Raw genomic sequence first — 72,089 nt, forward strand, 5'->3', positions numbered from 1 at the left:
TCGGAGCTCGAATCATGCATCATCGCCGGAACTCCTTATGTTTTCTAGGGGAAAAGTCACAAGAATCGCTTTCTTCTCACTTTTTTTTTCTCATTTTTTAGGTAAAATAAGAAATGCAGAAAAAAAATGCGGGTCCATGTAATCCCGCATGACCCGTTTCGATCTATCCCGCAAAAGACCCAGTCCCGCAAAAACCCGTCCCGCGAAGCCCGCAAATTTACGGGCCTAAAAAACCTCGTCCCAATACCGTATCGCGACAGTCCTTTACGGGCCAGGTCCGCGGTCTAGATCTATGGTTGCCATCTCTACCTAATATACCACGTTAATGAAGTCCCACTTTTGCAAGTATGAATATAATAATATTATTTGTATTAAATTTATATATAATTCCATGATATTTAGTCAATTTTATTTGGGAAATTTCAATGTTTGGATCCAATGAATAATTCGTATCGGTATCATATGATAACCAGACGATCCACTTGTTCAAGTAATAACCAATGACCCAATAAATAACTCGAGCTTAATAAATATAGGAAGTAACAAAAAAACATTATATTGCATTTCTAACAAAACATTTTTCTACAAATGATGGTGAAACCTACATGTACGTTTGGTATCATTCTGATTGTACCACAGTCCTCCATGTATTAATAGAGAAACATTTAAAAAGTTATAACTTTTAGTTTGTGCTAATTAAAAAAGTGCTCTGCTGAGTTGTCATGTAATTATAATGATAATTTTGCTTTCGTGTCGGCTTGAGAATCAATTGAAAATTTTGTTAGTCCAAAATTAAATTGCTAGGGAATATTATATTATATAGTATGTCTATTATGAATCATTCATTTATCAAATTATAATTTTTATATATTATTTCCATAAATAAAACCTACGGAATTATCTAATGTTATTAAGATATTATATGACAATTAATAATTTTAAATAATAAAGATTTGCCAACAATCTGTATACTTTATATCATTTTTGTTAAATTATTTATTATTAAAATAAATTACATAATTAAATTAATCATATAATAAAAATTTAGATTTTTTGTATATGTTGTATTTTGAATTTTTCAAAACGAGTATAAATTACTAAAACTGTTAAAAGTGTCACATAAAATTTTATGATCAAGGTTTAAATTTTTTTCTATAATAAGATATAATGATCATAAATCATATGAATAAATAATTTTATTTTAATAGGTGTTTATGTTAATATATATATATTTCATATCGTTTAAATTAAACTATACATCATATGAAAATACATACTTATATTTTGATATATGCGTTGAACATATATTAAAAAGTTAATATTTTAATTTTGAAATCTTCATTGTTTTTTTAAATGATTATAAATTATCGAAACCACTAAACATTCCACATTAAAAAAAAAATCGTTGGTGTAAAATAACAAATATGAAAATAATCATAAAATCATATGAGTAGAAACATTATTTAATAAATATGCATATTAAAAGTATACTATATATCTATGTTAATATCATTTAAATTTAATTATATATCATATACGATAGAAAATATTGATTGTTTTGATTTATTTACTCTAAAATGATTGCGAATAAACAAGAGCGGTATTTTGATTTATATGCGCACGCCAATTTATTACGTAATAGTAACTGATTTCTTAATAATTTAATATATAATTATTATTTTATTATTTCATAATATGCAGAAAAATATAAAATAAGTAATAAATATAAAATATTTATTCTGCAAAAAATGCGGATCTTAACTTAATATGCATCTCTTTAATAATTTTAAACCTTAAACATTTTTTAAATCCCAGGCCAAAACAAAATAACGAAATGAGAATAAACTCAAAAATCAATATTAAACCAAAATGAAAAACGACACAAAAATGAGAAAAATATTGAAGATAGATAGGATTGGCACGTAAACGTAAACTTCTCATAACAATAATTAACTTTTAAATTGCTAAATCATGATCTAAAACCGAACTGACATAATTTCATTGCAACCAAATAGTAGGCCTGAGATTCTTCGGCCTAAACGTTAGGTTATTATGCGATAAGTGATTTTTTGACCTTAAATATTTTTAAAAATATGATCAGCTCATTAGTAAATAAATTATGTAATTAACAAAAAAAAAATTTTAAAAATTTTTAAGGGCCAAAAATATTAATTCGATCAAGAGTATAAATTTTATTTTTCCATACGATATTTCTTAAATAATTTTCATCTAAATTCACTGTGCGTAAGACGTAGGTCTTATCTTAGTATATACATGATTAACTTACTAGTTACAAGAGTTTTATTGATTATGGATTTGTGATCCATCATTGATCACTTGAAATCAATAAGCAGTTTATGATATTAAAATATTTTCACCAAGTCAGTGGTCAAGACAGGTGACATAATTTCAGAGAAGCCCCACTATCACTTTCATAGTATATGTGATCCACTTTCATATTCATAAAAGGTTTGTTGATTTTTAAAGAGCTAGTTCTGTTTTCATCGGAATTACATTTACTATTTTGACACACAGTAAGTGTCAACTTTGATTAGATTAATAGTTTGTGGTGTTATTTACACACATATACTATACACAACGAATATAGTGAACAACTGTGTCATTACTTCTCTGTTACATTGTTCTATGTTACATTGTTCTGCAAGTTATTCTTGGGTTCACTCTATAGGGTAAACCTCTATGTCCATCAACTAATAGGATTTCGTTATTTCATATTCGATATTTAAAAAAAAAAAAACTCAATATTGTCATGTTATATTATATTTTTAAAATAAAAAGGTAAAAAACTAAAAATAAAAAATAATAATAGTTACAAAAATAAGATTTTTTAAAAAAATATTAACGTTGTCAACAAAACACTAAACTCTCAACCCTAAATCTTAAACTCTAAACCCTTGGGTAAATCCTAAACTCTTTGATAAATCTTAAACTCTAAATCAAAAACACTAAACACTAAAACACTCAAGGGTTTAGGATTTAGGGTTTAGGGTTTTGATGTTTAGTGTTTTTGATTCAAAGTTTAAGATTTATCCAAGGGTTTAGGGTTACCTAAGGGTTTAGGATTTACCCAAGAGTTTAGGGTTTAGGAATTATGGTTTAAAATTTTGCTGATGACGTTAAAAATATATTTTTTTTAAATTCTCTTTTTTCGTAACTACTACTATTTTTTATTTATTTTTTTACCTTTTTATTTTAAAAATATATTATAACTTGACAATACTTTGTTTTCTGTTTTAAAAGATATTGAATATGAAATAACAAAATCATATTAGTTAGGGAGTGAATCTAAAAATAAGTATTGTTCTGCCACTGGTTCATATCAAATAGTCACAAACATTTAGTTTTTTCTTTCTTTTCAAAATTGAGGACTCATCATTCTGTCAAAAAATTTGTCCCAAAGCAACCATAAACATAGTTACAATTATGTCACAAATGTTACAAACATCTATTTCGTCATATTTGTGTTACTAATTGTGACAAGAAATTATTACGATTTAGATCGTCACAAAACTGTTACTACAGAATTACTAATTCATGACATAACAATTTAGTCATATTAATGTCTCTAATATTTCACAGATTTGTGACAAAAAATTTTTTTCTCAAATTTCCGTCACAATAGTTCTTTTTTCTTGTAGTGTCCTGAAGCTTCTCCTCCTTAACCACTTGACAGAAATCATCATTCATGATGGCATTCACGTGGTGCTTCAGTGACTCGTCCTTTCTTCTCTGCATGTATGTTTCATGCCTCTGAACAGTGTTTCTAGTCAAGATTTCTTCAACTTCTACTTTCTTCAGTCTTGCATTCATAGCTTCTATCTCCGAGATCAAGTCTGTATAAACATCATTTATCTTGCCATTAAAGTTCACCATCAACTTTTCTTGGCTTTCAAGAACCTGATCAAGCATCACTTCAATTCTGCTTTTCTCTGGAGGTGGTTTCTGATAAGATGAGTTGTTGAATGTTCTGATGAAATCTACATGTCTAAAATCTCCCCTGTAGCCTCTGGTATCTTCTGTTTATTCATTCCTTCTAAGGCTATTATGGTTTTTGAGCAGTTTGTAGACTATCCATCCTAACTTTCACTGCATCCATTTCCTCTCTCCAAAGGGCAGCATCTTATATTCCCTTCGTTTGAAATCAGTGTCCATGCTACTACTACATGCTGCTAGGTTCTCAATAAGCCTCTCTGCCTCCTCTTGAATTCTAGTGTGAAAGTTCCCGTCACTAGCTGCGTTCAGAGGCATCTGATATGATAGCGCAGTGCTTCTGTAGAAAGTGCTGAGCAGCTGCACTTCATTGAATCATGGTGTGGACAGTCTCTCTGATATGATTTGAATCTCCAGGAGCTTCTGAATGATTCTGTAAGCTCATGGTTGAATGTAGCAATCTGACTCCTCAAGTATTCAGTACGTGCTTCATCAAAGAAGTGGCATAGGAATGCATTCTTGATGTCGGCCCGGGATGTCAATCCTAGCACAATCTAAACTAATCAGACAGAGAACCAAACTTCCACTTGCGCCCTATTATCTAAAGGCAAGGTCCTAGTTAGTTACTCTAGAACACATGCATTAAGAACAATCTAGTTGATTCATATTCCTGACACTTAGCAATTCTATATTTTAGGCTAATCTCTCATGAATATCTGAACCCTAAATCTAACAAGATGAACTACTCAACATAGCTAATCAATTCATAACAATAAGAAAAGAAAACTGCATAGAATAGAATAGAGTAGAAAAACTGGAGTTCCAATCACAAATCTCTGAAGGTGTTATTGGATCTTCTCTCCACCCTAAGACTCTAAGTATTTTGCTGTATGAAAGTAAGAAAGTATAGAAAGCGTAGAAATCGTGTGTTACCTAGAACAATGGCAGAACACATAAATATTAGGTTAAAACTCGTCAGGGGTAATATGGTAATTCATATGGGACTTGGGCCTAAAGTCGGCTGGAATCCAACCTGGCTTCCCCGCGCTTCGAAGTCGATCGACAACACAGAGTGTGTGTCGATCGATTACTGCCTTCGCCCATCGATTGATAGTCATGGTCGATGGTCAGCTACGGGTCTTTATCATTTTTATCTCTAAAAAGCACAAAAATCACCACTTTTCCCCAAATCACTCCAAAACCTGAAAACATACTAAAAAGATTCCAAAATAACTATAAAGTATTTAAAAACACCTATATACCATGGTTAAAAATGAGTAAAATCCATAATACATCAAAATGTCAAAAACGTTTTTAACATTAGTGAAGATAAATATTGCACTAATTTATGGCAATAAGGCAATAACTGATGGATCTCAAAATCAATAGGGTTTTGATTATGTATATTAGAAGAAATGTTTAAATACTGTATATTGATGATTTCATTTGAAAAAGTGTATTTTATTTATAATAAGAAGAGAAAACTAATATGAATACATAAGGTGAATTTGGATCTTTTTCTTCTTGCCCTTGTTCTTGCTTTATGAACAAAGATGTATGAAAGTATGAAAGTATTGAAAACGCGGTATTGCTCTAGATGAATTTGGATCTTTTTCTTCTTGCCCTTGTTCTTGCTTTTATAGATCTTCAAAAGTGGATCGTAACGGCGACGTGATCTCAAGCAAGTATCAGGTGCATTTACAGTCGCCTTCAATTCTTTAACCTTTATTACGTTGTGGTTTCAAAGTGTCAATTTGACGTGGTGAATCTTTTGAGCTCGGCATGGAAATATATTTATGCTAATATCTTTATACGAATCAGAAAGCTGCTGGACTGGGTTCTCAGACCAGATATTGAACAGGTTGAAATCCACCTCCAACAATAGCTGATACGCCTTAAAATAGGGAAGGATCACTCAATCGGACTAAAGGGATATGAACTCGCCAAAAGGGAGAACTGATGGATTGAACGGTGACACAATGGGTTGCGGATGGCCCAATGATACAACCAGACTTCAGTTAGTGTTTGATTTGACTCACAAGTCCCCCAAAAGGAGGATTTCTAAACGTTGCCTGATATGACGCACAGGTCCAACGAAATAGAGATTTGTTTACTCGGAGATAACCTAACCAAGAAACGAAAGTGTTCTACAAAGAACAAAGAGATAAACTCAAATAAAAGGGAAAAATGAATGCTTTATTTCGTGGCTCATAGGCCCTATTTATAGGATTACAAGTTGTAGAAATCCAAAGAAGAATGTGCTAAAAACAAGACATAAAAGACCGAAAACAAAGACTTGACTAAATAAAGTCTTTGACTGAAACTTGGACTGCCTCTTGATATAGCCATGACCAGGACTTTAAAAAGTGAAGAATATGCTCCTGATATGGGCCAAGACATGTCTATTTAAGGCCTGGTCGAAATCCATCTTTTTTCCTTAGCCAATTTTTATCGGTTTCTCCATTTGGCCCAAACAAGTCTGTTTTTGATTCTTTTTTGTAAACCATCAAGCCCAAGACTTTCTTGGACATTTAGAACATGAATAATCACGTTTGGCATGATTGAATTGGTCGTTGGTTCATCAGAAAGAAGGTTAGCCATTTCCAGCTTCTCGGGTGGTCTGAATTCGCGAGAACTGAAGATCACCTGATTTGTAAATGGCATAACTATCACATATGAACTCTGTTTGATCTGATTCTTCTTTGAGTAGATCCGTAATTGAGTTGAGAACATTCTACAAGTGATTTTATGCGTAGAAGCCTCGTGGTCTGGAAGATATGAGTCAAACAATGAACATATATCTTTACTGCTTCCCATGATCAAGCCATGTATGTCTGTTTTGCCTGGTACACTACCCAAGGGCACATCATTCCCTCCCTCTTGAAAAGGATTTGACGTCAAATCCATTTTACCTGTATCAAAAGAAAATTAATCATGAAAAAATATTCTGAAGAACATGTAAATATAGTGAAGGAAAATTTTGGAAAGAAACTTCCATGGAGTTTTTAAGTTGTTTCCCTATTGGCTGATAAGCATGGTCTATGCTTTTGTTCCTTACACTTCTTTGAGACTGAACCTGTTTGTCCTGGGCACTCAAAACAGAAAATAGAATACCAGGATCATATGTGCAAGACATGTACTTGTTCAAATAAGAAATCAAAGTTTCTTTCCCTAGAACATGTAGCACATATTTCAGCCTTTCAAAATTCACATCAAAGTAAGCATTACAGAACAGAATGGTATCAAGGCACAACATAATATTGAACATTTTCAAAACGTGCCTATCCTTCTCAAAATCAGAGCGCAAAAGAGTAAGTTCAGATTGAGAATCACTTATCAAAGGATCATTATGTTTTTCAAACAATGTGTTGTAAACCAAAATATCATCAAAGCTCAAAGTGACACAATTCTTAAGCAATGATTTCAACACAAGCCAATGTCTATCAGTTTCAACACACAAGATATCATACTTCAAAACATAATCACAAAAATCGGTTTCAACTCTAGGTGATTTCTGTTCAAGCAAGGTCTTAACCATGAATTCGTTCAAGGCACAAGTGGATGCAAACAATTGACCAGTGATCAGTGCATGTCTATAAAAACTCAGATTAAAGCTATTTTCTGTGAAGACAAATGAATAAAACGAATTTCTAGCACAAAAATCCGGCTATTGCAAATCAAGCTCAAGAGACTCTTCAAAATGATCAAAACCTTTGCTATGTTTCAAGAACTGATCAAAACTCAAAACAAATCCACAATTGATGCCATTGTCATGTTGAAAACGTTTTTGATTAAGAAGTTCATCAGGTTCAAACACTTTAAAAGAATTAAACATGTTTTCAAAAACATAATCTGAAACACGAAATTCTTTAACCTTGTCAGAACCAAAACGTTTCACATCTTGAGAACTGATCTTAACACACATTTCAGACAGAAAATTAATCAAATCAAGTTTCTCACAATGCTCTTGAATGTTTGTGGTCAAAGGCATATGAGTTGTGCCTGGATCAAAGCAAAGATGATTTTCCATGTTGATGGATATCATGCTTGGTGCTTTCTGATCAAAGCAATGATGTGCCCTTGGGTAGCGTACCGGGCAAACCAGGCATGCATGGCTTGATCACGGGAATCAGTAAAGATATATGTTCATTGTTTGACTCATATCTTCCAAACCACGAGGCTTCTACGCATGAAATCACTTGGAGAATGTTCTTAACTCAATTATGGAGCTCCTAAAAGAAGAATCAGATCAAACGGAGTTCATATGTGTCAGTTATACCATTTACAAATCAGGTGATCTTCAGTTCTCGCGAATTCAGACCACCCGAGAAGCTGGAAATGGCTAATCTTCTTTCTGATGAACCAATGACCAATTCAATCATTACAAAGGTTATTATTCATGTTCTAAATGTCCAAGAAAGTCTTGGGCTTGATGATTTACAAAAAAGAATCAAAAACAGACTTGTTTGGATCAAATGGAGAAACCGATAAAAATTGGCTAAGGAAAAAAGATGGATTTCGACCAAGCCTTAAAGAGACATTTCTTGGCCCATATCAGGAGCATATTCTTCACTTTTCAAAGTCCTGTTCGTGGCTATATCAAGAGGCAGTCCAAGTTTCAGTCAAAGACTTTATTTAGTCAAGTCTTTGTTTTCGGTATTTTATGTCTTGTTTTTAGCACATTCTTCTTTGGATTTCTACAACTTGTAATCCTATAAATAGGGCCTATGAGCCACGAAATAAAGCATTCATTTTTCCCTTTTATTTGAGTTTATCTATTTGTTCTTTGTAGAACACTTTTCGTTTCTTGGTGAGGTTATCTCCGAGTAAGCAAATCTCTATTTCGTTGGACCTGTACGTCATATCAGGCAACATTTAGAAATCCTTCTTTTGGTGGAGTTGTGAGTCATATCAAGCACCAACTGAAGTCTGGTAGTATCATTGGGCCATCCGCAACCCATTGTGTCACCGTTCAATCCATCAGTTCTCCCTTTGGCGAGTTCATATCCCTTTAGTCCGATTGAGTGATCCTTCCCTATTTTAGGGCGAATCAAGTGGTATCAGAGCCACTCTTCCGGTATCTCTTTTCATTCCATCATTCTCATCTACCATTTTCTTCATAAAAATTCTTCTTCAATCTTTCTTGAATCCGGGCCCCTCTTTACCATCAATATATATATATAAAAAAAAAAAGAACGATCCATATATATAAAAAAAAAAAGAAAAATCAAAATATTTCGATTATGGATTGGTGGAGGAAGAGTAAGCATGCTGGCTGAGGAGAAATTCAGCCTTAGAGGTGGTTAAAGCGGATTCCAAAAGCTAAATCTCTTATCTTTCTATCTTGAGAAAATTTCCTTGTTTGCTTGGATCTACCCATTTGGATTCCTTTTTTTTTTTTTTTGAACGAACACCCATTTGGATTCCTTGATCTGTTCTCTTAGAACATTGAGAAGAAGCTTGTGTGATTACCATAAAATCTGAGAGAAACACTTGAGTGGGTGAGATTAAAAACTTGAGAGTGTGAGGTTTTATTTTCTAACTTTTGTGTAGAGATTTTCAGGTTATGATGTTTGGTCTTCAAAGGAAAAGTAGCAAGGAGAAATCCCCACGACAAACTATCTCTCAACCTCCATTTAAATATTCTTCAAATAATTTTGATGAGTTTGTTAGTGTGTGGGAACCAAAATTCGCACTGTCGATTTCCGTTTAAATAAGGAAACTAGGAAAACCCTAATTTCCCAGAGGTCCCAGATATCTGCTAATACCACACGCCAAGCAATCAGAACACAAGAATAACAACAATAAAGTATAAGAAATCGAAAAGAGAGCAAAGTAGATCTTATTCTGAATACGCGTTTGAGAGTTACAACAAGGTAAGAGCCTGGGCTACGAGAGCTGTCGGCGAGATTCCTAGTTCAAAAACTCTAAGACGGCAATAACCTAGTTGAGTTGCAGCTCGAATAACAAAAACGGAAATATGCCTAATTGCTCTAAGTGCTAAGTTTGCTCTGAGAAAAGTCCTCCTCCATGCCTCTCGCCTAGGACTCCTTATATACTGGCTCCTAGGTCGGTTTACGCTTTTCCTCTTCTGCCCTTAAGCCGCCATAGCATAAAAATGGAGATATTCCATTTTTTCCGATCTTCGTAATTATCTTCAAAATTTCGTATTTATCCGCGGAAACTTGACTTTTATCTTTCCTTGCGAACCAAGCGTAAACCGTCATTCGGCTTACGGGCTGTTGGTTAAGAAATCGTAAGTTGGGCCTCGAGTCATGTCTTACGTCCCTTTGGGCCGTCTTCTGACTCGAAGCGTTTATTACGGCTTCTTTCGATAAAGAGTGAACTTTCCGTGGTTTCTACCGTAAAGTTTGATCGATGACTTAGAATGGCGGGAAACATGAAATTGGTTCGCTACGGTCTTCGGGAGATAGCATCGAAGGGTAGACGAGAATGCATGGACTAATGTCGTATCGACGTTTCGGAAGAGCTCGGTCGCTACGTAGCGACCGAGCTTTGGCTCGAGCTCGGTCGCTACGTAGCGACCGAGCTTTGGCGAACGCTCGGTCGCTACGTAACGACCGAGCTTGGCTCAAGCTCGGTCGCTACGTAGCGACCGAGCTTTGGCTCGAGCTCGGTCACTACGTAGCGACTGAGCGGAACACGCGTTCGGTCGCTGCACAGCGACCCTTTTCGAGCTCTTGTCCGATGTCTCGTGTTTCCTCCACAAAGCTTTTCGTAAGGAAGAATCTATTTCGAAAAAGTATTTGCCGAAGATGGTTTTTCGTTTTCTTCTTCGGACGTTTTGATCGTTAACTTCGTCGTATCCATAACCGGTCTGGGCATGTTTCTGATGGCTTATGCTTGATCTAAATATAATTCGAACGAAGCTTTATCTCGGGAACATACGTTGTGACGTTCTCTTGACCGAGCATGATTTGTTGCGAAAAGACATACTTGTATTTTGCGGGGATTTGGACGTTAACTTCGTCGCAACCATTTTCGACCCCAACAGTTAGCCCCCCAGCTCGTTAGGATCGTGGATTTCTAGTGAGATCCCAACGTGCGGTATGACGAGTTCGGACGAGATTGGTGTATTTGGGCGAAGTTCGTGTCCGAAAATCCGCAAGTAAATAGTAATTTCACATGCCTATAAGAAGGGAGGTAATTCTTCACAATCTTTACACTTACTCATTCTCATAGAGAGGTTTCTTGAAAAATTCTTTCTTCTTTCTCTTTCTCTCTATCATTTCCTTCTTGTTAAGAAAAAAAAGAAAAACACGAGATAACGAGTAAGAAGAGGAGTTCGAAGAAAGGGTCCTTGCCCGCGAACGTTTCTTAAGAGCTCCGTGTGCCAAAGATGGAATTCGTTCCTCATTCAGTAGACCCGGCCGAGAACGAGGCATTGTGGGTGGCGTGTTATGGTTCGATCACGCCTCCCAAAGAGAAATCGTTCCCGGTCATGAACCGTCGCCCGGTGGAGGAAGGTGCACCAAGTAGGAGTACTAGCGAATTCCTCGAGGTCATGCAGTCGTTCTACCATATTTCGGATGCGGTGGAGTTCAGGGTTCCTTGTGAAGGAGAGTGCGCTAGTAGTCCCCCGGAGGGTTACTTTACTTGTTACGAAGCATTCGTAGTGCGCTGTCGTTTGTGGTTCCTGATTCCCGAAATTATCGTCCGTGTGTTGGATCGTTTCGGGGTGGCGATAAGCCAGCTGAATCCACTTCTTCATATCCAGCACCTCATTGGAGTCCTGATCCTGAGCTACGAGCATGGTCTCTCCCTTACCGTCGATCACTTCGAAGCGCTTCTTCGGTTACAGATCATCAAGGATACGGACACGTACAGGCTGGTTCCTCGGAACTTCATTTCAGTGGTTAAGGGGTTTACTTCTAACTTCAACTCGTGGAAGAAGTTTTTCTTTTTCGTTCGTGTAGACGCCGCGTCCGTTGAGGAGAGTTGTATCCCATTGTTCCGGAGGTTGCCGAACGATCGTCCCTTCATCAATCCTCTTGCTCCGTTTCCTGAGGACATTATTCCGGTGAGGGATCTGCTAAGGAACGGTCCTTTTTTCTGGACTTCCTTTACGCCGAAGAGAGTTCGAAAGGCGCTGAGGTTTGTGCATCCTAGTCATGCTTTGGGCGGAGAAACAAAGAGTGATTCTGAGCCTGATGACCAAGGTCCAGACGCTGCTCCCACGATTGCGACGGGGCTGAATTCTTCGAAGGGGAAAGATATTGACCTCGGTGATCTGGAGTTTTCGGTGGACGATTGCATGCTTCCAGGATGGGATCCCGACCTTGCTTTCGGCGATGGAAGAGGTACGAGCGAGGTTCCTATTCCGGACTTCGATGATTTCTTCGCTGGTCTTCCGTCGGGCTTCGATGCTCCTCCAGCCATGAACGAGTCGGGGAGGCCGAAAGTCATCGCGGAAGGATCTCGTATCATCAACGGGGTATAAGATTTAAGAATTTTGACGATCGTTATTATTATTTTTTTTTTTTGCTTATAACGTGATAATCGGTTTTATAGGGCTTGAACTTGCTTGGATCGGCCATTGAGGCGAGCCATAGAGAGGCCATGATCTATCGCTTTAAAGCTGAGAAGGCGGAAAAGGATCTTGCTCGCATGCGAGACGAGATGTTGGCGCGAGATGCTCAACTCGCTCGTGATCATGCCAGGGCTGTTCGTAGGGCGGAACGGAAGGGCAAGAGGGAAATTGTCGAGGTGATGAAGACTCGTGCCTCTCAATTCCAGGTTGAGTACGGGAACCTCAAGGATGCTTTCAACTCGCTGGGCGACTTCCGTGAGTGTCGCGGCTCAGTCGGGAGTCTTTGGAAGACGCGGGTGGATGACTACATTTTCGAGAGGGAGGTGGAGTTAATGAAGGGTGGCATGAAGGATCATGCTCACGCTGAGACGCTCATTTCTCCGATCGATGGGAAGATTCAGGGATTCTGGGATCCCATCCCGGTTTCTCCTGATACCGTAGAAACCACGACTGATTTTTCCGGTGACGATGAGGAAGTGAACTATCCCGCGGATGCATTCGGAGCTTCCTTGTCCGGGAATTTTAACTTTGATCTGTGAGTGTTTGACGGGAAGAAGTTTTTCCCTTATCTAGTATTTTGCGGCCAAGTGTGGCCTTTGTTCATATATGTCCGGCCGACTGTGGCCTTCGAACTTTGTATGGGCCTGTTTTGGCCGTTTTTATTTTTATCGGGACTGGCCGTTGGTGGCTTTGAACCCCTACCGCTATGCGGTTTATATAATGGATGTTTGTTTGAGTTACTTTGTTTCGAGTGGGTTTGAAGTAAACATGAGTTGTCTTCTCATATTTAACTTCGTTGAGGCGTTCAATCTGTTAGTTTGTTCGTGAGTTTTTTCGTAAAAATTATTTATTCTTATGGACTTTCGGAAACGTCAAGATATGAACGGAGAGACATGTTTTAGGATCTCGTATCATTTAGATATCATGTCTTGAGATGTCTGAGACCAATGCGATGGGTTTAGGGCAAGACCTAGGTTTACTCTCGGTTTTAAGGTTTGTGCGGTGACTAGCCGGCTATCGATTTTCCTGTTGCGATTTCTACCTGATTCGTACCGATTTAAAGTCTACGATAGGTTCTCAGCTTATATGACTTGTATGGCATGAATCGAGCATCTTTCCAGAGACAATTTTTAAGCCAACTGGAAGTGCTAGACCAAAATTTTGGATTTTTTTTGTAGCGCGCTCTCGTCCTTGTGTTGCACGTTCGAAGATCAAAAGAGTGATCAAGTTGCATTTGTTAAAGACGGCTGATGTGTTCGTCGGGGCCAATCGACGAACGGAGTGTAAGGTTTTTGTGGTCGCGTTTGGACAATTTGTTCGTATCGTCTCGACTTTTAACTTGGCGACGTCTCGCAGTTATTTCGAAGACTGTACGTATATTTTCAGTGCTGAAGAGAGGCTGCTGACAAGAGTATTAACGTTTGTAGATTTTCTAAGCGTGTTCTGAGACTTTTGCGTTAATTGAAGCGCAAGTGTCTTAAAAAGGAGCGACGCATATTGTAGTAAAAATTTTCGCAATCTCTAAAAACTCGATTACAATAATGCATCTTTTCCTATGTGGGAGTATACGAGTATACGCACCAACTCCCCCCCCCCCTTTTTAGAGAGGGGGATAGCTGAACTCGTCTTTCGACGAGCTGGCTACGTACCTCTTTCGAGGATCAAGCCATCTCGTAGTTCTATTTTATGCTGCGAGTGTTTTCACTCGGCGATTGTCGCCGTGCTGACCGCCTTGATCGTGATGACCGTGGCCGGGTCAGCGTTCTCTTCCAGATGTTCCAGTTGAGTCGTAGTGTCGGCTTCGGACTCGTGCTGAGTTTCGACACCCGAAGCGTTTGCGTCAGCAGACGATGTTATATCGTCTTTTCTTGAAACGTTTTTGGTCAAAGATTTATCTATCTTCGTGCGTTTGCGATTTGTCGTTGCAGAGGTCGTCATCTGCCTTAACTTCTGCTCCGCGAGGAAGCACAGTCGCGACTGTTTCTGACATCCCCAGATAGCTGCGACTCCGTTTGGGGTCGGGAATTTGACACCCAGGTGGTACGTCGATGGAACGGCTAGCATGGCGTTGAGCCATGGGGTTCCCATGATCACGTTGTAGATGGCAGGATGATAGACTACCGCAAATTCGACGATTTTTGTGATCTCCTTGGCCATGACTGGTAGCTGAATCGACCCGAGGGTCATCGATACTTCGCCTGAAAAGCCTGTGAGCGGTTTCGGCGTTGGAGTTACTTCTCCGAGTTCGATGCTCATCCGATTGAGAGTGTCGCGGAAGATTACATTGACCGTGCTTCCCGTGTCAATGAGTACTCTTCCGACTTCCAGATCTCGTATGACGAGGTCTATGACGAGCGGATAGCAGTGAGGTTGATCGATCCTGCCGGCTTCCTCCTTCGTGAAGGTGATTGACCAATCCTGATCATCTCGGGTAGGAGATCATGTAGGCCAGTTTGTAAGCCTACCGTTTGTAAGCCTTGATAGCCGAAACCGTATCGTTGCAGAATTGCGATCCTCCAATGATCATGTTGACTCTGCGGTGATTGTTATCGTTCCCCTTGTCGTCTGGCCTCCTGCCGCGTTTATCCCCAGATTGGTTTCTTCGAGGAGATCTCTCCGCGGGAGGATTTCTATCCGGCTTCGAGGGGCGATCGGTTTCCAGGATGAGATCTTTCACGCTGGTCACTTCCGAGAGCACTCCAGCTAGTAGCTTCGCGGCCAGCCTTGCTCCCAAGACTGGTGGAACTCGCAGAAGGTGTTTTCATCATATCCTTGATTGCGAGTCCACGTATTACCCGTGGTTTGGCCCTGGTCCGAGCCGATCGCGTAATTTGCGCTCCTTGGAGATCTTCCCCCTCGCGATGGACATACTTGTCGTTACGAGGGTTCTCCTTCTTCGTTTTTGGATCTACATCTTTCGAGGATGGTCTCGCCGACTTATGTTTTTGCGATAAGACTTTTGTTTCTTCCTCGATCATGATGTAGTCCGTTGCCTTGTGGAGGGTGTCCTGGATCGTCCGCGGTTTGTCGAGGGATATCCATTTTCTGAATTTTGACTTGTACCAGATCGCCTTTCTGAGCGCATCAATGGCCACCTTGTCGCTTATCCCGCTGACCCTGGACATTAGCAACTTGAATCGGCTGATGAACTCGCGGAGGGGTTCGTCTTCCCTCTGGGACAGACTCCATAGATCGACATCGGAAGTTTCTCTTTCTATGAACATAGAGTATTGCTTGAGAAATTCTGATGCGAGCTGTCGGAAACTTCCGATAGAGTTTCGCTTAAGGCGTGCGAACCATTCGAGGGCTGCTCCTTCTAGATTCTCGACGAACATGCGGCAGCCTCGCTCTTCCCATCGTGATGTGGAAAGCCTGAAGGTGCGCTCTCGGATCGGTCGTACCATCATACTTCGGTACTTTGATTTTTCCTGGATCGGATACCCTCATATCTGATATGCGAGTGGTGAAGGGGGTCTTCCGAGCCCCTTCCAGCAGCCTGTCGATCTTGGGGGTCGCGCTGGTAGCGTGATGGATTTGGGATTTCGCGGCTCTTTCTTCTGCCGCAGTCTTGGTGATATAGTCGCGAAGATCGCGGATATCCGACGTCTCGCCAGCAGATTTCCGTGCTTGTCGTCGTTTACTGCGAGTGAGCTCGGTTTGCTTTTCAGCCAGCTCTTCTTGTTCGTTCCAATAGAGAATTTCCACCTCTTCTGTCATTTGTTTGTCGAACGGAGAGCTTTCCCGAGCGAATCGGCTTCTGGTCCTCCTTGGATGTCTGTCGACGTCCTCATCAGTATCGTTGGAGACATCGCTAGGATCCAGGTCGACTTGCTCAATTTCGTTATCCTTCGAATCCTTCGCGGGAGGCGGAGGACTTTCAGGGTTTCCCTTTTCGATGGGAGATTTCTCGCTAGGGTTTTGACCCGAAGGTCGTTCCTGCACGCCTCCAGGCCTGTCGAGTCGGGTTGCGAAGTCGAGCCTTTTCCCGCGGATTTTAGTGGTTCCGCGGGGGTGGATTGCTTGAGTTCTTGCCGTTAAAATTTCAACTTGTTTGGTCAGGGTGCTCACGAGCTTATCCTGTTCTTCCGACCCTTTTTCGTAGGTGGCGAACAGCTTTTTAAACTCCTCGAGCGCCGCGGCGTTGGCTGGTGCGTTGGCCGCAGATACGTCCGCTGTGGGAGTGTGGAGATCAGTGCCACTGCTTCCGTTAAGAGGAGTCTGCACGTTATCCGCGTCATCAGTTGACATGTCTGGTTGAGCGTGATGTGGTTGAGAGTTAGATTGATCCGTACCCCCCCTCCTTCTAGCGCCAAACTGTGGGAACCAAAATTCGCACTGTCGATTTCCGTTTAAATAAGGAAACTAGGAAAACCCTAATTTCCCAGAGGTCCCGGATATCTGCTAATATCACACGCCAAGCAATCAGAACACAAGAATAACAACGATAAAGTATAAGAAATCGAAAAGAGAGAAAAGTAGATCTTATTCCGAATTCGTGTTTGAGCGTTACAACAAGGTAAGAGCCTGGGCTACGAGAGCTGTCGGCGAGATTCCTAGTTCTAAAACCCTAAGACGGCAATAACCTAGTTGAGTCGCAACTCGAATAACAAAAACGGAAATATGCCTAATTGCTCTAAGTGCTAAGTTTGCTCTGAGAAAAGTCCTCCTCCATGCCTCTCGCCTAGGACTCCTTATATACTGGCTCCTAGGTCGGTTTACGATTTTCCTCTTCTGCCCTTAAGCCGCCATAGCATAAAAATGTGGATATTCCATTTTTTCTGATCTTCGTAATTATCTTCAAAATTTCGTATTTATCCGTGGAAACTTGACTTTTATCTTTCCTTGCGAACCAAGCGTAAACCGTCATGCGGCTTACGAGCTGTTGGTTAAGAAATCGTAAGTTGGGCCTCGAGTCATGTCTTAGGTCCCTTTGGGCCGTCTTCTGACTCGAAGCGTTTATTACGGCTTCTTTCGATAAAGAGTGAACTTTTCGCGGTTTTTACCCTAAAGTTTGATCGATGACTTAGAATGGCGGGAAACATGAAATGGGTTTGCTACGGTCTTCGCGAGATAGCATCGAAGGGTAGACGAGAATGCATGGACTAATGTCGTATCGACGTTTCGAACGAGCTCGGTCGCTACGTAGCGACCAAGCTTCGGCTTGAGCTCGGTCGCTACAGCTTTGGCTCGAGCTCGGTCGCTACGTAGCGACCGAGCGGAACACGCGTTCGGTCGCTGCGTAGCGACCCTTTTCGAGCTCTTGTCCGATGTCTCGTGTTTCCTCCGCAAAGCTTTTCGTAAGGAAGAATCAATTTCGAAAAAGTATTTGTCGAAGAAAGTTTTTCGTTTTCTTCTTCGGACGTTTTGATCGTTAACTTCGTCGTATCCATAATCGGTCTGGGCATGTTTCCGATGGCTTATGCTTGATCTAAATAAAATTCGAACGAAGCTTTATCTCGGGAACATACGTTGTGACGTTCTCTTGACCGAGCATGATTTTTCTCGAAAAGACATACTTGTATTTTGCGGGGATTTGGACGTTAACTTTGTCGCAACCGTTTTTGACCCCAACATAGTGTGCAGGAACGGCTAGACATAAGGTGCAAGGATCATATCAAAACGACCAGAGATGTGGCTGATCCAAAAAGGCGATTACTTCAGTTTGATGTCAAAGAAATCTATGACAACTTTGAGAAGAGAATGATGAAAGCCCTCAAAGACATCAGAAAGAGCCATAAGCAGAGCACATCCACACGTGCACCTGTACCTGAACCATCATTGTTCATCAGTGAAAAACCTAAAGGTAAATCTGAAACTCATGTTGAAGAGTATAAAGATTTTTCAGATTCTTTACCCATCTTTGATGAATATGATGAAGAGCCAATTGAAAGCTTGTTTTCTTGTGAGAAAACTTGTGATATTCCTTCTCTTAAATCTGAGTTTATGGATGATAATGAACAGACTATTGTAGAACTAACCGTTTTGCAACCGGAGCATCAGAGTAGTCTTGTTTTTGAGGAAGAGCCACTAGATTTACCACATCAAAGACCACGACTTGACACTAGGATATCTTTTGATGAAGATCTAGATCCTATCTCTGATGAGGAGGACGAACCTGGTCTAGTCTTTGATGAAGAAGCAACAAACATCACATCCATCGCTATGGAGAGCCATCTTTGCTTTGATCCTGGCACAACTCCTGCCCGTTTGTCTTCTAAACTTCAAGAGCACTTGTTTGTTTTGAGTATCCAGGAAAGACAGGTTCAGCCTCTGAGAAATGAAAGCATTGACTGTGCCCAACAGCCTGAGATTTGGAGAAGCTTTGTTGTCCAAACCGGCTACCTTGGAGATGCCAGCGACAGGGTTTCAGTCCAAAACGGATATCTCACCATTCCTAAGGTATTTTGTCATTAATCTAATTTTCCTGAAAAGCCAACTCACCAAGGATTAACTGAGGCTTGGAATCACTTGAAAAGCTTCACGGAGGAAGGAGTTATGAATTTTAAAAACTGGAGGTTCTCCAGCCCGTCTATCCGCGAGTACCAGACTTCTAAAGGAGATTCAGGCCCAAGAAAGAAGCGGCCTGAGCCAAAACCGATCATCCATGAACCAAAGGTGTTTCCTCAGTTAACTTCCTGTTCAAACCAAAAACACTGTAAGGATCATGGGGTTATTGTTTCTGCTGAGAATTTCCAAAAGAAAACACATCTTTACTTGGTTGAAAAACGTTTTGCTTTAACCTTTTCATGAATTGTTTTACTTAAGCTGTGCTTTGAAAGAGATTTGGTGTAGAAAAATGCATGAACCAAAATTACTTAGGCCAAAGAATCAATTTGATTTCGTTCATAACGAGAATTTTTCAGATTTGACATTGTCTCTTTCTTTACCTAACTGTTTCACAGCTTGGCCTAATTTTAAAATTGGTAAACCAATTTTTGGTGATCAGTTTACTTTCTTGATGCTTGCCCACGTGCTTGATGATTATCCTAAGAGTTTGGATCCTGTTTTTGATGTCTTAAGGATAGAGAAACCCTTTGATTATTTCTTTATCAGATTTGATGTGATTTCTCTAGTTGTTTTGAATGAACAGGATAAGCATGATCATTTCCCAAGGAGAGCAAGCAATGATGGACGCCAAAGGACTTGGAATTACTTGATGAAAACGACTTCAAAACTCCAAGGAATTTTATGTCCAATCTTTTCATTCACTGAATTTCCCTTGAATTTTAAGTCTTGTGTATCTGATTTCTTTTCTTTTGATATAGGTACAATGGATTTGAGAACAAATCCTTTTGAAGAGGGAGAGTATGATGTGCCCCAGTCCACGGACCAGTCCGAGGAATCAGACCAGCATGAAGTTCAGGACGATCTGAACATTTTATCCAAGGTTCATATTTTTCAACATACTGGCCAGACTGACCGGACAGTGTACTAGACCGTCCCACATGCATCCAAAATGGAGCTTTGGCTGGAACCATGGCCAGATGACCGATTTTACCGTACTGGACTTTGTCTTCCCCGTCCTGTTTTCCATTTTAAGAAGAACAGTCGAGACAGAATCACATTCGGACGCACCAATCCTGATTCAGTTCATCGTTTCTCTTTTCTAGTTACCGCACGTACCGCACGGACGTCCGGATTGGAGCTTCAGCAATACCCACGACCAGACGACCGAATCTTCCGAACTGGAGCTTGTCTTTCCCGTACTATTTTGCATTTTAAGATCAACGGTCAAGACAGTTTGGACTGTATAGGCCGCGTACTGACCCTGTCCGCAGGACATGCTGAAGATTCATTGAACCTGGACAGTGGAATTTGAAGGGTTCAACTGCAGTCAATGTTATTTTTCGTGCTTTGACCAGATCTGGTCAAGTTTGTATTTTCTATGTCTCTATTTCCCACATTTTCATTAAGTCTTTTGACTAGAAAACTCTATATAATGTAATCCCATTTCTGAATAATGATATCTCATTTTTCCTTTCGCTTTTGAGTGTATTCTCTATGTTCTTTGTGAAGAACATTTCTTAGTTTCTTTGGTGTGGTTAGCTCCAAACAAACGTCTCTTTCTTGTGGGACCGGTGCGTCATATCCGGCAAAAGATTGAGTTTGCTTCCTTGTCGGACCTGTGAGTCATATCAGGCGATAATCAAGCACCCTGGTAGTATCATTGGGCCATCCGCAACCCCTTGTGTCACCATTCATTCCATCAGTTCTCCTTCCTCATGGATCGAGTCCATATCTTTCCTTACCGGTCAAGTGTTTGTTCCCTCCGAAGTCAGGCGTGTAACATCCCTGAACCAACCTAGGCATAGGTCGACCCATCGGCCAACAATCAAACAAGAACATGACCGACGGACGACCCACACCAAGGGTTGGAGACAAAAGGCTAACCAGCCAGCAAACAATCAAACAAGAACATGACTGACCGTCCAACCCAACCCCATGGTCCGAAAGCGCTACATAACAGGCTTGGGACAATCCGGTCAAAGTCACATAACTTAATCCGCAACTTCGACCAGTTCATCCACTAATACGTCCTGCTAAATCATGGCTTAAGGCCTTGCAACCCGTACCATGAGTTAACGGTTCCGTCAAATCGAGGCCTAAGGCTTTTCAACCCATACCAAGACCTAACGTTGTGTTTAGACCGGACAAGTCTATTTATCAGAGAACCATTGTAACGAATATAAAACATCACTTTTATTGAATATAATAAAGATTCGATACAAGTAAAAGGTAAAGATTACAGATGGATCCAGGCCTAGTGAAGGACCCTAGAAATGGATCACTCTACTGGTTCTGTTTTGGATATGAACTCCAAATGGAGAACTGAATGGATTGAAGGGTCGCACGAAGGTTGCGGAAAGCCTCCGATATTTCCGACTCCAAATGGTGCTTGATATGACTCACAAGACCACCAAGTGCAGGATCTCTCGTCTTTGCTTGATATGACTCACAAGTCCAACGATTTGAGGAAGTGTTTACTTGGATATGACTCACCAAGAAACAAGACAAGTTCTTACAAAGAACAAAGAGTTTTAACTCAGAAAATTCAGACAAAATCGATTGCTTTATTCCTTAGAAGATATTACATACTTATAGAGTTTTGTAGTCAAAGACAATGAATAGAATTTTAGGAAAACAAGACATATAAAATATAAACTTGACTAGATCTGGTCAAGGCACGGAAAATGAAGAAGGCTAGTCAAGATGACCGTTCGGCTCCTGTCCAGATTCATCCGAGCTGGCTGTGTCCAAGGCGGAAAGGATCAGCACATGGGAAGGACGATGACCAAGGGCCGCGGGACGTTCTGCAAAGGCCGCGGGACGTTCGGATCGGACAAGTTGCATTCCAGCGTCGCCCAAGTCTTCTGAGAGCTTAAGGATCCTTGCCTTCGAGAAATATCCAAAGGAGAAGTCCATGATCGGATCGAACAAGGAAGCAAGATCATCAGCACGGTCGCCGGTGCATGCGGTACGAGCCAAACGGGCCAAAAGAGAGAAGCCGCGGTCTGAATCAGAATTGGCTCGTCCTAATTTGATTATGGCTTGACCATCAGCCTTAGTTTGTCGAGTTGTTCAGGAAAGACGAGCTTCAGTTCGGTCAGTTCGATCATCTGGTCGTGGATCTGGCCGAAGCTCTAATCCGGACGTTCGCGGGTCGATCCGGTACACGGTTCGATCAGTCTGTCTGGTGCGATTGAAAGAGTGAACCTCGATTGGGACGTCCGGAACGTCCTGATCTTCATGCTGGTCTGATTCCTTGGACTGGTCCATGGACTGGGGCACATCATTCCCTCCTTCTTTAAAAGGATTTGTCAACAAATCTGGATCATCTACAAGAAAAGGAGAAACATCAGACACATTAAAGCTTGAAGAAATGTCATACTTACCTTGTAAGTCAAGCTGATAAGCATTGTCATTGATCTTTCTAAGGATCTGGAATGGACCATCAACCCGAGGCATGAGTTTAAACTTTCTTTCTTCAGGGAATCGTTCTTTCCTTAAGTGAACCCAAACAAGATCACCCTCCTCAATAATCACCTCCTTTCTCTTCTTGTTGGCATATCTTTTGTATCCTTCGGTTTTGGCTTCAATATTGGCACAAACCTGCTCATGTAACTTCTTGATAGTGTATGCTTTCCTCTTGTCATCTGTACTAACTCTTTCACTCAAAGGCAAAGGAAAAAGATCAAGTGGAGATAAGGGATTAAAACCATAAACAACTACAAAAGGTGAGAATTTAGTAGCAGAATGCATAGCATGATTATAAGCAAACTCAACATGAGGCTAACATTCTTCCCAAAGCTTAAGGTTTTTCTTAACCAATGATCTAAGCAATGCGGACAAAGTTCAATTCACAACTTTAGTTTGGCCATCAATCTATGGGTGACAAGTTGTAGAAAACATCAATCTCGTTCCTAACTTAGACCACAAAGTTTTCCAAAAATAGCTAAGGAACTTAGCATCACAATCAGAAACAATTGTCTTAGGCATTCCATGCAATCTAACAATTTCTCTAAAGAATAACTCAGCAACTTGCACAGCATCATCAGTTTTATGACATGGAATGAAATGAGCCCATTTTTTAAAAATCTATCAACAACCACAAAGATGGAATCTCGTCCAGCCTTAGATCTAGGCAAACCGAGCACAAAATCCATAGAAATGTCTACCCAAGGATGAGAGGGAATGGGTAGAGCTGAGTACAAACCGTGATTTGATGCTTTGGTCTTAGATTTCTTGCAAGTCACACATCGGCCACAGATCCTTTCTACGTCTTTCATCAAACTCGGCCAGTAGAAGTGATCATAAACCGCCTTGTATGTTTTCTTAACTCCAAAGTGTCCCATAAGACCTCCTCCATGAGCTTCCCTGAGAAACAACTCCCTCAAAGAACATTGGGGTACACACAAACAGTTATCAAAGAACAAAAATCCAGACATTTGATAGTACTTCCCATAAGCCGTTTTGGAACACTTTCTGAAAAATTCTTTAAAATCCTGATCAGTTGCATACAAATCCTTGAATAACTCAAAACCGAGCAACTTGGTTTCAAGTGCTGAAGGAAGAACATACCTTCGAGACAAGGCATCAGCCACCACATTTTCCTTACCTTGTTTGTATTTGATCACGTCAGAAAATGTCTCAATGAACTCGACCCAATGCGCATGTCTCTTGTTCAACTTCTGCTGGCCCTTAAGGTGTTTCAAAGACTGATGATCCGTGTGGATCACAAACTCCTTAGGCCAAAGATAATGCTGCCACGTTTGGAGAGCTCTCACCAAAGCATACAACACTTGGTCATAAGTGGGGTAATTGAGCGCGGCTCCGCCAAGCTTCTCACTGAAGTAAGCAATGGGTTTCTTATCCTGCATCAACACAGCACCAATACCAACTCCGGAGGCAACACATTCAATTTCAAAAGCTTTAGAGAAATCAAGAAGTACAAGTAAAGGAGCTTGAGTTAACTTCCCTTTGAGAATCTGAAATGCCTCTTCTTGAACTTGTTCCCACTTGAACCCAACGTTCTTCTTGATTACCTCAGTGAGTGGGGCTGCTAGGGTACTGAAGTTCGGAACAAACCGTCTATAGAAACCGGCCAGGACATGAAAGCTCCTTACCTCCCCCACGGTCGTTGGACTCGGCAAGTCTCGGATGGCTTTGATTTTCTCCTCGTCCACTCTAAGTCCATCAGCACCTACAACAAAACCAAAGAACACCACGTGATCTATTCCAAAAGAGCATTTACCAAGATTGGCAAAGAGTTTTTCTTTCCTAAGAACTTCAAGAACAGATTTTAAATGCATCTTATGATCTTCAACGTTTTTGCTATAGATAAATATGTCATCAAAGTAGACAACAACAAAATGACCAATGAATGATCTCAAGACATGATTCATCAAACGCATGAAAGTGCTAGGTGCATTAGTAAGACCACATGGCATGACAAGCCACTCATATAATCCTAGCTTTGTTTTAAATGCAGTTTTCCATTCATCACCTTCTTTCATCCTAATCTGGTGATAGCCACTTTTCAAATCAATTTTAGAGAAAACACATGATCCATGCAACTCATCAAGAATGTTGTCTAGCTTAGGAATGGGATGCCTATACTTTACTGTGATGTTGTTGATGGCACGGTAGTCCACACAGATGCACCAAGAGCCATCCTTTTTGGGCACAAGAAGGACAGGGACGGCACAAGGACTGAGGCTCTCCCGGATGTAGCCTTTCTCAAGAAGGTCACCAATCTGTTTCTGAAGTTCCTTCGTCTCCACTGGATTGGTACGATAGGCTTGTCGGTTTGGTAGAGAAGCACATGGAATAAAGTCTATCAGATGTTCAATGCCTCGTACTGGTGGCAATCGCTTAGGATTCTCATCTGGAAAAACATCACAGAACTCCTGCAAAACATCTAGAAGTTCTCTCGGAATCTCTGGTGCAAGGTCAGAAGAAGAAGCCATAAGAGATTCTTTGTACACAAGAAAAAGAAATGGCTTTTGAGAGTAAAGAGATTTCTTGACCTGACTTGGCTTGATATAGAATTAGAGTTTCGGTGGGATGATTCAGGCTTGTCCGGTTTAGGCTCTTTGTCTCGGTTCTTCTTAAGTTGGATCTGATCTTGATGGACCTCCAAAGATGTCAAAGGTACCAGCGTGATCTTCTTTCCTTTATGATCAAAGGAGTGTCGGTTTGTAAAACCATCATGCACGGCCCTTTTATCAAACTGCCATGGTAAGGGGGACGGTAACCTGTTCCTTCACATATTGTTCACCAGCCTCGTTTAGCCATTCCAACCTGAAAGGACGAGAGAGAGGCCGAGTAGCAATTCCTAGTTTCCTTACAAGAGTGTCACTAGCAACATTAGTACAACTCCCACCATCAATAATCAAAGAACAGACCTTTTCAGAAACTAAGCAACGAGAATGAAAGGATTCTCCCTTTGTTCGTTTTCATTGGTTTTGTGTTGAACACTTAGAGATTCTCCCTATGTTCCTGCAACCATAGGTGAGTTTAATGAGTAACCTAATGTCTCTCAGTGAGCCAGGGCCCAAACTAACAAATACAACCCCTCGCCATCCCAACCCCAGCAATCTAAGACGAGGAGTTCACCTAACAATAACATAACAACAATACTAATCATCACTCGAGACATCCCCCATGGAAACCCGAGTGACTCAACAAGAACATGAACATAAATAAGATAAGAAGCGGAATATAATCCACCATTTGCATAATAATAGATATACGCTTAGACTATACACTTGTACACTACATAACCCACTCGAGCTTTCTCCTCACATTCTCGACCCGGAACACCTAACTTGCAGCCATAGAGGCACACAGGCTAGAACATCCAATATAACTGACATGTAACCCCGATAAGGTATCACATGACATATCATGCTTTCTAGAAACCTCTCTGTACAGAGAATGCTTTCTAGAAACCTCTCTGTACAGAGCATGCTTTATGCAACCTCTCTGCCAAGCCACGTAGGGACATGCTTACGTAACTTTCCTTGTCGCGTATCATCCTAGCATTGTTATCAGGAAAGCTATCGGCACAGATCGACAGTAACCACTGGTACCAGGAATCCGGCCTATATAGACTAGGACCCTTAGAACGCCACTAACTAGGAATTCGGCCTATATGGCCTAGATCCTCTACTAACTCAACCATAATAATACGTACTTGAAATTCGTTCTATATGACCTAAATTTCATAGTACTAACATCTAATCCCCTAAACAATAACATCATCACAATCCCTGCATGCAAACAGATAATAACGCAATATCACTAATCATCTAAGCATGCAATCTATCAACCTAGCAATCAACCAAGCATCCAAGTTATCTAAGCATTCACCAAGCAATAACTAAGCATGCAATCTAACAACCTAGCAATCAACCAAGGATAAGTTCCATAAGACCTATCTATCCGCAACCTAGCTATATTATCTAAACATTCTATATTTGCTAACTAACTAAGCAACCTAGGAATACTAACCATCAACATGCTATAACTAAGCATGTTTCTAATCAATCATGATTCAGTAACCTCAATTACTATCTAATCAAACCATTACTAATTTAGACCCAACCTCCTGCCATGATCTAACTTCAAGTAACGGGAACCTACATCAAAACAAGTTAACAAGCAATTGTCGTGACTCACCGTGTTTGGTTCATTGTGGCTTTGACCCCTTGCCCGAATCCTGGACCAAAACCCTTTCTTGAACTTCTCAAGTAGCCTCCTGTCCCAACTGATCTCAAAGGCATCTCTAACCGTGAATGGGCTCCCTTGAACAACTCTCAACTTAAACAGAAACTCCTCTAGGCGTCGACCCAAAACTGGTAGAGAAACTGACCTTGGAAACTCTCTAAAACTCTAGAAATATCTCGAAAACTCTTGCTTTCTTTTTCTACTTTTCTCTGATGTTTTTAAATGGCTTTGAAGTGGTCTGCATGTGGAGAAATGAGAGAGAGGTCGTGGGTATTTATAGAAGACAACAGCCAATCAGATTCAGGTTGGTGGCCGCCTGTGTGTCGTTCTGCATGGCTCCGGTCGCATGCGCAGTGGCACCTCGTGCTCCACATGGCTTTCAGCATGGCCAGGACTCATGCAGGGCGCCACCACTCCTCCCAGATTTCAGGCTGCATGACTAGAACTCATGCAAGGCGCCACAGCAGCTCACACATGGCTGGCCGCATGCTTCGGTTGCATGTGAGGCGGCACCTCGTGCTTCTACATGTCAGTCCGTACGCTCATGTTGCTTGTGCGGCAACACCTCATGATTCCCTTGCCTTATAACCTGCCAGAATGTTGCCACTACGTTCTGATCCCATGCCTGAAGCCACCTCGTGCTTCTCAGTCTATTTATCTGATTTCAACTCTTCCGATAAACTATCGGCCCGTGATCAATTCCGAATATATTTCCGCTCCCGTTCTGATGAGCTGAATGTTTTTTTATAAATTATAAACTGACGGAAAATATTTCCCGAGCCTCCGGCTTCCCCGAGAAATTCCATAATACTGAAATTAGGGTTTTCCTCCAATTCTGGGTTTTCCCATCGTGCTTCGACCCCGTCTTGCTTAAGTCACATCCTGCTTGATTCCTGTCCTGCTTCCAACTTACTATGTCTCCGGAGTAATATTTTACTGATACGAAGGTTTGTAGAAAACTTCGTACTTAAGAAAAGTCGTGCTTCTAAAACGTCGAGCTTCTAAACCGTTGTGCTCCAAAAATGTTATGCTCCCATACCGTTCTTCTGATCAATCAATCACATTTTCTAACCATGGTCGAGTGTCATGTTCGACTCATGGTTCATCCACGATCAATTCTTCGACTACCTCGTACTTCAAAACTTCTTGATCGATCCTTATCGCCTGCGATTTGACCACCAAGTTGAAGTTTGACTAATCTTCTGTTTTCTTCGAATCATGTCAAGTTTTATATGATCAAAACTCAACATTCCTCGAGATGCTTTGATTCCCAAAAGCTCAGCTCCAAATTCTGACTTTGTCGATCTCGACCATTTTACCCCTTCGGGAGGGTTACTACAAGGCGTGTCTCAGGTCGTCAGACAGGTCGGGTTTTGATTCTTAGATGGGTGGTGTATTTGAGACCAGTAGTCTATGTATTTGAAGATCCGGTTGCAGTGAAAACATGAAAATGACAGAGCTTTTATCCTGCAACCCGAAATAGGAGGTGCTGAGGTTTTTAAAAGTGATTATGCTCTTAGTTAGCTTCCTTCTCCTTCCTCTAGGTAGTGGAATACTTCTTCATTTTCCACTGAGCAGCATTCGGTTCTTCCGAGGATGAGCATGAGAAGTGTACTTCACCAGTCCTTCGAGAGTGGTCCGTATAATGCGAAAACAGAAGGCTGACGGGAACACTGATCGATCGTTAAAGATTTCAGATCAATCGATCCACTCCTGGACGAGAAAAATAAAAATTATGCAATTTCTGATTTTCCCCGAAACTATCCTAAATTACCTAATTAGTCTTTGTCATGTCTTAACATATATTTACTATTTTCAGCCACTGTTTAGGCTAGGCTTTATTTTGCAGCAGATTATTAGGTTTTTGAGTTGAGGGGAGGCGAGAGATTATTGTCTGAACTCTGATTGCTTATCTAATGTTGTTTTCCATATTGAATTGTGTTTCTGGTTCCATGTCTGAGTGGTTTCACTATTAGGTTGAATGTATTCAATATAATTGAAGAGATTGAATGTTTAGGGTTAATAGATTTGGGCATTTACATTAGAGTTCTTCACCTGGATTGTTCTTCATGCACGAACTTAATTGATCACTTAATTCATTGCTCTTAGGCTTATTAGAGGTAGTGAAAGTTGGTCTAGTTGGCTGAAACAAATCCTTCTGAGAAAAGTGTCCTTAGCCTGCAAAATTTGATGTTAAAGCGTTTTGTGAACATATCATAACTTTTTCTTTATTCGTGTTATTTTCCTAAGTATTTGAAGATCCGGTTGCGGAGAAAACATGAAAATGACAAAGCTCCAATCCTGCAGCCCGAAATAGGAGGTACATAGGCTTTTAAAAGTGATTAAGCTTTTAGTCGGCTTCCTTCTCCTTCCTCTAGGTCGTGGAATACTTCCTCATTTTCCGCTGAGCAGCATTCGGTTCTTCCGATGATGAACCTTAGGAGTGTACTTCACCCGACCTCCGAGAGTGGTCCATATAACGTGAAAAGAGAAGGCTGATGGGAACACTGATCGATCGATCAAGATTTCTGATCGATCGATCCACTCATGGACAAGAAAAATGAAAATTATGCACTTTTTGTTTTAACATATATTTACTATTTTCGGCCATTGTTTAAGCTAAGTTTTATTTTGCAGCAGGTTATTAGGTTTTTGAGTTGAGGGAGGCGAGAGATTATTTTCTTAACTCCGGTTGCTTATCCATATTGTGTTTCTGGTTCCATGTCTGAGTAGTTTCACAGTTAGGTTGAAGGTTTTCAATATAATTCAAGAGATTGAATGTTTAGGGTTAATAGATTTGGGATTTTACATTAGAGTTCTTCACCTGGATTGTTCTTCATGCACGAAATTCATTGATCACTTAGTTCATTGGTTTTAGGTTGATTAGAGGTAATGAAAGTTGGTCTAGTTGGCTGAAACAAATCCTTGTGCGTAAAGTGTCCTTAGCCTGCAAAATTTAATGTTAAAGTGCTTTGTGAACATATCATAACTTGTTCTTTATCTGTGTTATCTTCCTAAGTTCAATGACAACTACTTCTTTAGGTTGTTTAGACATAGTAATTAGAGCCACGACGGTGGAAAGGTTATAAACCGTGTTGTGAGTTCAAGAAAGGTTTTTCATTAATTCTTTGCCAAATCTATGCATTCATGATTTGATTTCCTGTGAATTACCTGATGGCTAGCGCTTTTTTCTTATAGTTTCCATCGCTCTTTACTTACTGCATTATTTAGTTTCTCTACAAACAAATCTATTTGTATTCTAGCTTGACTCGAACTGAGAATTGAAGTGTGTATCTGGTCTTTGTGGATTCGATCTCGCATTACTAATGTGTATTTTATTATGCACTTGCAGTTAGTTTATCGGGTTAAAACCTGAGTTATCACGTTTTTGGCGTCGTTTCCGGGGACGCATAACGCCTTATATTTCTCATCTAGAATTTAGTCTAGAGTTTTTAAGTACTCAAAAGCTATTTTCTTCTTATCTTTGGTGTCTCAGGTTCAAGAAGTGGATAACAGTCTACATATTTCATTTCATTGGAAACAAAGACCTAGTAAGAGTACAGCAAAAAAACAGTAAAACTATAAAATGAAACAATCTGAGACGGGTGACAACAGGCAAAACCAGCAAGTTCAACTACTTGGACTGCAGGAGAACGTTGAGGATCCACTGATACAACCTCAAGTGCAACCACATGGTCCAATGAGGAGACCTATGATTAGGATTTTGATTCACTAGAGGCCTTCTTTGTAAATCGAAGTCCCATCTCACTTCTTCCCATTGAGAGGCAGGTTTATGAGATCAAGCCACATATCATTCAGTAGGTGACGCATAATCAGTTTCATGGCTTGGCTAAAGAACATCCTATGGAACATCTTGGGATGATTGAGAAGTTTGGTAGTACTCCAATTGTGTTTCTCTTGCCTATTTGAGGTATAGACTTTTTACCTTCTCTCTAGACGACAAAAACCTAAGGTGGTACAAGTCTCTTCCAGTAGCATATATGACATCATGTAGTGAGGTCAAAGAAACCTTCATTGGCCACTTCTACACTAAGTCTACATATAACCAGCTGACGAGATCTATGGATTTCAGCAAGGACCACTTAGGTCATTCTTTGACACTTGGGAACGCTTTAAGGAGTATTTTAGAGACTGCTGACACCATGGATTTTCTAGAATATCTGCTAAACATTTTCTTTAAAGGCATTGAAGCCAAATTTCAGCTATATCTGGAAACTGCTACAATGGATATTTCATGACTAAGTCTATGGAAGATGCATTTCTACTAATTGAGGACTTAGCAGCCAGCAACAACTGTTCAGATTATGAAAGCTCAATGAAGGATGCTACTTCTGAAAAGTTTCCAAAACTCTGAGCTGAAAATAATGGTTACTTAGCTTCTGAAGAGTCAACAAGGGCAGCTAAGAAATGTCAACTTATGTGAAGACTTTATTCTATTATGCCCCAGTATCTCTTCGAAAAAATTAAATTATCCGAGCAATAAAAATTTTTTTTTATTATTTTTTAAAATGCAAACCCAGATTAAAGACATATGTACCCTCAATGAAATTAGCATTTTACCATGAGCCAACTTATTCTACCCGACCAACCCATATCCAACCGGGTCAAACCCAGATTTTTAACCTAACCTCTGACAACACTGTATTATGTTTTGATTCTCATTTCTCTAAGTCATAAGTATCGACTCTCTCTCTCTCTCTCTCGGTGATTGAAACGGCGACGGTGAAACCAAAGTTTCTTCTTCTTTTTCCATCGAACTCGAGCCTCCGTGGACATTCTTCATCTTTCTCATAAATTTTGTACATTTCGGTAAATGATTTTCCTCTTGTTTTGGTTGGATTATGTAATTAGGTCAAAAAATTAGGGAAAAATTATAAGTTGTAGGAGAATCTTGAGTGGGGTCTATGGAAAGCGTAGTGTGGGTAGTAAATTGGGAATAAGGTTGGTGAAATCTTAGATGTGAAGCTATCAATGTAGAATGCTAATTGAGACCATAATGGGTTGCGAATTTATGGGTTTTTTTTACTGGAGAAGTTGTCTAAGAATGGTTAAGATGCTTTCTTAAAACAATAACTTTGAATTAGAGAGAAAATTTATGTGTGATCGGGGTGCATAATTGTTATGTCGTTTGAGTTGGTTTGCATTTTGGACTTTGTGATAAAACTTAATTAATTTGATGTAGTTTTTATGTGAGTTTTTGTGAATCTGGTGTGTTCGTAATTGAGTTATTGCGTTTGAATCTGTTTGTACAAGATTGTAATGAAGAAGTACAAGGACAAGGAAAGGGCAAGGGCAACGGCAAAGGCAAGACCAAAAACAAAATGCGTCAATCTGTGAGAGCTAGAAAACTGAGTATAGAAGAGCTCTCAGATGAAAACCCAGTGAGAGAACCGACATTAAAATTGCTCTCAAATGGGTCAGAAAGTGATGGAATGTCTGCGTTTTGTATTCAAGTAAGAAATGTGGGAATGTTTGATTACTAATAAAAATGTATGTGATTTCAGGAAAGAAAACCAATGCAACCTCTTGAGATGTACCTCAACAATAATCAGTTCATGAAAATTTGCAAGATACAAACCAAATGTTACGTGACGAAAACTGTAAATGTCATCAAGAAGCTTAAAACGGAGGTGAAGTGGTTCATATAACACCCTCAGTTTCATCATTTTCACATGGCAGAAGAACCAAACCTGCAACTGAGATGGGGATGTGGATGTTACTCTTGTGGACCATTCGTATTAAAGATATAGCTTGGTTCGCGGTTAATGGAGTGCCAACCCGCTATTCCAGGAGAAAGCATGTCCTAATCTCTTGCTTAGTCGGCCATGAATATTTAAAGAGACATTTGAAGCTGGAAAGTTACAAGTTTGTTGATGAATACCTCAGCGATAGATAGAAAATCACCATAATATATGTGGAGCAGAAGTTGTTGTCTATGACGCCGTGTAATGATAAATTGAAGATGGCTATCTTGTTCTTTCGTGGTCGGGTTATCAGAGGAAATCCAAAGGATAGTGGACCTTTAGACCAGTTCATCTTAAGGATTGCGGATAATTTGGATGCTTGCATAACATTTTTTGGGTCGTCTAACATTAGAGGATGCTATTAAGGGGATTAAGCACATGATGAACCTTCTAAAAAGAGAATCTCATGAGACAACATGATTTGCTGGATTCATTATTCCTTTAGAGATAAAGGTTATTGTAACTTTACTTTTTTTTTATACAAGTTAATGTGTGACACTTTCTGTGTGTAGGTATTGGCGTTTAAGTGCATTTCAAGTTTGATGAAAGAATTTCGAGTTGCAGTAGATGATTGTCTTGAAGACTGTCTTAAGATGTGCTAGAGTCAGTTTAAAAAAACTAGCATGAAGGGTTATCTTTTGGAAGATATTTATGCTGCTCTTGGAGAAACAAAGGTAGATGCTTGTATTAGTATGGGTTGTAAGGTAAGAAAATTGATTATTATACAACTGATTTGTAATTTATGCATTATTTCAGGTTATTGACAGTATGTTGATGCATGTAGTGGACGAAGAAATTTTGTAGCTCGTATAATTGATGTGGAAGAAGAATATGAAAGAGATGGTAGTCAAAGTGACACTTGGAACTACTGGTTAAATGTGAAAGGGAGAACTATATTGTGGAAAGAACTGTATGAGTTGGACATCGCAGCACGAGTGTTTCAAGGAAGAAAAACAAAGCCAGGGGGAAGAATGTTCAAGCATCACCCTCTAATACTGATTTGGAGTCTAGTTTAAAAGGATTGGAAGAGGGGATTGTGAAGTCTATGGGAAAGGGATTTTCTTGATTGAACGTAAAAGTGAAGACAAAGCTTGAGGCCATGGACGTGCGGTTGAGTGGAATCGAAAAGACTCATAGATTTTTGAAAAAAAGTGTAAAGAAGATGGAAATGCGATTAACTTCTCTTGAATCTAAGGGGAATGAAAATATGAATCGTGGTGACTACATGGACTTTGAGCCATGGGAGCGAATGAATTGTGATAGAGAAGAAGAGAAAGCAAGAGAGGAAGAAAAGGAAGTTGTGGAAGAAAAAGAAGCAGAAAAATCAGTGGTTGAAGAGGAACAAGCTGATAAAGATGTTGTTGAAGATGAGGAGCATGCTCAAGGAGCTGTGGGAGAAGAGGAACAAGTGAGAATTCTGAGAAAGTAGCTGAAGATTCTGAGGAAGAAGCTGAAAAAAAATGAAGAGATTGTTGTGGAAGCAAAGGACAAAACTGATGAAGAAGCTGACAAAACAGAGCAAGAAGTTGTGTTAGAAGACGAAAAAACTGGGAAAGAAGGTAAGAAAACAGAGGCAGAAGCTGTAGAAGAAGGGGAAAACTCTGAAGAAGCTGAGAAAACCAAGCATAAAAATGTGAAGATAGAGGAAGACACTGTGAAAGAGGATGAAAAAGAGGATGAAAAAGCTAACAAATTAAGCAAGAAGTTGTGGAGCCAAAGGAATATATTGCGGTAGATGAGAAAAAAAGCTGAGGAAACTGAGCAAGAAACTGTAAAGACAAAGGAAAAAATTTTAGAGAGGAGGAAAAAGTTGAAAAATAGAGCAAGATGTTGTGGGAAAAACTAAGGAAGAAGAGGAAAAAGTTGAGGAAGAAGAAGTTAAGAAAGTTGTTGAAAATGTGAGTAAGAGGCTGTGAAAGCAGATGAAATAACAGATGAACAAAATCAAAGTTGGACCATGGTCTTTTAGAAGGCCAGTGAGGAGAAGACAGTTGGAATCAATGAGGAGAAGACAGATGGGATAAATGAGGAGAAGAGGGATATGACCAAGGAAGAAGCGAGGCTTGGGATCTACCTTAGGTGCAAGAAGAAAATGATGATTTTTGACAAACCGAGAAAGGTTACAACTAAGAAGAGGACCAAACTGAGTAAGACATATACTGATGGTACACCTAAGAAGTGGGACATACAAAGGAAGAGTAATGCTACTATGAGTGCTTGTACACCAAGGGAGAAGAGGAAATGTGAAAAATCACAGTGGCTGCAGAGTTCTCTCACGGAGGGGAAGACCGATGACATTGACGGGCAGAAGAAGAAGCGTAAAACAAATGCTTAGTAAGCTTATGATATTATTTATGTATTTAGGATGTTATTTTAGTATTTTGATGTTTAAAACTTTGTTGGTTTTCCTTTTGAATGTTTAAAACTTGGTATATCTTGCATCAGACAGGTTTGGATAATTGGATATACTAGGTTTACTATATCCGGAAATAAGTAAGTTAGATAACTAGATTTACTAGGTTTTACTAAGAGAAAAAACACATGTAAAACATCTTTGGATAAACTAATAATAAAAAATTACACATGTAAAACGTGCAGCCATCATACATAGATTTAATATTATATTTAACGCTTAGTAATATATGATAGTCTTAAAGGTAATAGTAATACTGCCTTACACATAATAATACTTTGGCAAATTTGACATTTATTTAGCTATACCGTGATTAAAGGAAATCTTTTGTAGTAGAACCGGGGATTTTACCCAATGATTATCATTAAAGAAGCATTTACATAAAAAAATGCCAAGAAAAATGTATTTTGTTAGATTATCCTTACTATACTCTAATCATCCACACACTAACAATGAAATTTAAGAAAGTCTTTTGGGAAACTGATAAGTTTTTCTTAAACTATTGAAAATAATCTTCAAAATAGTCTAAATCTACATATTTATTATATACATAGGCTATGAAGAGAAAAACTATGGGTTCTCTTTACTAAATATACATACTCCTAGTAATATATTGTCTTTATCAAATTACACATAATAAAACCAATAGTCTTAGTAGTCTGAGTTACACATAATAATATCAGTAAACCTAGTACTCCAAATTACACATAATAAATCCAGTAATCCTAGTTGTCTGAATCACACATAATAAATCCACTAATCCTACTAGTATGATTACACATAATGAAAACATAATAAAATTGCACATTCAAACACCTGAACCATTTCCACATTCAAACCACCCTCCCATACCTCTCCATGGCTCTCCCTCTTCCTGTTTATCTTTTTTCCATGAGATTCTCCAACTCATGAAAACCTTGTTTGTTTCCGTTTTCCTTTCTTGATTTCAAAATCTAGAAGAAATAATTTCGGTGTTCTAACTTCTTCTAGTAGAACCCAATAATCCATACATTGTCTTGTGATACGCCAAAGCCCATCCCTACCCGTTGTCGCAGTCATGAATGTGGCAGCAGCTACTATATTCACACAAGGGTATTTAACTTTATCAGATTTCTCATAGCTGCAAGTCTTCATAGCCATATCAACAATATAAAACTTTACTTCACTACCATTCACATTGTATTCAAGAAAGAATCTGTTTAACTTGGTAACCTTAAGAAACTCTGATTTAACACATCTTTTAGACATTTTCGCTTCCACAATAGGCACAAGATTTTTGTGTATGGTATTTCAGCTGCTTCCTTCCTATATTTGTTAAACCATTCAGCCTTTTTTGCAATGATCGCAATAATATTTCTCGCTTCCCAAATAACACCATTAAAAGATTCTACTGAATTAGTGATGTCAACATTGTACATTTCTCCTTCAAAGCAACACCTAGCCCATTTCCTCTCTTCAACACTTTTTTCAAGTTATGCCGCTGCACCAGGATACTTACTGCGAAATGCATGATAACAGTCTAGGAACTCAGTCTCTGTATAAGGGTGTGCGCACTCCGTATACTTAAACGCACAAGTATCGCTATTTTTATTAACGGCTCCATTAACATTTGGAGATACATTCCATATAGAATACCCATGTGCGGCCTCAGGGAACACTAGAGATACTAACTTGAACAAGCATCCATTTCAATCTGAAAGAAACACTAATCCCTGAACATCGGACATCACTGATTTTAATTGTTCCACAAACCATGTACATCTATCATCTTTCTCACCATCTACTACAGCAAACGCAATTGGGTAATGGTGATGATCAGGATCCTGAGCAGCCGCAACAAGTAAAACTCCACCATAAACATTCTTGAGGTGTGTTCCATCCACAATGATGACTTTCCTCATCACGCAGAACCCTTCTATGTTAGCTTTTAAGGCTAAAAAAAACAGATACTTGAATTTTTTTGCCTCATCTACAACCACACGAGTTACATTGCCATGATTCGCCTTCTCCAACATGTGCATATAACTGTATAATAAAGAAAAATTCTCTTCTGGACTTTCTTCAAAGTCCTCTTGGAACTCCTATGGTTTTGGTTTTGATTAATTATATTATATCTATTATTTCTATGATTAAGTTTTCATCTATCATGTCTGAGTAGATCTCTGCTAGATTTAGGAATTTTCTAGGGTTTTGGTGAACTTTTGAAATATAGAATTTATAGGGTGATTTATTGTACCCTTCAAAGGATTGTTCTTACTGCTGGTTTCTAGAGTAAATAACTAGAAACCTGATCATAGGATAGTTAGACGCATGCCAGAGCTGGTCAATTACCTGAACTAAATCATGTAGAGCTAAGTTGTTAGACACAAGAGATAGCTAGTTTAATTGACCTAGTGAACTTATTGATCTAAACGTTAATGCATGTTTAAAAGACGTATCGATCGACACTCTATAAGTGTACCTATCGATACTCATTATGTATTGAATACAAAATTATGAATACAGATTTAAGCATGTAGACTCACAGTGAGAGCTGGATATCTTACAATTGCATTCGAGTTCTAGGATCTACACTTAGTATCTATAGATTTGAATTCTGATAACCTAAATGAAACCCTAAGTCTAGTATCCCTTTTCCATCGTTAACTCCTCTATTTTTTTATTGCTTTCATATTCACTGCTTTATATTATTTACTACCTAGCTTGATCTGATAGCCATAAGTCTATTGTGTGAAATATCGAGTCTTTGTGGATACGATCTTTTAAGTACTACAATCAATCTCTTATTTGAGAGAGTGGTTTGAGGTTAATTTCAGCACATCACAAAACAGATGCAACGACTTGTGGTGTTCCTTTCCTTCTATTACTGAGTGTTCTTGTAGTAACAACTCAACATGTATGCTTCTTGATGTAACTTCTAACCGTCCAAAGATATGAATTCATTAACGTTGTAACTCGCATAAACCACTTGTAAACTTCTTCGGCTCCTCGGCATTATATCACATATCTCACAGTATTCGAATTAATTGTACCATACTCAAAACATTTCTGATGTGAAGCTATCGGAATATGAACTTTTGCTGCCTCGTTGGTTATAAATTCTTGACATAAAACCAAATCCATGACATCATCCCGTCCTTGATAGGCAACTGGTGTGACCTCAAGAGATTGTCTTACTTATGTATCTTCAAACACATGCTCATCTCTTTTGGTGACATTCTCATGCATCTCAGTGTCTTCGTAAAACGTGAGCATACCATCAGTACCTTCAGTTGCATCTTTCTCAGTAACATATTCATCACCACCTTCTATATCAGTAGCCTCTCTAATGGATAGACTGACATCGACATCAGTTTCATCATCCCCTTCTGAAATTTTCACTTCTACATTATTGAACTCCACATGTAGAACACTTATATACTTCTCATGATTTACTTGCAGTAGATAACCAAAAACGTCTTCATCATTTCAGATATATGATGGCTTGTTCGAATACAATACCATTGGAAAGTAACTAATCCTCGCTTCCATCTTAGATTCATCTACCTTTAACTTTCTGCAAATACCTCAACCAAACAGAGTATGTGACTTCATCACAATCGTGTGAAATTCATCTTCTCCTTCACCATCTCCAGAGATCCATTTTCTTTCAGCCTCATCCTTCATATAATATCCCTCGTAATAAAAAATAATAATTGTGCAAGGCGGATTTTGCATTTTCCTGAAATAAATTGGAGTTAATCATTAAATTTATCATTAATAAGAAAAAAATAATCCTCGCATCGAGACTCTTCTCTTACTAATTCATTTCAATACCACTATAAAACATAGTAATACTAATCAAACTTGTAAATTAGTATTACTAGTAATACCAGTAAAACCATTTTCGCCTTAGTAAAATTAGTTCTCTAAGTAGTATCCAGAAATTCTCCTTGCACTAACTAATCAACTTTTGAGGACGATATTGTTTGGATTTTACATTATCCATGAGATATAGTTCATCTTAATGCAATTACACAAAAAATCATCAAAACAGACATACAATATACCCAAAACCCCATAAACATACTTTTCAAAATCATTTTTTATCTCCCAAAATCTTCATTGAATCTTACTTTTTTTACACTACCCGAGATATACGCTTCTTTTTACTAATATTCAAGCAAAAATTTCATCAATAACGGACATCACTAAATCTTGAATTTATACATTACCCATGATATACACTATATTTAAATGATATTTCAAAAAATATTTCTTCCAAAACAGACACGAATTACATGTTCTTCAAGCTTCAAAATCACCAATGGGAGGTGAAGAGGATGAGCTCTACGGGGAAGAAGAAAGACCTGTGGGCCAGCTAAGATTTCATTGGTTAAGGTTGTCTTGTGGGTCATGGTGGTAGATGAATTATGGTTAGTTAATTTAATTGAAGAAATGAAAGTATTTATGTGGTAGAAAGTGAGTTGGAAGAAATATAATAAACTAATGGAATGCTAATATAGGAAGTGCAAACACAAAGGGACAGTGAGAATAGAGAGGGGATAGTGAGAATAGTCTTTTTCCAATAAGGGCAATTTAGGTTACTCTCCCTTTTGTGATGTTGTAGCTGAAATTTGTGTTGTGAAGGATTCAGATAATCAAGATGATGTGAATTAAATGGGATAACACTCAATAATAATTTTATCTTCTGCAATAGTTTCATGGAAATCAATTCCTGCAAAATCAGGGGCAAAACAATTTCACGCAAGGTTTCCAGGGTAAAGGACAGTCATCTTGGAACTTTAGTTCAAGTTTTCAAGAATTCATGCCAGTTGCATCAGCTCCTCAGGGCAACAAACTTGAATCTATGGTACAAAACTTCTGGAAAGACAAAAGTCTAGCAACACAAGAGTGGATTAGATGTACAATGATCTCAATAACAAGTTTGATTCACTAGCCATTCATATGAAGAAAATTGAGTTGCAGCACTCATATGAAGAAAATTGAGTTGCAGAATGCTTAGAATGTGGAGGCTATCAAACGCGAGACTGGCTCATCTTCCAGGAAAATCTGAGGTGAATCCTAGAGCTCACTGCAATGTTGTGTCAGTTATAGAGGGTGAACAGGATAGTGAAAGTGAAAGAAAATATGCTAAAGGGGTTGTCATAAAAGGATCGATCGATCCCAGTTGACCGACCCCGAGCAAAATCAATTGGGCATAAAAAATGGATCAATCGATCAACTAAGACAATCGATCGATAAACCAAGAAATACAAAAGCCATGAAAAAACAGATAGACCGATTTCAAATTTAGATTGATTGATCAGCTCGTAAGAGAAGATGGCCATCTATTGAGCTCGGCATTGTCATCATACTTTCATGGGCCCATTGTCTTTTTTTGGGTCTGAAAGTTGTTGGACCTTGTATAGATCGTTTACCTTTTTAACCAAGATTAATTCCTGCAATGTCTTTTTGTACCAAAATTTATTCTCCAAAGAATTATTTACTTTTCAAATTAACTTTTCATTTATGTAGTGGCAGAACTACATAAAACAAAAAATTAATATGAAAGATAGGTTGTTGGAAAATGATGCATATACCAAAGCATCATTAAACTAAAGGAAAATTGATTTTAAATCCCAAACTTACCAAACTAGGCCAAAACCCAAACTCTTAAACATGCCATTTAAACTCTCAATTATTATGCTAATAAAAAAAAAATTCCTAACTATTGTTGACCAAGCCAAAAAAACACTATTTTAGTCAGACGTTAAATCGTCATTAACAGACGTTTAACCACAAAACAACGTGTTTTAATATATTCTAAAATCCTCAATCTGTCAAGATCCCTGATTTCATTCTTCTTCTTCATCATCTCTCTCAGAACCATTCATCAATCTTCTTCTTACCTCTCACCCAAATTAAAATCAAAACCCCTTACTTCTTACCCATATTCTTCCCCTTTGCTTAGATTCTCTTTATCTTCTCCAAATTCAGAGAAAATGAAAAATGGATTAAAGCATGTTTTCTTTAAGCTTACAAAATAAAGACAGTGAGACAATAACACAATTCATAACAGAAAGAAAGTATATGGGGAAAAAATGAAAAAAAAGTGGAATGCAGACGCAGACGCTTCGTGTGTTCTCTGTAATAATCCCTTCGAAACTAGAAACCATCTCTATTTGAATGCAGTTACTCGGAAAAAGTTTTGGACAGTGTTCTTGGTGCAGACTATACGGCATCCTGGGACAGCGTAAAAATACTGCAGGTTTCTACTCGCGACAAGAATGCTCTGTATCACCTTAGATACGCTTTTCAAATTACAATACACTCTCTATGGAGAGAAATGAATGACATGCGACATGGAGAGGCAGCCACAAATGCAATACAACTTGAAAAGCTTATTGAGAAACAGATTCTCAACAAAATATCGATCCCAACAGATCACAAGACACCAAGCTCGAAGGGATCATGGCTGTCTGGTTATCCGAACGGGTATCTTGAAGCCGAGATAACGGAAAAGAAGACATAGTTGACGAAGTTGTAGGAGAGAGAGAGTCACAGACAGAAGTGGCTTTGGCTACTTTGAACGCCGAGATGCATAAGAACATGTCAAAGATGGCTAAAGCGGTAGCTGATGCTGCAGGGAAGAGCGCAGCAGCAATGACCAAACCTGTGAGCATCAAGGAAACAAAAGAGAAGGAAAATGGAGAGGAAGAGAGGAGGAAAGAGCTGATGACGAAGATGGCGAAGGAGTAATCTACATTGGCTCAGATACTTGCTAGTAACAAAGGAGACAGAAATGAGTATTTTGCAAAGAAGAAGAAGAAGAATCCTATTGTTCCTCTTTTGGGAGATTTCTTCTTCCTCAAGAAAAAAAGGTATTCTACTGAAATCTCTTTGAGAGAAAGAAGAGACCTCTTTACACTACCTCTTCCACTCTGCGCTTTAGCTGAAACACCCTAAGTCTAAATAAAATCATGTACCCTGCAAGTGTATATATATATATATATATATATATATATATGCATGTATGCACTTCAAAATCGGTGATATCTATGTATATTTGTGTGTGTGATCTTTATTTGTTTCTCTTTGATTCTTTGTTTGGATTTTGTATGCAAAGCAGCAACGTGTGTTCCCTCTTTCATCATATAACAGTTTTAATCTAATGGCATCAAATATTTAAGAAAAGTAAACATAGAACAAGGTCATCAAAGAACAACTCCTACAGTTACCAACATTGCAGAGAAACTGAAAAAAGAAAAAAACCATCAAGTTGTTATGCATATAGCATTCATTATATATTCTACCCGAAATAAGAAAAAAAAACACGACCCATCCGAGACAAAACACAATCCAGCATAAACAAAAAGAAAAACATTAGACTGAGGCTTTAAACTCCAAACCCTTCGCGGTAGTTGTGATTGTCCTTGATACATTCATTTAGATTGTCCTTGAAACACCCCTTGTGACGGTTCTCCCTACAAAAAGAACACTTTGTTATTATGTTAAACAAAACAATGTATAACCATCAAAGTTAATTCTTGGTCATGCCTCAAAATTAAGTCTTGGTCGACCTCTTGGCTTCTTTGGAGGCCTCTCAGCAGTTGCATTTGAATATGTGGTTTTGTTGTGACCTTCTTGAAGACAGTTAGAACATGTTATCACACGATTGTCTCGGGATAGCTTAGTTTAATGTGACGAAGAAGACTCATTATGTCCTTTCTTTCTCGCGTAGTTACTTGGTCTGCCCCGATTTCCTAATCTATAGGGTGGTGGTAACATGGGTATCCTGTTAAGCCTAGGCCACAACTTCATCCCTTGTACAAGGTATCAGTCTGATACCTCGAGAATAAGTAATCCGCCACATGCTTCCAGTGTAAAACTTAGATACAAAGTCATCAAACCTTAATTTTTTTCTCCACTATCACACATGACGCATGAATACATGGTATTCCTGTCAACTGCCACTTTATACATCCACAAGTGTGAGAATCCATGTCCACAGTATGAGCAACACTTTGATCGTCAACCTCATGAAGATGTCCACAAGCCATGTACCTTTTACAAACCTTTGACTTTTCTTTGGTTTGTTCAATCTCCGCATGTGCTCGTTTTGTAAATTTGGTCTTCAACCGTGAAGCCACCAAAGCTCTTTTTGCATCATGAACCATGCATTGCCTCCTTATTTCTTCTAACATTTCAAGCAAAGATTTTTTTTCTTGCTTCCTGAATGGTCTTATTGAAAGATTCACTAAGATTGTCACTACAACACGATCCTATCTTGAAGAAACCCTAGACCATGCTAAAAGGTTTGTTCTGAGAAGAGTATCATGTGCACCTGGATTATAAGCCTTGAGAGCTTTTAATTGGTCTTTGTAATCTCCTTCTGTGTAGGCTCGTGCTATTTTCAAAAAAATCCTTTCAAGTTGTGGATCTTTACTATCTCTCTTCCAGTTGGCGAGAATGTGTCTTGAACACATCTGATGTTCAGCATATGGAAGCTCCTCTTTTACAGCATTCAACAAGCCCTATACAAGAAGCAAAATAAATTAGTTAAAAACAAACTATATACTTACTTGATAGTAAAATGACTAACCTTTTGCTTGTCTGTAATTATTGTTGTTGTACCACCATTATTCAATCCCAAATCTGACGTTAAAAGCTTCACAAACCATTCTCAATTGATATTATTCTCAACCTCAACAACAGCCCATGCGATTGGGACTATTCTGTTATCTACATCTCTTCCTATAGCAGCTAATAGATGGCCTTTAATATCCCACTTCAGAAAAGCACCATTCAATCCTATTATTGGTCTACAACTCTGAATCCATGTTTCCCTTTGTGATGTAAAACAAACTTAAAACCGATCAAAACTTTGCTTGCTTGTTGGAGTTACCCCTGGAATAGTTTCAATCACCACTGTCGAATATGGATTACTTCTCCTTAACTTTGCCTCATAATCTTATATGCGAGAGAAATGTATTTCATGGCTAGCTTTCCTTTCCCGATAAAGTTTGCTCTTGGCCGTTGCGCATTGCTCCTCACTGACAATCAAGTTGTATCTTTTTATCTCCTCAGCCATTTCTTGTTTGCTAAGTTTCGGGTTCAACCTTAATCTCTACTTAAAAAGCATTGCAATTGATTACCTCTTCAACGTCTTAGAGTAACCTGATGTTAAACATATATGCTCATTCACATACACTTTGATCTGCATCTTGTGCTGTCTCCTCTCAGATGAGCAATATACTCTCCACGGGCACTCCGATTCCATGTCAGAACATTTTGCACCAAGCTTCTGAATGACGACTTGTATAGTTTAATGTTGTATCTAGTCCTAAGAGAATACCGTAGTAAAGAAACTTTGAAATCTGCAGCACATCCGAACGTCTTTCCTAGAAAGAGAAGCTCTTCACTGTCTACTGTATTTGCACGTGTTTCTTTACGCTCTGCTGGTTTTCATCATCGTCTGATGACAACGGATCAGGAATATTACCGTCATCCCAAATGTCGTCACCACTATCTGCATCACTCGCTTCTTCTTCTTCTCTAGCCACATCTCCAAAGTGGACTTCTAAATTTGAGCAATCTTCTTCTTCGACACTGATTCCATTTACTCCAACATCGCCATCTAACACATCAGCTGCATCATCCACAATAGTCTCACAATCATCTTCAGATACATCTCCAGCTGCCTCGACTTGGATCGTAGTACTTTCTTCTCTAATGTCTTCCATATCAGTTTCTTTGTCTCTAACATCTTCCACCATAGTCTCCCTGATTATAGCCCCTTCGACACTAGTCTCTTCAACCCTAGCCTCTTCCACAATAGCCTCTTCCTCTCAAATTTCATGGACTGGACTTGTTTCCGTTTCAGAATCAGTTTTTCTCTGTGTATGTAGTTTAGTCCTCTTCTTTTTCATGGTTTCAGGTGTGATACAAGAAGAAAATAGATGATTGGTTTTGAGCGATGATGGAGAAGAAAAGTGTTTCTAGGGATTTAGAGATAAAACCTACGACAGATTAAAGATTTTAGATTAAGTTAAAACACATCGTTTTGTAATTAAACGTCGTTAATGATGATTTAATGTTTTACTATACTCGTACTTTTTTGGCTTGGTCAATGATAGTTAGGAATTTTTTTCGTGTTAGCAGAGTAATTGAAAGTTTTAATGGTGTATTTAAGAATTTGGGTCTGTTTTAGTTTAGTTTGGTAAGTTCAGGATTTAAATGTTAATTTTCCCGTTAAACTGAATCTAAGTTTGAGTCCATGTTGACTTAACTTGCTTAATTTAGTATAAGTTTATATTTCTCTACATTTGTCTAAAGAAGTTAATCTTGTTAGATTTATTTTAAAATGTCCATTTTGTGCTATTAAAAAGAATAACTAGGATAAGACCTGCGCCTTGCGCAGGGTTAGTTTATTTGTATATATAAAATATTTTATTTATATATATAAAATATTTTTTGTTGTTATTATATAATTTCTTTCCGATGGATCGGATCAATTTTTACTAAAAATAATGGAACAAAACTATAATTAATACATCATGGGTTGATCGGATTGGACATTAAACAAATTATGATATAAAAACCTTATTTTTTCCATCGAACACATTCTTGAAAAAAATGAACAGTATTGTTTTCACAGTTGAATTATTTTGACTTTTATCTTCCATATGGTTTTGAAAGCTTTCAAATCAACCATCGAATTGATACATGTCATTTTAATATTTTTAGTCGTATACTTAAGGAAAACTTACATTTTTTGTAATTTAAAGTCGTTTTAAAAAATTCAAAATATAACATCTAAGAAAAAATCTATAATATAAGAAAAATCTAACATATAAGGTGTCCTCATTTTTGTATTTTAAAGTCGTTTTAAAAAAAAAATAACATATAAGGTTTCCTAATTTTTGTAATTTAAAGTCATTTAAAAAAATTCAAAATATAACATATAAGAAAAAATCTAATTTTTTACTATATGGTTAATGTGATTGTTTATTTTTTTAATAATATAAAATTAAACAAAATGAAGAAGGATGCAAAAATTGTTATCGAATCTTTATTATTCATAATCATTAATTGCTATATATATGTAAATCATATTAGGTAATTTCATAGCGTTTATTTAGGGAACGAATACACACTTTTTATATTTTAGGTTAATATAATGTTCTCTAGTTGACATTAAACAAATTATGACATAAAAACCTTTTTTTTTTCCTCGAACACAATTTTGAAAAAGTGAATAGTATTATTTTCACAGTTGAATTATTTTGACTTTTAACTTACATATGGTTTTGAAAGCTTTCAAATCAACCATCGAACTCATACATGTCATTTTAATGTTTTTAGTCGTATATTTAAGGAAAACTTACTTTTTTGTAATTTAAAGTTGTTTTAAAAAATTCAAAATATAACATATAAAAAAAATCAAACATATTAGGTGTCCTCATTTTTGCATTTTAAAGTCGTTTGTTTAAAAAAAAACATATAAAGTTTTCTCATTTTTGTAATTTAAAGTCATTTTAAAAAATTTAAAATATAACATATAAGAAAAAATCTAATTTTTTATTATATGGTTAATGTGATTGTTTATTTTTTTAATTATATAAAATTAAACAAAAATGAAGAATGATGCAAAAATTGTTATCAAATCTTTATTATTCATAATCATTAATTGTCATATATATGTAAATCATATTAGGTAATTCTGCAGCTTTTATTTAAGGAAAGAATACACACTTCTTATATTTTAGGTTAATATAATGTTCTCTAGTGGATATTAAACAAATTATTACATAAAAACCTTATTTTTTTCCAGCGAACACATTCTTGGAAAACGTGAACAATATTGTTTTCACAGTTGAATTATTTTGACTTTTATCTTCCATATGGTTTTGAAAGCTTTCAAATCAATCATTGAATTGATACATGTCATTTTAATGTTTTTAGTTGTATATTTAAGGAAAACTTACATTTTTGTAATTTAAAGCCGTTTTAAAAAAATTCAAAATATAACATATAAGAAAATTCTAACATATAAGAAAAATATAACATATAAGCTGTCATCATTTTTTGTATTTTAAAGTCGTTTAAAAAATGTATATAACAAATAAAAGTTTCCTCATTTTTGTAATTTAAAGTCATTTTAAAAAATTCAAAATATAACATATAAGAAAAAATCTAATTTTTTTTATTATATGGTTAATGTGATTGTTTAAGTTTTTTTAATAAGATAAATTTAAACAAAAATGAAGAAGAATGCAAAAATTGTTATCAAATCTTTATTATTCATAATCATTAATTTCCGTATATATGTAAATCATTTTAGGTAATTCCGTAGCTTTTATTTAAGGAAAGAATACACATTTCATATATTTTAGGTTAATATAATGTTCTCTAGTGTTATATAATTATGGAATAATGTGACACCATTAAATTAAACTATACTTTATATTAGATGCTCTAGAATTCTTTGAAATGGAATTTAGAAGGCATTTAAAGTGCCACCTAGGATTTGGGGTTTTTTTTAATTAATACAAAATTAATGTTCTAATTTTTCAAATGCTTCTCAATTAATATATAGGGGATATTGGACGTGTTATGAACCAGTGTTATGAACCAGATTGTGGATGGCTCATAACCAAGAGATTATGATTTATAATCTTTCTGCTTATCTATGACGGTGTAATCTCTATATAAGGAACCTCTATGTTATAAATAAAGATAGAATTATCCATTACTTTTATAACACGTTATCAGCACGAAACTCTAAATCCCTAAGCTAATACCCAAATCGAAAAACCCTAAAACCCTAACCCTAGCCGGCGATCTGACGAACCCTAAACCCCGATCGCGTCTCTTGTTCCCGCATCTGTTCTAGCTCGCATCCCCGATCAGCTTCGGCCCAAGGCGTTCCTGATCCTAGCTCAGACGTTCGCGACCCGAGAGCAGCTCCAGCACGCGACCTCGTCCTCGTTCGCGACAACATCAGACAGCTCGCGTCCGACGATTAAGGCGTTCCCGATCAAGCAACAAAGGATTATAATAAATAATAATGGAGGAAAACCGAGTGAACCCATTTTTCCTTGAAGGTCCGAATTCTCTGCGTAATCACTTTATAACGATAAAAAGATAGATAATCGCTCAGAGGCGTTTCATTGAATAGTATGAATACAAGATTTCTCCGAGAGGAGTAGAGATATGCTAACTATCGGAACAACAGGGCAAGAGGCGGCCAAGACGTCCTGAGCCTTGCCGTGCTAGTCTAACCACCTAAGCCCTAAGTTCTCTAAGGTAGCAGGAGTTCTCTAAGTCTAAATTCTCGGATCCCCTTTTCTTCTGCTCCTGCTCTCCTTATATAGTCGCTTTAGGTCGGTGGTCCATCCTTTGCCTTTGGCCCAAGTCTATCTCTTTTGGGAATATTCCATTTTTTGTCGATCTTGATAGTTATCCTCAAATCTTTACATTTATCTTTGGAAACTTAGCATTTATCGTATTTCTGTGAGTTAGGACAAACCGTCATAACTTTTATGGGCTCGAATCCCTTCTGAGAGCGTGGATGGGCCTCTAGACCAGTTTGGATCATTGCGGACCGTTCTTAGGCCTTTTGGCGTTTATACGATTTATCGATTTTAGTCATAAAACTTCGAGAATAACTTTAATCAAAACGAAACGAGAATTATATGGTCCCGAAGGTCGGATATCACAGCTATACGGAAGATACGGGAGTCGAAGTAAGTCGGACTGGCCGGGATCAGGTCGAGCTCGCCGGGCGAGCTGACTCGCGTGACGGCCGAACTCGCCGGCGAGCACAACCACACGACGGTTCAGCTCGCCGGCGAGCAGACCGGCGCGATGGTTGAGCTCACCGGGCGAGTGCAACCACACGACGGTTCAGCTCTTCAACGAGTGGCTTTTGTGCGGGATTTCGCTCGTTCGTTCACTTCCGATCTTTCTTTCAGTGAATGTTTAGCGAGAAATCCGTGAATAAGAAATAATCATAGCCGTTGATTTCGAATAACCATTTTTGACTCCAACAGTTAGCCCCCCAGCCCGTAAGACTCGGAGACGATTTTACGGGCGAATGATGTGAATTAGAAATTAAAATCTTTGGCTAAGAATATTTATTGCGGAAATCCACGTCACCCTCATATCCTTATAAGTAGCAACTCACCACTCCTCATTCTTCACACATCTCTTTCTCTCACATTCTCTTTTCTTCAAACTACCTATCAAGAATGTCTTCATCCCCAAGTGAAAAGAAAAGCTCCGACGTCGAGATGGGTGAGGCCAACTCGGCACTTCCGACTCCGGCCGCGCATGAAGCTACTCCAACCTTCGTCGTCGGATTCAGCCTGAGGTGCCAGCTATCCTTTCTTCGCCTGCGATGTCGACCTCGGCTGGAGGAAACAAGTCCCCTGGTGATGCCGCGCCCCTCGCAGAATCGGCCATGGTTTCTGTTCAAGTTCCGGAGGTCTCGGCTCAACCCTCGGGCTCTTCGACCACACCAGTCCCAGCGACGGAGTCGATGCCTCCGCCTTTGGATTGGAAGGAGATCGTCCTAGGGCTTCCCGCGTCCAGTGCTGCTCCTTTGCCGCTGCGACCGAGAACGTCAAGAAGAGGAGATGTACCGCTGGCGCGGAAGGGGAACCCTCGGGACCTTTGTCGCAACATCGTGCCAAGGTTTGTTTTGACTATTTTCAGCATAAGCCACCTTGTTCTACGATTATCCTGACCCTTATTTCATGTATAGTTTGTATCCCTGATTGACGGGATGCTCAGCGACTGCGGATCAGAGATAGAGCGTTCGACAAGGGGCCTGGCTGAATCGCGAGAGGCATTGAAACAAGCCGAGGCCCCGTTGAAATTTACTGAAGCTGCTCGTGCTGCTGAGCTCTCTCAGCTGGAGGTTCGGATCAGCGATCTCGAGCAGGACCTCGAAAGTCGGCGAGTGCATTGTTCAAGCTGAAGAAAGAGAAGAAGAACAAGGCTTCCAAAGTCCGTCGTCTCCAGCGTGAAATTCAGAACCGAGAAGAGTCGAGGACTGGTGTTTCGAGGGATGATTTTCACGCTTGCCTGACGAGGATGGCTGTTCTGTTTGATTCCCTCATGGCAGTCCGTGAGAAGGACCTGGCTCTGGCGAGCGTCGAGGGAAGCCTGAACGAGATCCACCAGCTCGAAGGCGACATGGCTCCGACTCTGGACTCCGAAGAAGCCAGGCTGTTGTCTCGCAAGGAGGAGTTGAAGGCTTCCGACGGGAACTTCGACTCGATCCTCTCTCAGCTGCAGTTCGAGTGCACCCTCACGCCGTGTTTGGGAGAGACCGAGGGGCAAGGCCCCGTGGCTGAAGAAGGTGGAGATGTTGCGAGCGGGAGAGGAAACGATGAAGCGGCCGAGGGAGGCGATGGCTGTGAGGTTGAGGATGAAGGTGGTGCTCCGAGGAGTGCTTAGGGTAACGATCCATTCGGAGATTTTTTTTATTTTTTGTTTTGGCCTGTTTGTGAGGCCACAGTTTGCATGTTTCGGGACTGGCCGTTGGTGGCTTTGAATCCCTGCCCTTGTTAGGGCTTTTTGTATAATGCTTGGCTCAATTTATACAACCTTTTCGGCTTATTATAAATCGAGAGAACTCCGGGTTTTTCGAAGTTAGAGGGCGAAGGAGTGAGTTGTCGTCTCGTTCCTTGCCCCCGGACGATCACCGTATCCATAGTCTGTTGAGCGCGCAGCTTTTTCTTTGTGCGAGGACTCGTGAAAACGCATAGACTTAAGGAAGAGACAAGTTTTGGGATCTCATATCGGGATGTCGATATTATGCCTTTGAGATGTGAGGATCCAGTAAGACTGGGTTTAGGGCAAGACCTAGGTTTACTTTTGGACTAAGGCTATGCGATGACAAGACAGCTTTCGTTTTGCATGTTTGCGATTTCTACCTGATTTGTACCGATATAAAGTCCGCGAAGTGTTATCGGCTTATATGACTTGTCTTGGCATGAATCGAGCTACTTCCAAAGGCCGTTTGGAGGTGCTGGCCAAAATTTTGGATTTTTTTGTATAGCGCGCTATGGTATCCTTGTCGGATGTAAGAGAGCCTATCCTTTGAGGGCGGCTAGTGTCTATTTAGGACGTTAGGGTTCGTTTGTTGTGATCAGCATCAAAGAAGTGATGCCATTTTAAAGGCATTTTACCGTTAGAGGTATGTTGATTTTGGAAACAAGAGTGTTGTTTCCATAAGTGTTGGAAAGACCGTAACTTCAAGCGTGTTGTGACGTCTCGCAGTGCCAGAAGTTAATCTTTTTTGTTTTGAGCCGCATTTTTCTTGCAGGCTTTTTACCAAGGATGCTGTTTTTTTTTATGAGCATTTGTGGGTTTGTTGGTTTTAGCGTGATAGCTGATTTAGGCGTTCTGGGCGAGTTCTGGACCGCCGTTCTAGCCGTTTGTCGGATAGTGGGTTTAGCGATTGTAACGTCGCGTTTTTTTTTTTTGTAAAAAGTTTCGAAAAGATTGACTTTTTGAAAGTTGTGGGAATATACGAGTATACATACCCATTCCCCCCCCCCTTTTTTAAGATGGGGGGATAGCTGAACTCACTGGGCGTGCCTACGTACCCTTTTTCGGGGATCAAACCATCTCGTAGTTCTTTGGATCCACTTTACGATTAGTGGTAGTATTTCTTAAGATGCATCGCGTTCCAGGTTCTTTGGATCTTGACGTCCTGCACGTTTGCGATTTGGTATGATCCTGATCGGACTACCTTTATGACCTTGTATGGACCTTCCCAGTTTGCTCCCAGTTTTCCTGCATTACGTTCGGCAGTGTTTTGGAAAACTTTGCGAAGGACCAGGTCGCCTTCTTCGAACCTGCGATGGCGAACGTTTGAGTTGTAGTATTTTGCGGTGGCGTGCTGGTAATTTTGGATTCTTATGAGAGCTTGATCTCGCCACTCGTTAATAAGATCGAGTTCGTCCAGCAGCATCGCGCTGTTAAGATCTTCTCGTTCTGGGAGGAATCTTCTCCGTACTCCGGGAAATTCTACTTCCGCGGGGATCATACATTCCGTTCCGTAAACGAGGGCGTATAGGGTTTCACACGTAGCCTGTCTCGGGGTCGTACGATGCGACCAAAGAACTCCTTCGAGCTCTTCTGCCCATCGCCCCTTTCTGGCTTCTAAGCGCCTTTTTAACCCGTCGAGGAAGGTTTTGTTGATGGTCTCTGCCTGGCCATTGCACTGCTAATATCTGGGAGTCGACTTGGTCAGTCGTATCTTCCACTTCTCGCAGAATGCTTCGAATCGGGTAGAGATGAACTGAGATCCGTTGTCTGTCACGATTTCGTAAGGGACTCCGTGTCTGGTGATGATGTTCTTCCATACGAAGTTCTCGACTTGTACGTCTTTGATACTTGCGTAGGAATCTGCCTCTACCCACTTTGAGAAGAAATCCGTGAGGACCAGGAGGAAGCGTTTCTGCTTCGAGTTATGTAATGGCCCGACGATATCCATGGACCATCGCATGAAGGGATACGGAGACGAGATGGACGAGAGGACTTCTGCGGGTTGATGGATTGTCGGCGCGTGCCTTTGGCATTTTTTGCACTTCCGTGCGAACTTCTCGCAGTCTTTTATCATAGTTGGCCAGTAATAACCATGGCGTTTTATTTTTACGGCGAGAGATCTTCCGCCGGAGTGGTTTCCACATGATCCGGAATGAACCTCCTCCATTACTCTTATTGCTTTTTCGCCTTCGGCGCAGGTCATGAGTGGGCCGGAGAATCTCTATTTGTAGATTTCTCCTTCTACCGTTACATATCGCGCGTCCTGGGTCTTGATTTTGCGGGCCGCCCATTTCTCAGTGGGAAGCGTTTCGTTGATTATGTATGCTCGGATTGGCTCTAGCCATGGGTTGTCGCAGCCGTATTCCGACTGATCCACGTTTTCTTCTGGTGGGTCTTCGACTTCCTCCGCATTTTTGATTTGTGCTCGAATCAGATTGGCGACCACTGGTGGTCCGATGCTTGGGTATTCGATGAACTAGACGGGGATTACTCGTCTTAGTCCAGAGTCCGAACTTGATGCGAGTGCGGCCAAGGCATCAGCCTGAGTGTTTTCCGAGCGAGGAATCCTAGTGAGGGCGAAGTGGTTGAAGTCTCGGGAGTGGTCTTGGATGAGTTTTAGATATGCGTCCATTCTTTCATCCCTCGCTTTGTATTCTCCGCTGTTCTGATTTGCGACTAACTGAGAGTCACAGTAACCGTGAATGTTGTGGATCTTAAGCCCACGGGCTAATCGTAATCCTGCGACGAGTGCTTCATATTCGGCCTCGTTGTTCGACGCATGGAATTCCAATCGGAACGACTGTTCCAAGACTTCGCTGGTCGGAGACGTGAGCCGGATTTCGATCCCGGATCCTTGTTTAGACGATGATCCGTCGACGTGAAGGATCCAGGTAGAGTCCGGTTCCGTGTTTGTCATATCCCCCGTGGGCAATTCTACCAAGAAGTCTGCTAGTACTTGAGATTTTGCGCAGGTTCTTAGGCGGTACTCCACGTCGTACTCGCTTAGTTCGATTGCCCATTTTGCGAGTCGTCCTGACTGACTCGGACTGTGCAAGATCGTTCGCAGGGGGAAGGTGGTGAGGACTATTATGGTATGCGACTGAAAGTACGGCCGGAGTTTCCTTGCCGATGTCACAACTGCGAATGCTAGTTTCTCCATCAGGGGATACCGGGTCTCAGCGTCCAGTAACGTTTTGCTTATGTAGAAGATTGGTTTTTGCTCACCGCGTTCCTCTCTAATCAAAACGCCGCTTACCGCTGTTGTGGAGACTGCGATGTACGGGAACAAGGGTTCTCCCTCCACTAGTTTTGCGAGGATGGTAGGACTGGCCAGGTAACGTTTTAGCTGTTGGAAAGCTTTCTCACATTCCTCCGACCATTCAAACTTCTTATTCCCTTTCAGCGTGTCGTAGAAAGGAAAACACTTATCCGTCGAGCGCGAGATGAAACGGTTCAAGGCCGTGACTCTTCCGGTTAGCCTTTGGACTTCCCGTTTTGTCTTTGGCGAGACCATCTCTATTAACGCGTTTATCTGCTTTGGATTGGCTTCGATCCCACGACACGTGACTAGGTACTCGAGAAATTCTCCTGATGCCACCGCGAATCTACACTTTGCAGGGTTTAGTTTCATGTTGTGGGTGTTAAGTCTTGCAAAGCACTCCTCCAAATGGGAGACGTGGTCGTGCTCGTCAAGAGACTTTACGAGCATGTCATCGATGTATACCTCCATAGTCTTGCCAAGCTGTTCGGTGAAAATTTGATTGACAAGTCGCTGGTAAGTGGCGCATGCATTCTTGAGACCGGAAGGAATTACTTTGTAGCAATATGTTCCCCGATCGGTGATGAACGCAGTTTTCTCACGATCGTCGGGATTCATCATGATCTGATTATACCCGGAGAAGGCATCAATAAATGATAAGAGTTTGTTCCCTGCTGTTGCTTCGACCAGTCGGTCGATGTGCGGGAGTGGGAAGCAATCCTTTGGACAGGCCTTGTTGAGATCGGTGAAATCGACGCATACTCGCCATTTGCCGTTTTTCTTTTTGACTACGACCGGGTTAGCGAGCCAGTCTGGATACCTAACTTCGGTGATTGATCCGACCTTCAGGAGTCTTTCGACTTCCTCATTTACCGCGGAGGCACGCTCCGGTCCTAGCTTCCGCCTTTTTTGTTTGACGGGTCTGTAGGTCGGATCGATGTTAAGCTCATGACACGTTATGCCGATATCGATCCCTGGCATATCTTCTGCGGCCCAAGCGAACACATTGAGGTTCTTTTTAAGACAGGCGATGAGCTCTGTCTTTAATGGCTCGCGGAGGTTGGCTCCAATCTCGACGCATCGTTCCGGAGAGGATTCGTCGAGGCAGATCGAAATTACCGGTTCGCAAGTCGGTTCGCGCTTCCCTTCTAGGGTTTCGGCCCTTTGAGATTGCCAGAAGACTTTCGAGTCTCGTTCCGGGGCGTTCTCATCGAGAGTCAGCTTTCTTTTCTTTTTATGGGAAGTTTCGATTGCAAAGTTCTTTCTTTTTAACTCGGCGGCGAAACATACTTGCGACATCCTGCGGTCTCCTTGTATAGTTTCGACTCCACGAGGGGTTGGAAAATTAAGGCACAGATGGAATGTCGAAGGGATCGCTCGCATGGAATTCAGCCTTGGAGTACCGACGATCGCGTTGTACAATGTTGGGCGGTCGATGACTAAGAATTCCGTGACTTTGATGACGCTACCGACTTTAACAACGAGGTCAATTGAGCCGAGAGTCATAGTAGCATCTCCCGAGAGTCCAAATATCGGGCTGGGTCTTTCCGTAACGGCGCACAGATCGATCTCCATTCTTTCGAGGGCGCTTTTGTTAGATAATATTGGCCGAGCATCCGGTCTCGACCAACACTCTCGCTACGTCGATTTCCTGGACCGTCAGCTCGATGACAAGCAGATCGTTGTGGGGTTTGGCCTGATCGGCCGTTGCCCGGTCCTTGAAAGAAACGACATCGTTAGCTGCTGGAGCGGACATCCTGTGTCTTTTATCGTTTAGTGATTTTTAAGTTAGAGAATTCGTCCTTGCCCCTCCTTCTAGTGCCAAACTGTGGGAACCGAAATTCACACCGTCGATTATAATAAATAATAATGGAGGAAAACCGAGTGAACCCGTTTTTCCTTGAAGGTCCGAATTCTCTGCGTTATCACTTTAGAACGATAAAAAGATAGATAATCGCTCAGAGACATTTTATTGAATAGTATGAATACAAGATTTCTCCGAGAGGAGTAGAGATATGCTAACTATCGGAACAACAGGACAAGAGGCGGCCAAGACGTCCTAAGCCTTGCCGTGCTAGTCTAACCACCTAAGCCCTAAGTTCTCTAAGCTAGCAGGAGTTCTCTAAGTCTAAATTCTTGGATCACTTTTTCTTCTGCTCCTGCTCTCCTTATATAGTAACTTTAGGTCGGTGGCCCATCCTTCGCCATCGGGCCCAAGTCTATCTCTTTTGGGAATACTCCATTTCTCGTCGATCTTGATTGTTATCCTCGAATCTTTACATTTATCTTTGGAAACTTAGCATTTATCGTATTTCTGTGAGTTAAGACAAACCGTCACAACTTTTATGGGCTCGAATCCCTTCTGAGAGCATGGATGGGCCTCTAGACCAGTTTGGATCCTTGCGGACCGTTCTTAGGCCTTTTGGCGTTTATACGATTTCTCGGTTTTAGTCATAAAACTTCGAGAATAACTTTAATCAAAACAAAACGAGAAGTATATGGTCCCGAAGGTCGGATATCACATCTATACGGAAGATACGAGAGTCGAAGTAAGTTGGACAGGCCGGGATCAGGTCGAGCTCGCCAGGCGAGCCGACTCGCGTGACGGCCGAACTCGCCGGCGAGCACAACCACACGACGGTTCAGCTCGCCGGCGAGCTGACCGGCGCGATGGTTGAGCTCGCCGGGCGAGTGCAACCACACGACGGTTCAGCTCGCCTGCGAGCTGACCGGAGTGATGGTTGAGCTCGCCGGGCGAGTATAACCACACGTCGGTTCAGCTCGCCGGCGAGCTGACCCGCGTGATGGTTCAGCTCTCCGGCGAGTGGCTTTTGTGCGGGATTTCGCTCGTTCGTTCACTTCCGATCTTTATTTCAGTGAATGTTTTGCGAGAAATCCGTGAATAAGAAATAATCATTGCCGTTGATTTCGAAATAACCATTTTTGACCCCAACATCCGCGACCCGATAGAAGCGACTCGATCCATTCCAGCTCGCGTCCCGTTCGTGTCCAGCTCGCGGCTCAACTCCTTTGGTGGACCGATTCAACAATCATCTAAGGTTAAAAGGTAATTCAAAACCTAAGAACCCATAATCGAACATGGATTGATTGATAAAGAATGAAACCCTAAAACCCTAATCTTTATGAATAAAAAACCATAGGGTAATAGATCAAAAATCCTAATTGAGTAAATCGAAGCTCTAAAAGTTCGATACCCCAAACCCTAAATCATGTTCCTACCTGATTAAAACCCCAAATCGGTTTTTACTAATTAAAATCCGATAAAACATAACCCTATATCTTTTAAACCCTAAATAATATAAGTATCAGAATTAATTATACTATAATTTTCAAATCACATATTAAAACCCTAATCGAATATTTTGAAATCAAAACTGTTTTCGGTTTTGATCATTGAGGTTTTAAATCTGATTGAATATGATGCTATGTTGCTAGAATTGTTTGACCGTTAAATTGATAGATTTATTTTCTCATCCTGCTTGGTTAATTGTTCATCAGATTTAAAATTGTTTAAACCGACCAGCCTGTAAAAACATTGATTGAATCCGATAGGTTGCTAGCTTGCTTTGCTTATATAATCCGATAGGTTGATAGATTGATTGAGGTTTACTTGTTTAAAATTCGAATGATCTGATTGCATGATTCTTGAGGTTTAATATCATCTACTAGGATTGATAGTTTTGTAATCTGATCTGTTTTAAATAGAAACCCTAAATAATCCGTATGATAGGTTATATTGATCTGGTTTGGATGTCATTGAGAATTGAGAATCCGTATGCTAGGTTGATAGATTCATGATAAAATCTAATGTCTTGAGGTTTAAGATTATATGCTAAGTTCGATTAAATTGATTGATCTGATTATATGTTTTTGAGGTTTGATAAATTCGGATACTAGATAAATTATTTACACATGGTTTATGCTAAATACCAATCAGCCTTGAAACTGATTCATTGAAATTCATGCTTGAAATCTATATTCTAGTATTGCTAAAATCAGCTTTGCAACTGATTCATTAAAATTCATGCTTGAAAATTATATTCTAGTATTGCTAAAATCAGCTTTGAAACTGATTGAGTGATTAATAAATCTTTTTACTAGTCTTGCTAAAATCCATTGATTGTTAAACCCTAATTACATGATTAATTGAATTCGTTTTTGCTAGTCTTCATAAACCATAATATTATGAACACATAGAAATAATATTGCTGAGACTTGCTAGAGATTGACTGATTAATTAAATGTCTTTAAGATTGATAGTCTCATTGTCCTCACAAGATTGAAATCCGAATTGATTGTTTTTAAGAGTAAGGCCGCATGAAAATTATACCTAAATATTGAGTGATATATGATTTGAGATGTCGAAAATCAACCTGGATTTTGCTGCCCTAAATCTCTCTGGAGATAATTATTTACGGTGGGCATTGGATACAAAGATTATCCTAAAGTCAAAAAGACTTGGTGAATGTATCATAAAAGGCAATAATGCCAATGAGAAAGATTGATACATGGCAGTATTAATTATTAGCCATCATCTTATTAAGAGTCTCAAAGATCAGTATCTGACTATAGAGAATCCTCTAGACCTTTGGACATAGTTAAAAATCGAGATATGATCACCAAAGAACGGTGTTGTTACCAAAGGTCCTATTTGATTGGAGGAATCCCAGAATCCAGGACTATAAGTCCGTGGATGAGTCTATTGCTAGCTGGAGAAAAATAATGGATTACTAATGAGAAACAGTGAATTGAGACCTTCTGGATTAACCCCATTACCTGATACCAATAAGGCCGCAGAAGAAAAAAAAGGTAACCACGTTCCAAAATGATAGACCACACGGTCATGGCCGTGGAGGGTGGAAAGGACGTGGCCATGGCCACTATAACACATTTGGCCATGGTAATCACTATGGCAGAGGCCGTGGGTATCAACCCAATTTGAGCCATGGTCAAGGCAGTGGCCGTGGTATATCCTTTAAACCACAAAGCTCGACCAAATCAGTGTGCCATAGATGTGGAATGGGGAACCATTGGGCTAAGATATGAAGGACTCCCAAACATTTTTGTGACCTCTATCAAAGAGAGTCTGAAAGGGAAGAATCCTGAAACCCACTTGGTCTATAAAGATGGTGAAAATAATTTCGAACATGATCAAGATGATCTTATGGAATATGAGACTTATGATTGCCTAAAAGAATCAAGTTGATAATCTGATTTCGACATCAAACTTGTGTGATTTCTTTGCTTGTATGCTTTCTCTGATTTTTATCTCCTTGAATATATTTCTATTACATTGTCTGCTTAGATTAAATGAATGAATGATTTTTCTATATGAGTACACTGAAAAACGGCAATATAAGTACTAAAGTAGGTATCGCCAGTCTGAAAGAAGACTATGGCTAGGCTAATATATTATTGCCTAAGGGTATGCATCTAGAAATCAGTGATGACTTATATTCACCCAGCTCTAAGAGCAAGAGCAGCCTATTGAGTTTTAAAGATATAAGAATGAATGGTTTCCATATTGAAACAATGGGCGAAGGAAACAAAAAGTTACTTCAGATATATGTATAAAATCGCCCAAGGCCAAATAAGTCCTAAAGACTATACCTGCATTCTCTACTGACCTAGACTATGCATAGATCAGTATGATAGAGGCTAAAATCCTGCGAAAATATACACTTTATGGCACAACCGGAGTGGCCATCCTGGTCCAAACATGATGCAAAAATTAAGAAGAGTTATCCCAAAGAATCTCACGTGTGTAGCATGTACACAAATGAAACTCATTAGGCCATCACCAGTAAAATGGCTACGAGCCCCTTTTTCATAAATAAAGACTATATGTCTAGATAATACTGGTGAATACATGTCTCAAGCATTTAAATGATTATGGTATGTTCATGGGGGTAAGTGTGGACAATTATGTGATACATGTCCATACCAAGAACGGCTTGGCCGAAATCTTTTAAAACACAAATAGCTGATTGATAGACCATAACTTATGAGGTCAAAACTCCCATTCACAGCTTGGGCCACACGAAATTTACATGCACCTAAGTTAATACGCATCATGCCATTTAGTGAGCATAGATATCCTCTATCACAATTATTAACGGGTCAAAAGCCAGACATACCCCATCATAAGACATTTGGATGTGTTGTCTATGTACTAATTGCTCCACCACAGAGAACTAAGATGGGACCTCAAAAGGAGGATGGGGATATATGTTGGATATGATTCTCCCACAATAATAAAAAGTACTTTGAGCCAACTATGGGTGATTATATTTGAGGCCAGGTCCACAGATTATTTTAAGACCAGAAGGAGAAAAAAAATAATAAAGCTGGTAAAAGAATGGTAAAAGAAATAGAATGAAATCAACCATCAATGTCTTGGCAAAATCCTCGGACTAAAGAATGTGAAATAGACGTCCAAAGATTATACATTTACAAAGCTAGCTAATCAAATGCCAAACACATTTGCTGACCCGGAAAAGAATGACTAAGTCATATATAAACCAGCATGTAAGGCACCAATGAATTTGATGTCCAAGAAGAGACACAGTCAAGTTGCTACAGAGTCTAGACAACGTATGAAACGTGGTAGACCAAATAGGTTCCAAAAGATAAGAATCCTCGGAAACAAAAGAAAGGTGCAGAGAATGATAATCAAAATCCAAATCCGAGGTTACTAAGGAAACCATCCCAGACATGGAGATAAGGCCGGCCGGCTCTAAGGTACAGGTACCAAACAATGTAGCTTGGGACGCCAAGCTGCAAAGTATTAAAGGTCCTGATAATAATGAATCTCAATCGACTATATCATGTTTGGAACATAATGGAACCAATAAGGAATGTCGACATAAGATGATTTATTTGCATACAAGGTAGCACTTGAACTTATGAATATAAGCGAGGATCATGAACCCACGTCAATATAAGAGTGCGCACTCGTAGAACAGATTGGATTGAATGGAAACGTGGGGTTAAATAGTTTAAGGAAGAAAGGCGTATTTGGCTATATGATTAAGACGCCATATGATGTTAAACCAGTGGATATAAATGGGTCTTGTGAGGAATAGAAATCGTGAGATATAAAGCTGATGTTGCACAAGGATTCTCACAAAGACCAGTAATAGATTATGAGGAGACATACTCCCATGTGGTGGATGCAACTACTTTTAGATTTCTCATAAGTCTGGCTATATAAGAGAAAAAATTAGACTTGCAGCAAGTTGATGTAGTGACTGCATATTTATATGGTCCACTCGATAATGAAAGTACCAGAGGATATTGAGCTGAAAGTATAGCAAGTTCTCGAGAACAATATTGATAATCATCAAAGTATATGATCTGGATATCATAGGAACCTCTGGATACAATTTCCCAATTAGTTGAATATCTCAAGAAAGAGTTTGAGATGAAAGATCTTGCAAAACAAAGTTTTGTTTGGGATTACAGCTTGAGTACATTAACAATGAAATCCTTGTGCATCAAATAGTATATACAGAAAAGGGTACTCACGAGATTTAATATGGACCAGTCTCACCCATTATCTAGTACATGGGCGTGAGATCACTTGTTTTGGACACTGATCCATTCAGTCCAAAGGTGGACGATAAAGAAGTTCATTTAGTCCTGAGATGGACGATGCAGAAGTCTTGTTTTAGACACTGATCTGATTGGTCCATAAGAAGGACGATGAAGAAGCCTTTGATTTTGGTTTATTTTATACTAACCAGCCCAAAGAGGGGTTATTTGGTTTTGTTGATTTGTTTTCAGACAGGTTATGTTTTACACATGGTGGTACAAGCATATCACAGCAACATCATCCAAGATTTCGTGCGTGTGTATTTGATGTCGATGACTCAATATGTTCGATCAGATTGTGGCATAGCCGATGGTAAAGAAGAACCAACTATCATATGTTCGAGGACGAAGCATATTCTGCCCAAGATCTTCATCACCCACGGATTGCAGAAAATTGGAGAGGTCCAAGAGACCTTCAGTAATGTCCAAATCTGGGGGAGTAATGTGTGTTGTACTCTTTTTCCTTCACCATGGTTTTGTCCCAATTGAGTTTTCCTGGTAAGGTTTAAATGAGTCAACATTAAAGCACATTACAAGCTCTAAATGGTTATGGCATCCAAGGGAGACTGTTATGAACCAGATTGTAGATGACTCATAACCAAGATATTATGATTTGTAATTTTTCTATTTACCTATGACGGTGTAATCTCCTATATAAGAAATCTCTATGTTATAAATAAAGATAGACTTTTCCTTTATTTTTATAAAATTACGAACATTTTTCATTTAAACAAATTTCAGTTTTTACATATGTATTAAAACTGAGTTCCAACCAAGAATGCTCAAGGCGACACCTGTTTGCTTAGGAAACTTGCGTAGCTAGATAATTGAGCTCATGAGTCATGCCACAGAAGACATAAGAACCAAAGCGGAGTAAAACGTTGGAGACTGTACTCCTCTTCTGTCAGAAGAATGTATACCGTTCTAATTTCTACGTTTGAGTTGTTTGCCGCAAGGAAAACTGCAAAAAAAAAATAAAGAAGCCCAAACAAACGGTCTTTATGTAACCTTCGTTAGTTTAAACGTCACGTCATATTAAATACTTGCAGTAGCAGACAATGGTCTTAATATAGTTCAATCACTTTATGTTTTTTGATATTTTCAGTTTTCAAGTCCGAAGTTTAATATATGATCGCGTCAACTAAAACATTAGAAAATGTCTTTATTATGAATCCGCGCAGGGGTGGTCCTGAGCACAACAAATTGAAACATCGGATTAGGCCTCCAAATTTTAAAAAAAAATTTACATAGAAAAAAGTCCCTGAATTTATAAAAAAAAAATTTTAGAAAACTCTCGCTAAATTGTTTTAGGCCCTCGACATCTCAGGGACGCCCCCTGGATTCCGCTAATATATATTTGCTTAAATCAATCTTTGTTCAATATTTAGTTATGTAGTAGCCACATGCTATTGGAATCCAATCCAACTCAAGGTCGTATGCTTATCTGTGTTTAGTCTGTGATCTTCGTACTGAGTACTAACCACCTACTATAGCTAAAACCAAAACGCATTACCGCGGTAAATTTACACGTTCACCAATCACCGGTTTAGACGTCGGTTAGATTATGCATATCTAGTGTTTTTCTAATATCAAACGGCTGACTCATATATATTTAGAAAACGCGTAAACATAAGAGTTTATAAAAAGATCTTTCATTTGTCATTCCACTTGTAACATAGCTTAAATCCATCTTAGTTTAAGTTTTTTGCTTGGTGATTGAAAACTTCATCGGCATAGGAGACTTGAAGCTTCACCACTTTGCTCTGAGGTGACTTAGACAGAGCAGAGGAATGGCAGATTTTTTGAAGCGAAGCCTTTCCTTTGTACGCTTTGCACACCTGGGCAACAAAATCATCAAGATGCTGCATCCCCAAGAAAAATAAATAAAACAACACGTTATATGATTATAAAATGTTAAATAAATTGAGTCAGGTTATTATTATTCACGAAAACAAGATTTCTACCTCGTATTGTGGTTTGCCGTTAACTGTGACCCATGGTACGTAAATATGTTTCGGCTTCAAACTTAAAGTCTGGTTTGCATAACCAAGTATGAGCTGATAAAACAAAAAACGAAATATTTATGACTTATAGGATTATAGATTATAGAATTATACAATATGTTGGTACATTACGCTTTTATATACTTACAGTTTTAGAGAGATCACTGGTATAACAATCTTTGATGGCCTTCTTACCTCCATATTTCGTAAAACATGATGATTCCCAGTTTGTTGTGTCGTTTTCGATGCACCTTATGAACCAGTAATGTACATTCTGAGTTTCAAAAACCATCAATCATATTAATGTCTAATTCTAATAGTCAGGTGATCTGGTTCACTAAACTTTTTCCCCCGGTTCACTAAACTCTTAAAAGTTAAAAATTTTAAAAGTATTTTAGATAGTTATCTCTATTAGATTTAAGTTTATATTTCATCCTAAAAACAGAAGAATTTAAAGAATCAGAATAGTAACTTTTTAGGTTTATATTTTAAAAATATTATAAGTAAATAGATGATTTATATACCGGATCGGGCCAAGTTCTTATGGCGCAAGCTTCGATGGCGTTTAGTTTGCATTCCTCTTCACCATGCTTCACAAAAATTCATAATTAGTTAGAACATAGTAAAAAATAACACTTAAAAGTGACTTAAACAACTATATCATTAAAATAAGAACGAATAAATTAGTTTATCAAGAAGAAAGAGGAGAGCATATATTTTTTTGGAGAGTAATACTTCAAAAAATCGTAAAGATGATTCCCAATCTTGTAGATCATCCCAGAATGTTTTAGAATATCAAAACATCGGATGGTGTACTAAAACTAGAGAATCTGCTTTTAACAGAAAAAGAAGGAGGAGGCGAAAAGAACCTGACAAGTGACAGTCAGCTTATCGGAGACATGAGCGTTCCCGAATGGAACGAGCTTTAGATCAGTGATTGTGTGGAGATCAGAGTCAAATATTTTGACTAGACCATCGGCTATGAAACTCTGACAATAGGGACAAAGTGATTCGTAGTAAAGATTGAGCTTCACTTTGTCGGATTCACCAGCCACAAAGTTGTAAGAGAAGGTGAACAGAAGGCAAGCTAAGCAGAAGAACACAAGCCTGTGTGACGAAGAAGAAGTCATTGTAAAAAGCATTCTTAGTATAACGTTTATACCAAAAAAATGTTTGAACTGAGTGGCTCTCATGAACGCTTTGTGGATACATTTATAGATGTTATTTTTACCATTACTGTACAATTAAATGTGTATTTTTTTCTTAAGAAAATATTAATTTTATTATAGAAAACTATCTAAAATCTTACGAATAATCATTTGTAATTAATGTGTTCACACTATATTTGGTACATGGAAGCCTCACAGTGATTTTAATTTGAATATGCTAACTTGTCAGCTTCATAATCCTTTAATAATTAATGTGTTCACACACTAATTATTTAACTCAACCGCAAAAATAAATTAGTGCGTTCACACACTATTTTTTAATCAACTCATCTGAATCCGAAACCGAACCAAACTAGATTTGAAAGTAACATTTAAACACAAATAAAACTGATTAAGTATACTCAGATGTATTTAAAAGTTTAATATCCAGATAATCATACTCGAATCTAATCCAAACTAAAATATTGTAGATACCAAAATATCTAAATCTCAATTATATACTTAAATATATTAATAATTTAAATTTTATATCTACTAGATATTCAAAAATATGAAAATATCTCAAAATTATCAACATAGCCACAAGTAAATATCTAAAAATAACAGTAAATATTAAAAATACTGATAATATTTTTTTTGTTCTCCATCCAAATATTTAAATTGAACTAGTTTTTATGTAAATTTAAATCGTTATTCTTACATTATTCAATTTTTTATGTTTTATATTATTTTATTTCGAATTTTGAGGATTTAAGTATATTTAGACTTTTGTTACAAAATATGTAATTAAAATGTGTATCTAGACTTAAATCTGAACCGAACCCGCAATGATTCGAACCAAATCTAAACCAAAATTTGTAAATATCCGAATAATATTTAAATTTCTAACTCTAAAAATTTGAAATCATAATAGATCAACTGAATCCGAACAGATATATTCATTCCTAATAGAAAGCTATACCACAAATCTCTTAGTAAAACGTATTAAAAATAATCTAATAAATTATTTCACTATGCAGTGATTAACTAAAAGGTATACATAATCAGCGATATAAAAAAGAAAATATTACACTATAGATCAGTTTCTATGTTTATAATAACATCATAAGACAGTTTCTACTACTCAGAAACTTTTCTCTCTCCTTTTCTCTTCTTTAACACTCTATTCTCTTTTTTTCAATGTATTAAAAACCGTTACTACCCTTGTTCTACTATTTCTAATTGAACCCTAACTAACTACTATCACATTAAATCATGTGGTCACAAATCATTTTTTTCTCTCCTTCTTTTTCCTTATCTCTTAAAAGTTAAAACACAATCATTTCTTTTATTTTTTTACCTCCTCTTTCTCCTCCTAAATTCTTTTTTTTTTTTTTTCTGTAAAACAAAATCATTTTAGAAGAAGATGATGACGATGAGATCAGTTTTTGCAGTCCCTAGTCAGTCTCTGGTACAACTGGTCGAAGACGAAAATGAAGAAGGAGATGAAGACAGAGACAACGACGGCGATGGTGACGAAGACGGCGATTAAGACATATATGACGACAGCTAGAATGAATATAGTAAGTATAAAATATGATTTTGAGATAATCAGTTTGTTTGGAAGCCTAAGCTTCAACGTTTGGAATCCTCAACTCATCTGCACCGTGGATTTAACTGTCGGTGATGGGTAACTCGGATGAACTCGGTTTGTGCTTGTGGCTGCTTCCTAATGATATTAACGAGCCGGCTAAGACCAATTTTGAGTTCATGTTTGCTGATTATGATAGACTCATCGACTTCGAGCATCTAAACTATGTCCTCGTTCAGACCAAAATATAGCCTCTTCTGTTAACTAAAAATGACCAGTGTTTTGACTTGGATTTTTGCATATCAGAGCTCTCTGCTTTCACCTACCCAGCTCAATCAATCAACCACAATGTAATTCTCCTCACTCAAACTCTTTTTATCTATGGTATATGGTAATAGTCTCTTCGTTTACTAGATTTGGATTCACCTATTATATGTTCAGAGATACACTGTATAACACGAGTTGACTCACTTGTGTTCATGCTTGTTGGCTTCTTCACTTCAGAATCAAAGCGAGGAGAATCAGTAGGGAATTCAACATTGAGAAGTTGCATGCTCGGAACAGATAAGAAGACAAAGTATAAGAAGAAGGAGAAGTCGGTTGGTTAGAAACGTTTAAACAATTTTGTTGCTTCCCATTTTATGTGATTGACAAAGAATAAGATGATTTTAGAGTTATCTTGTTCATAAACAAACTTGATTAATTTATAAAAGCATATTGAGAAATATGGTGTACATGTGTACACGTTTTGTTGTACATAATGAAACATACAACTGCCTACTAGTGAGGTGTACATGTGTACACATGTAAACCAATGTACATATGGACAATGTCTAAACTAATGTACATGTGTACTTATGCGAACAATGTACATTCATCAAGTATTTGAGTCCAAAAAAGATAACATAATAGATCAAGTCCAACATAAAATGGTGTATATGTCAGTAAGTCTACACATGGTTTTGGGCTAATGCATGTCGGTAAATTTTCTTGTAGAAAACATTTTTATTTGTGTACACTTTATTGTGTACATAATGTTACGCGTACACATGTACATCAAAGATAAATCCAAAAAATATTTGTGTACACTTTGTTGTGTACATAATGTTACATGTACACATGTACATCAAAGATAAATCCAAAAATATGCAAAAATGCAAAAATTCGCCATGGATGCTCTCGAGCTACTCTTGATGGAGCCGCAATGGCGAGAGGCGAGGTCACAACGCCGTGAAATTTGTGTCTTGAGTTTGACGAGACAATATTTTGAGATTCATGGTATAGCTCGGTTGAAGCGGTAGAAACGCGGCAGAGAAGATGATATAGAACTATAATACCTTTAGTTTATATACTGATGAGTACTCAAATCTCGTCAAGTCATCTCTGCAACTTATATGGATTTTTTGCCGCCGTCGAAGGTATATCAATTTCTTTCACGACCGCACCCTTCCGTTTGTTGGTTTAATTCAGTGAACAAATAGAGATAAAGTTACTTTTTGTTTGTGGTTCAGATTAAAGACAATTAAATAAAACAATGCATTTTCAGTTTTCAAATAAATGAAACACTAAATCCACCTGACAAAAAAAAAGGAAGAGAGAGGTAACTAAAGGTTTGGTTTTCATTCTGGTGGTATTGGTGTCTTTGACCACCAACAAACTATCTTAGTAGAACAAACTGCCTTAAAGTGTTAATAAAATTTGTAAACTACTTTAGAGTGTAAATGACTCTATAAATAAAGTGGTGTTCATAATACCACTAACGGTAGGTTCTACTATGGATCTATTGTATACCTATATGAGTAGGACTTGATGCATCTTTCAAATTAAACTCTATACTCTCAACAGTTTTGGGAAACAAGTAAACCTCAAGTGGGTCTCTAGGTTGAACTGAATAGATGTATATTTTCCCTTTAAATAATGCAATTAAAGTAATTTCGAATAAACTCAAGTTTTCGTTTCGTCACGAATATTCACTTAGAATAAAAACAATCAATTTTTAACTAGAGTACAAACAACTATAGGACAACGTTTCAGCTACCAATACAATTTGAAATCTTGTTACAAGATTTAAAACGTACAGAGCAGATCACTAATTTGTTCCATTTTTTCAATATAAATTTGTGTAAGATTTTAAGTAATGTCGTTAAAAAATAGTAATGTCGTTTCAATTTTATAATTTTATAGGCCTTTTTAAATTCTTTAAAAGGAGAGAGTAGTACTTAGCGGAGGATACTGTTATGAAAGTGAGGGATGATTCAAAGGAGTGGTTTGATGCACAGAAGCTCGAGTTGTCACGGAGTGTGACACTAGATCATAACTCTGAAAGTTTGAGTCGATGGGAAGCCCCAAAAGAAGGTTTCGTTAAGTGTAATGTTGGCGTTTCATGGTCAAAAAGAAACAGTTTGTTGGGAGCATCATTGATCGTTCGCAATGAGCACGGTGAATGCTTAATACACAGTAGGAGAGCCTTTGGAAATGTCAACTCTCTGGCGGATGGAAGGTTTCTGGGATTAATGTGGGCGATTGAGTCAATGACAAGTCACCGCTTACATCAAGTTATCTTTGATATAGAATCACAAACTCAATGATAAGAAGTCCTTCTCTTATTCAATCAATCACAAATTATAAAGTCACACAATATGCATCACAATATGCATTCATATATATAGGGACTAACAATTTCCTATTCCCATTATATTTCCTAATCCTTAAGATAAACACAACATAGAAAAGGAAACTTTCATCACAAGTATTATTCAAGCTTATCCAACATTCTCCCTCTTAAGCTTGATGTCATCTTCACTCACATCTTGTACTCCAATAAGCTTTCTCATTTCCTTAAACTTTATTCTTCCAAGCGACTTTGTAAGGATATCAGCTTTCTGTTCACTACCCGGGACATGTTCAACTTCGACTTGTTCCTTTTCGACACACTCTCTTATGAAATGAAACCTCCTGTGTATGTGTTTACTTCTTCCATGGAACACTGGGTTCTTTGTAAGTGCAATAGCAGACTTGTTATCAACCATGATGACCACCGGTTTACTTTCGCTTCCAACGACTTCACTTAGCAACTCCTGAAGCCAGATAGCCTGCTTTGCTGCCTCAGTTGCAGCCATAAATTCAGCCTCGCATGACGACAAAGCTACTATCTCCTGCTTCGTTGAGCTCCATGTAATGGGACTCTCCCCAAGATAGAATATGTGTCCTGAAGTGCTTTTGCCGTCGTCTGTGTCCACATTGTGGGAGCTGTCACTATAACCTACCAGCTTAGCTCCACTTTGTCGTGAGTAGTGAAGCCCAAGAGAACAAGTTCCTCGTAGATACCTAAGGATCTGTTTCATAGCTGCTGCATGAGAGGCTTTAGGTTCGTGCATATATCTGCTCAAAACCCCAACGCTATATGATAAATCTGGTCGCGTATGTAGCAGGTAGCGTAGGCACCCAATGCTCCGACGATACTCTTTTGCATCAGCCTTCTCCTCCTTAGGAGCTTTGGAGAACATCGCATTTAACTCCAATGGTACGTGAGTCGGATTGCATGAGCTCATGCCAGTTTCTTCGAGTATTTTGCGAGCATACCTATCTTGTTTGAGTAAGATTCCTCCTTCATATTGTATAACCTCAATACCCAAATAGTATGTCAACCTTCCGAGGTCACTCATCTCAAACTTTGTAGCCATCTCTCGTTTGAATTCAAGTATCGCATCAAGGGAGGTACCAGTAACCAGCAGGTCATCAACATAGACCACCACGACAAGAACTTCTCGACTTTCTTCCTTCCGATAGAGCGAGGGCTCTTTCGAGCATCTTGTGAACCGCAAGCTGCGCAATATCTCATTAAGCTTTATATTCCAAGCTCTTGGTGCTTGTCGTAGACCGTAGAGAGCTTTCTTAAGCTTGTAAACCTTGTGTTCTTGTCCATCAACGATGAAACCCTCTGGTTGAGTAACATAAACCTCTTCCTTTAGTTCTCCGTGCAAGAAAGCGGTTTTTACATCAAGGTGGTGTATTTCCCAACTGTGTGATCCAGCCAAAGCAATGATCATCCTAATAGTTTCAATGCGAGCCACCGGAGCAAATACTTCTTCATAATCCACACCATGCCGTTGAACGTAACCTTTGGCTACTAATCGTGCCTTATACTTACTTATTGTTCCATTAGCATTACGTTTGATCTTGAACACCCACTTAAGGCCAATAGGTTTGATTCCTGTAGGTAGTTCCACGAGATCCCAAGTTTTATTTTTTTCAATAGATACGATCTCATCTTTGCAAGCATCAACCCAAACTTTTAGTTCCTTAGCATCGCTGAAACTCCATGGTTCCTCATTTATGATCATCAACAACTGCTCACCCTCAAGTTCTGCGAGCAGAACATAGTCATCGAGGTAGGTTGGTTTGTTAGAAACCCTCGTTGATCGTCTTGGCTGAAAGTCGTTTTCATCGCCACCCCCAACTTGATTTTCATCATCATGATTATCAAGAGCTTCATGATAATCATTATTGTCGTGATCATCATCATCTGTATCAGATGAAGCTTCGAGTTCGTGATCATCTTGGCCCAAGCCTTTCACGGTGAGCTCAAAGCCCTCATTATCAAGTCTCGTTGTCACACTTTTATCACTCCATCTCCATCGCATTGCTTCTTCGAACACAACATCACGACTTATGACAATTCTCAAGCTCAGGGGATCAAGTAGTCGGTATGCTTTAGACCCCGGCTCTGTTCCGAGATGGACCAGAACTCTGGATCTATCGTCGAGCTTCTTTCTTCCAACCGATTCTGTCCTTGCGTAGCACACGCACCCGAACACTCTTAGGTGAGACAGGTTTGGTTTTCTTCCTTTCATCACTTCGTACGGAGTTTGTCCTTCCAAGGACCTCGTTGTAACCCTATTAATCAGATAGGTTGCATGTCGTATGGCTTCTCCCCAGAGATGATTCGGCATGTCCATATGTTTTAGGATACTTCTAGTCATCTCCAAGAGTGTTCGATTGCGTCGCTCAACTACACCGTTTTGCTGAGGTGAATATGGCGCAGTCATGTGTCGCTTAACACCATGTTTCTCGCAGTAGGTTTGGAATTCGTTGGATGTGAACTCACCCCCCCTATCTGTTCGAAAACACTTTAACTTAGTATGTGTTTCTTGCTCCACAAGGTTCTTGAAGCGCTTAAATTTCTCAAAGGCTTCACTTTTGACTTTTAATAGTACTGTCCACATATAGCGAGAGTGATCGTCAATAAGAACAAAGACGTATCTGTTGAGTGCTGGTGTCGTCGGGGAGATAGGTCCACAAAGATCCGCATGTACGAGTTCAAGAAGTGATGAAGCTCGATAGCTCGTTGCTTGTGGAAACGTTTTTCGTGTTTGTTTCCCGCGCAGACAAGATACACAAGCTTCTGTGTCGCGTTTGATGTTCGGTAATCCCTCGACATACTCCTTGCTAGCCATCATTCTCATTGTATCTTTGTTGATATGTCCCAAGCGCGCATGCCATAAGTTTCCGTCTCCAAGGCTCTTAACCTGAAGACACTGCTGCATTTTATCAACCTGTAGTGTAACCTTATATAATCGATTCTTTGTCCTTGTAGTCTTGATCATCAACTGTCCTTCACGATCGAATAAAGTTAGAACGTCTTCTTTCATTCGAACTTCACAACCCACTTCAGTAGCTTGACCCAAGCTAACAATATTACTTCGAAGAGCCGGTATGTAGTAGACGTTATTTAACATCTTTTTCACGCCTCCTTTGTTGATAAATCGAATGGAACCTTTACCCATTATGTCAATCCTGGAATCATCGCCAAAACGTACTTTCCCAGTGATAGTGTCATCTAGTTCGTAGAAGAACATACGATTACCACTCATGTGGTTACTGGCTCCATTATCAAGATACCACACATCTATCGTATCTGTATCAGCTTCAAACTTCTTTGGATCTACCTTCTTCTCGTTTAAGTAAACTACTTCATTCATCATGAGGGTATCCGCTTCGTGTGTATCATCATCTTTCT

General features: G+C 39.0%; 2 protein-coding genes and 1 pseudogene across 3 annotated transcripts; 2 read left to right on the forward strand and 1 right to left on the reverse strand.

Moving 5' to 3' along the window:
• Positions 1–33,658: 33,658 nt before the first annotated feature.
• Positions 33,659–34,831, forward strand: LOC106355206 (neurofilament medium polypeptide-like). Its single transcript, XM_013795192.1, has 4 exons — positions 33,659–33,904; positions 33,983–34,150; positions 34,344–34,394; positions 34,466–34,831. Exons 1-4 carry the CDS (start codon positions 33,659–33,661, stop codon positions 34,829–34,831), a joined length of 831 nt encoding a protein of 276 aa, XP_013650646.1.
• Positions 34,832–39,577: 4,746 nt separating this feature from the next.
• LOC111203684 lies at positions 39,578–41,847 on the forward strand (annotated as a pseudogene).
• A 21,068-nt stretch (positions 41,848–62,915) lies between these two features.
• On the reverse strand, positions 62,916–64,526 carry LOC106411896 (gamma-interferon-responsive lysosomal thiol protein-like). 2 transcript variants are annotated; one of them, XM_013852752.3, is made up of 5 exons: positions 64,201–64,526; positions 63,856–63,921; positions 63,480–63,605; positions 63,293–63,385; positions 62,916–63,166 (listed from the first exon to the last, which is right to left on the reverse strand). In XM_013852752.3, the coding sequence occupies exons 1-5, from the start codon at positions 64,522–64,524 to the stop codon at positions 63,020–63,022; spliced, it is 756 nt and encodes a 251-aa protein (XP_013708206.2). In that variant the 5' UTR covers positions 64,525–64,526; the 3' UTR covers positions 62,916–63,019. The 2 variants fall into 2 exon arrangements, with proteins under 2 accessions (XP_013708206.2, XP_013708205.2); XM_013852751.3 differs by having other exon boundaries at positions 62,916–63,190; positions 64,201–64,525.
• Between the last annotated feature and the right edge of the window lie 7,563 nt (positions 64,527–72,089).

Source organism: Brassica napus, chromosome C8 (genome assembly GCF_020379485.1).
Source record: "Brassica napus cultivar Da-Ae chromosome C8, Da-Ae, whole genome shotgun sequence".
NCBI classification, from domain to species: domain Eukaryota; kingdom Viridiplantae; phylum Streptophyta; class Magnoliopsida; order Brassicales; family Brassicaceae; genus Brassica; species Brassica napus.

What these genes read in the sequence shown, in the direction of transcription:
- LOC106355206 (XM_013795192.1), top strand. Translation starts at nt 33,659, where the DNA reads ATGGAAATGCGATTAACTTCTCTTGAATCTAAGGGGAATGAAAATATG. An exon ending in CTGTGGGAGAAGAGGAACAA is followed by an intron (nt 33,905 to 33,982) that starts GTGAGAATTCTG and finishes GTGGAAGCAAAG; the next exon opens with GACAAAACTGATGAAGAAGC. An exon ending in TGAAGATAGAGGAAGACACT is followed by an intron (nt 34,151 to 34,343) that starts GTGAAAGAGGAT and finishes GGAAAAACTAAG; the next exon opens with GAAGAAGAGGAAAAAGTTGA.
- LOC106411896 (XM_013852751.3), bottom strand. Translation starts at nt 64,524, where the DNA reads ATGAGAGCCACTCAGTTCAAACATTTTTTTGGTATAAACGTTATACTA. An exon ending in AGCTGACTGTCACTTGTCAG is followed by an intron (nt 63,922 to 64,200) that starts GTTCTTTTCGCC and finishes ATTTTTGTGAAG; the next exon opens with CATGGTGAAGAGGAATGCAA. An exon ending in ACGGCAAACCACAATACGAG is followed by an intron (nt 63,191 to 63,292) that starts GTAGAAATCTTG and finishes TTGGGGATGCAG; the next exon opens with CATCTTGATGATTTTGTTGC.